At 57.3% G+C, this 69,270-nt stretch overlaps 3 protein-coding genes and 1 long non-coding RNA gene across 6 annotated transcripts; all 4 read right to left on the bottom strand.

Moving 5' to 3' along the window:
• Window positions 1-9,545: 9,545 nt before the first annotated feature.
• On the bottom strand, window positions 9,546-10,203 carry LOC127581372 (uncharacterized). Its single transcript, XR_007957942.1, has 2 exons — window positions 9,861-10,203; window positions 9,546-9,790 (listed from the first exon to the last, which is right to left on the bottom strand). It is a non-coding gene; the product is annotated as an uncharacterized LOC127581372 (long non-coding RNA).
• A 216-nt stretch (window positions 10,204-10,419) lies between these two features.
• On the bottom strand, window positions 10,420-26,914 carry LOC127581329 (pigment epithelium-derived factor-like). 3 transcript variants are annotated; one of them, XM_052035638.1, is made up of 8 exons: window positions 26,846-26,914; window positions 19,220-19,307; window positions 16,304-16,514; window positions 14,975-15,130; window positions 14,272-14,475; window positions 13,790-13,932; window positions 12,719-12,929; window positions 10,420-11,326 (listed from the first exon to the last, which is right to left on the bottom strand). In XM_052035638.1, exons 2-8 carry the CDS (start codon window positions 19,292-19,294, stop codon window positions 11,040-11,042), a joined length of 1,287 nt encoding a protein of 428 aa, XP_051891598.1. In that variant the 5' UTR covers window positions 19,295-19,307; window positions 26,846-26,914; the 3' UTR covers window positions 10,420-11,039. The 3 variants fall into 3 exon arrangements, with proteins under 3 accessions (XP_051891598.1, XP_051891596.1, XP_051891597.1); XM_052035636.1 differs by lacking the exon at window positions 26,846-26,914 and adding an exon at window positions 26,449-26,772 and having other exon boundaries at window positions 10,422-11,326; XM_052035637.1 differs by lacking the exon at window positions 26,846-26,914 and adding an exon at window positions 26,605-26,772 and having other exon boundaries at window positions 10,422-11,326.
• Window positions 26,915-27,550: 636 nt separating this feature from the next.
• Window positions 27,551-44,182, bottom strand: serpinf2b (serpin peptidase inhibitor, clade F (alpha-2 antiplasmin, pigment epithelium derived factor), member 2b). The gene is made up of 8 exons (XM_052035875.1): window positions 44,046-44,182; window positions 38,474-38,552; window positions 37,378-37,816; window positions 35,678-35,821; window positions 35,043-35,246; window positions 32,733-32,875; window positions 29,892-30,090; window positions 27,551-28,389 (listed from the first exon to the last, which is right to left on the bottom strand). The coding sequence occupies exons 1-8, from the start codon at window positions 44,066-44,068 to the stop codon at window positions 28,067-28,069; spliced, it is 1,554 nt and encodes a 517-aa protein (XP_051891835.1). The 5' UTR covers window positions 44,069-44,182; the 3' UTR covers window positions 27,551-28,066.
• A 3,966-nt stretch (window positions 44,183-48,148) lies between these two features.
• On the bottom strand, window positions 48,149-68,375 carry wdr81 (WD repeat domain 81). The gene is made up of 11 exons (XM_052035287.1): window positions 68,322-68,375; window positions 63,580-66,899; window positions 62,975-63,082; window positions 59,618-59,805; window positions 58,176-58,357; window positions 55,982-56,147; window positions 54,785-54,935; window positions 53,694-54,365; window positions 52,908-53,053; window positions 52,413-52,592; window positions 48,149-49,925 (listed from the first exon to the last, which is right to left on the bottom strand). The coding sequence occupies exons 2-11, from the start codon at window positions 66,827-66,829 to the stop codon at window positions 49,605-49,607; spliced, it is 5,364 nt and encodes a 1,787-aa protein (XP_051891247.1). The 5' UTR covers window positions 66,830-66,899; window positions 68,322-68,375; the 3' UTR covers window positions 48,149-49,604.
• Between the last annotated feature and the right edge of the window lie 895 nt (window positions 68,376-69,270).

Below are 69,270 nucleotides of genomic sequence, written 5' to 3'. Positions count from 1 at the left end.
ATTCTTAGCAGTGTGGAGGCACAGAGGGATCATGAGGTCCAAGTCCAGAGATCCCTCAAAGTTGCCATGCAAGTTGATAGGGTGGTTAAGGTGTGCTGGCCTTCATTAGTCAGGGGATTGAGTTCAGGAGCTGTGAGGTAATGTTGCAGCTCTGTAGAACTCTGGTTAGACCACACTTGGAGTATTGTGTTCAGTTCTGGTGACCTCATTATAGGAAGGATGTGGAAGCTTTAGAGAGGGTGCAGAGGAGATTTACCAGGATGTTGCCTGGATTGGAGAGCATGTCTTATGAGGAAAGGTTGAGCGAGCTAGAGCTTTTTGGAGCGACACAGGATGAGAGGTGACTTGAAAGAGGTGTACAAGATTACGTGAGACATAGATAACGTGGACAGCCAGTACCTTTTTCCCAGGGCGGCAATGGCCAACACCAGAGGACATCTGTTTGAGGTGAGTGGAGGAAAGTTAAGGGAGATGTCAGAGGTAGGATATTCCCCACCACCCCCCCCCCCCCCCAGCATGGTGGGTGCCTGGAACGCACTGCCGGGGTGGTGGGAGAGGCTGATACAATAGGGACATTTAAAAGACTCTTAGATAGGCACATGGATGTAAGAAAAATGGGCTGTGTAGGAGGGAAGGGTTAGATTGATCATGGAATAGGTTTATACAGGTCAGTACAACATCGTGGGCTGAAGGGCCTGTACTGTGCTGTGTTCTATAAATGCCCAGAACCTGGGCAGGAAGGTAGGGAAGTAATTGGTGGGGCCCTGGCAGAGATACTTGTATCATCGTTCGCCACAGGTGAGGTACCAGGAGACTGGAGGGTGGCTAATGTTGTGCCTTTATTTAAGGGGAGCTGCAAGGACAAGCCAGTGAACTACAGACCACTGAGCCTAACGTCAGTGGTGGGAAAGTTACTGGAGAGACAGGATCTACCAGCATCTGGAAAGGCAAGGACTGATTATGGACAGTCAGCACGGCTTTGTGTGTGGGAAATCATGTCTCACAACTCTGACTGAGTTTGTTGAAGAGGTGACCAAGAGGACAGACGAGGGCAGGTTGATAAACATGGTCTACATGGACTTTGACAAGGTCCCACATGGTAAGCTGGAAGGTTAGATCACATGGCATGCAGACCGAGCCAGCTGACCGGAAACAAAATTAGCTTGGTGCTAGGAGGCAGAGGGCGGCAGTGGAAGGGTGTTTTTCAGACTGGAGACCTGTGACCAGTGGAGTGCCGCAGGGATCGGTGCTGGGTCCACTGTTGTCCATCATCTGTGTTAACCATTTGGATGACAATGTTGTTCACACGGTTTGTGAGTTTGCAGATGACACCAGAGTTGGTGGCGTGGTGGGCAGTGAAGAAGGTTGTCTAAGGTTACAACAGGGTCTCGATGAACTGGGGAAGTGGGCCAAGGAATGGCAGAGTTTAACTCAGACAAGTGCAAGTATTGTATTTTGCTAAATTATACCAGGGCAGGGAATGGTACCACAGTGAATGGCAGGGCCCGGGGAGTTTGCAGAACAGAGACACCTGGAGGTACAAATACCTGGTTCTCTGAAGGTGGTGACATAGGTAAACAGGGTGGTGAAGATGGTGTTTGGCACGCTGGCCTTCATCAGTCAGGGCACTGAGTACAAGAGTCAGGATGTCATGTTGTAACTGTACAAGTTGTTGGTGAGACTGCACTTGGAGCACTGTGTGCAGGTCTGGTCACCCAGCTACAGGATGTCATTAAACTGGAGAGGTTGCAGAATAGATTCACAAGGATGTTACCAGGACCAGAGGGCTTGAGAGACTGGACAGGCTGGGACTGTTCTCCATAGAGCGAAGGAGGGCGAGGGGTAACCTTATGGAGGTTTATAAAATCATGAGGGGCAGAGATTAGGTGGATTAGTCTTTATTCTGGGGTAGGGAAGTCTAAAACTAGATTCAAGGTGAGAGGGGGAAGATTTGAAAGGGACCTGAGGGGCAGCTTTGTCACACAGAGGGTGGTGGGTGTGTGGAAGGAGCCGCCAGAGGAAGTGGTAGATGCGGTTACAATTACAGTGTTTAAAAGATATTTGGACAGGTTCACGGGTAGGAAAGCTTTAGAGGGATATGGGCCAAGGGGACTAACTTGGACAGACATCTCAGTTGGCATGTTTGAGTTGGGGCGAAGGGCCTGTTTCCGTGCTGCATAACTCTGCAATTCTAAGATTTCCAAATTTGCTTATGATACGAAAATAGATGGAAGGGCACGTGGTGGTAAGGATACTGTGATTCTGCAACAGGATATAGGGTGTGTGAAAACCTGGCAGGTGGAGTTTGATGTGGGAAGGTGCGAGGTCAGTAAGGGAAATCAAAAGGTGGATTATTGTCCACATGGGGAGAGACTGCAGATGTGTGAGCTTCAGAGGGATCGAGGTGTTCCGCTTCATGAATCACAAGATGTTAGCTGGCAGGTCCAACAGGTAGTTAAGAAGGCAAACGGCACGTTGTCCTTCACTGTGAAGGGGTTGGAGTTTACAACCAGGGAGGTTGTGTTCCAGGTGTACAGGGTGTAGGTGAGGCCACACCTGGAGGACTGTGCACGATTCTGGTCACCTTACCTAAAAAAAAAGGACACAGTCACATTGGAGACCGTCCGAAGGAGATTCCCTGGGGTAATTCCTGGAGTGAGAGGGTTGTCCCATCACATAGATCAGCCATGATCACATTGAGTGGTGGGGCAGGTATGAGGGGCTGGGAGGCCAACTTTTCTCGTGCCTTTGTGCCATTGCTCTGCCCATCTTATCAACGAATCGATATCACCCTGTGGTGCAAGACTTCCCTCTCCATGATCACCACCGATTTTCACATCACCTACAAACTTACCAATTATACCTCCCATAATCACCTCCACATCAATAATGTACATGCCAAACAGGGAGGATCCCAGCACAGATCCCTGAGGTACACCACTGGTCACAGGCTTCTAATCCCCAAACAACCCTCCACCACCACCCCCTGCCCTCCTGTCACTGCCAATTTCAGATCCAGTTTGTCAACGTGCCCTGGATTTCAACCAGTTTCCCCTGTGGGACCTTGTCAGAGGCCTTACCCAAGTTCATATAAACCACACAAGACCATAAGAACAGGAGCAATTAGGCCATTCGGCCCATTGAGCCTGCTCCAACATTCAATTATGGCTGATTTTTTTAACCCCATTCTCCTGCCTTCTCCCTGTAACCTTCAATCCCCTGACCAATCAAGAACCTGTCAACCTCTACCTTAAATACGTGCAATGACTTGGCCTCCACAGCCCTCTGTGGCAACAAATTCCACAGATTCACCACCTTCTGACTGAAGAAATTCCTCCTCATCTCTGTTCTAAAGGGACGTCCCTTTATTCTGAGACTGTGCCCTCGGATCCTGGACTCTCCCACTGATGGAAACATCCTCTCCACGTCCACTCTATCCAGGCCTTTCAGTATCCAGGAGGTTTCAATGAGATCCCCCCTCATCCTTCTGAACTCCAGTGAGTACAGGCCCAGAGACATCAAACACTCCTCATACATTAACCCTTTCATTCCTGGGATTATTCTTGTGAACCTCCTCTGGACCCTCTCCCAACACCAGCACATCCTTCCCTAGATATGAGGCCCAAAACTGCTCACGATACTCCAAATGTGGTCTGACCAATGCCTTATAAAGCCTCAGCATTACATCCTTGCTTTTATATTCTAGTCTTCTTGAAATGGATGCTAACATTGCATTTGCCTTCCTTACTACTGACTCAACCTGCAAGTTAACCTTCAGGGAATCCTGCACCAGGACTCCCAAGTCCCTTCAGTATTGGTATTGGTTTATTATTGTCACTTGTACTGTGAAAAGCTTGTCTTGCAAATCAATCGTACAGGTCAATTCATTACACAGCGCAGTTACATTGAGTTAGTACAGAGTGCTTTGAAGTAGTACAGGTAAAAACAATAACAGTACAGAGTAAAGTGTACATAGAATTTAAGTTTAAAACTGTAGAACGATTATAGTAAGGGTAATGAGTAGATCTGTAGATTTGCACCTCTGATTTCTGAATTCTCTCCCCATTTAGAAAATAGTCTATACCTTTATTCTTCCTACCAAAGTGCATGACTGTATTCTATCTGCCACTTCTTTGCCCACTCTCCCAACCTGTCCAATTCCTCCTGCAGACTCCCTGCCTCTGTGACACCACCTGTCCCTCCACTTCAAAGATCAGAGGCGAGAGATTTAAAAGGGACATCAGGGGCAGCTTCTTCACACAAAGGGTGGTGTGTATTTGGAATGAGCTGCCAGAAATAGTGGTTGAGGCAGGCACAAAAGCCATCTAGATAAGTCCATGGATAGGAGAGGTTTAGAGGGCTATGGGCCAAACGTGGGCAGATGGGCCCAGCTCGCTGGGCAGCACAGTCGGCATGGACGAGTTGGGCCGAAGGGCCTGTTTCCATGCTGTATGACTCTATCTTGGTATCATCTGCAGACTTGGCCACAAAGCCATCAGTTCCTTCATCTAGACCACTAATGTATAAAGTGGAAAGTTGTGGTCCCAACACCGATCCCTGCGGAAATCCACTGGTCACCGGCAGCTGTCCTGAAAGGGCCCCCTTTATCCCCACTCTCTCCTGCCAGTCAGCCAGTCTCCTGCCCATTCTGGTACCTTGCCATGGGCCCTTAGCTTGTTTACCAGGCTCGTGTGCTTGTCAAAGGCCTTCTGAAAATCTACTGCACTGCCATCATCAATACTTCATGTTCCTCCTCAAAACATTCAATCAAACCAGTCAGACAGAATCTCCCTTTGACAAAACCACACTGAATTTCTTTGATTAATCCCGTGCCTCAGAATGTTTTACTCAATAGTTTCTCTTTAACTGGCAGTAGACTCACTGGCCTGTAGTAACCAGGTTTACCCCACTGGCCTTCTCAGATGAAGGGCTATGGCAAATGGGGTAAGGAGACAGTTAACTCATGTCAGGGTTGAGGCACAGGGTTAGCTATTGCAGCTCCCAATAAAACCAACAGCCCCAATTCCACCACATTCCAGCCTTCCCAACCCTTGTAACTTACTCAAACACCAACCTGCTGCTTCTTTCCGACAATAAATTCCCTTTCTCTTCTCTTCCCACCAGTAAAGTAGATGAAAAACTCTCTCCACCTTCTCTCAGCTTCAGTTCCACACACTGACTGCAGCAGCCAACTCACTGACTGAAGTCAGGTGCTCCCAATCTCTGAATCAGCTGAGTGCTGTTGAGTTCTTTATTACAAAATACATTCCACAATACTCCAAAACTACAACAAACACAGAGACAATAACAGTTTCTAATACTGTCACTAACACGAACTAAACTAAATTAAAATATTCCCATCGCTATCAAGGATGGTGCTTATCCTCTGCGGTGCCCAACAGTCCCGGAACACCCCCATGGTACCAGTGGACACCACATGTTCCCTCTCCACAGTTACCCGGGCACAGACATAACCCCGGAACATCGCTAGGCAGTCCACCCGGGCAGCACCCTCCACTACCTGCTTCCAGGACCCACAGATAGTTATCTCAGCCAGCCCCAAGAGCAAGTTTACCAAAATATCCTCAGCCCTCTGCCCCCCCTCCTTACTGGATGACTGCAAATAAATAGGGTGGGCTAAAATGCAACCAGAAGGCGAGGAGCAGCCCCTGCAGATATGCAAAAGGGGACTGCAACCTCGCATACTCCATGGTGTGTCGGGACGGTGGACAAGGGCTAGGAAGTGGAGGGTGTGGAGCAGCAGCCCATACAGAGACCTCCTACCTGCATCCCAGAAGGGTACAGTTGGTGCCAATGAAAGATGGCTCAAGTTGTGTGGGGCTGGCTCCGGGATAAGATTCTGGGTCCTGGGCCTGATGAGCAGCTCTAGCGGAGCAGCCGGAGTCGCTCCACACACCCGAGCCGCCCGACACCTGATGAGGTAGGACAGGGGTGGCCCATTCTCTCAGCTGGGACACTGCCCTCCGCCAGCAGAGGGGGGTCCTGGCCAGAGGCAACCATGTTCCAGTCTCAGCAGGTCATGATAGAAGCCGGGCAGCCTCCGCAGAGCAGCACAGCTGACGCCCGCCGGCGGTAGCCACGTCACCTCATGAAAGCAGCTGCCCCACTGGAGAAAGTACATCGCCAGCACATGCCACCTGGGAGAGTGCTCAGCGTACAGGAATCTCTGCAGGTCCTGAGGCAGAGAGCCACCAGCCGTGCACATACACACACCAGCGACTGTCCGCCCTCCTCCATCAGGAGACTCAGGACTGCCACAGAGACCCAGAAGAAGTCCACTAACTTCCCCTGTATTCTTGCAACAAAGGGTGGGGGTCAAGGTGACCATCCGGTACCACAACATGGAGACCACCAGATGGTTTATGGCCATCACCCTGCCTTGATAGGAAAGCACTCTGAGGAGGCTTGACCAGCGCCCCAACCGGGCTACGACTTTCGTCTCCAGGTCCTGTCAGTTTGCCAGCCAGGTCTCCCCAGAGAGACTCGGGTAGACTCCCAGGTAGAGGAGATGTGTGGTACTCCACACAAACAGAGTCATCGCCTCCGGTAGGGAGTCCACCTGCTACTGACCCACTAAGAGTCCGGAACATTTCACCCAGTTGATCCTGGCAGAGGACGCTGCCAGGAAAACCTCCTGGCACTCACACATCCTCTGCAGGTCAATGGGGTCTGTCACCATAAGGAGCACGTTGTCGGTGTAGGCTGAAAGGATGACCTCCATGTTCAGCTCACACAGAACCGGACCAGTCAACTTCCTCCAAAGGAGACACGAATGGTTTGACGCAGATGGCGTACAACTGGCCGGACATGGGACATCCCCGACGTACTCCTCTCCGAAAGGGAATGGGTGCCGTCAACAATCCATTGGCCTTGACCAAACACTCTGCAGCAGAGTACAAGAGCAGGACCTGGGCCACAAAGTGTGGTCTGAGCCCAAACGCCTGCAGAGTGCCCGCCAGGAAACCATGATCTACCTGGTCAAATGCCTTCTCCTGGTCAAGGAAGAGAAACACTGCCAGGGACTCAGTCTCCTGGATCAGGTGGATCAGGTTCTGGACATTGTCCTGAATAGACCACCCTGGAACTGTATAGGACTGGTCAGGATGATTATCTGTCACAGCACAGTGTCAAGACGGTTGGCCATTGCCCCGGGCGAAGACCTTGTAGTCCGTGCACAAGAGAGAGATCGGCCGTCAGTTCTTCAACAGGCGGAGGTCTCCCTTCTTGGGTGACAGGACCACGACAGCTCTCCGCCACGAAAGGGGCATCTCCCCGGTGGCCAAGCTCTCCCCCAGGACAAGGACATAATCGTCCCCCAGGACATCCCAGAAAGCCTGAAGGAATTTGACAGTCAAGCCATCTAGGCCAGGGGACTTGCCCCTCTGGAGTTACTGAAGAGCTGCAGACAGCTCAGCCCAAGTCAGGGGAGCGTCCAGCCTCCAGCCTGACCGTCAGCAACCCCTCCCAAACCACACCGCACGCATCCACACTGGACGGGTCCGGTGAAAACAAGTCCCCGAAAAGGAGCAGATTTCCCTGGTGATTCCGGCAGGATCAGTGACGGAGGAGCCGTCAGCAGCCAGAAACTCTACTAACTGCTTGTGGAGTGGAGTGGAGTGGAGTGGAGTGGAGTGGAGTGGAGTGGAGTGGAGGGAGTGTGGAGGGAGCTTCACCCTGTGTCTGACCCCGGGAGTGTGTGACGGGACGGTGCGGAGGGAGTTTCACCCTGTGTCAAACCCACTTAATAAAAAAGGGTTAAAGGACAGCTTCTATCCCACCGTTATAAGACTATATAACAGCAACCCTAGTACGATGGGACGGACTCCTGACCTCACAATCTACCTCGTTCTGACCTTGCACCTGCACTGCACTTTCTCTGTAACTGTAACACTTTACTCTGTGTTCTGTTATTGTTATTGTTTTACCCTGTACTACCTCAATCCACTGTGTAATGAATTGATCTGTATGGACAGTATGCAAGACAAGTTTTTCATTGGATCTCAGTACAAGTGACAATAGTAAACCAATTCCAATTCCAAAAGTACAGAGGAGATTTAAGAGGGTTGTTGCCGGGACTCGAGGGAGTTTGGGACATTATTCATTGGAGCAGAGGAGAGAGAGGGGTGATCATTTTGGGTCAATGTGCACAGTCTTTTCCCAGGGTTGGGGAGGCAAGAACCAGAGGGCACATGTTTAGGGTGAGAGGGGAAAGATTTAATAGGAACCAGAGGGGCAACATTTTCACCCAGAGGGTGGTCAGTTATATGCCAGAGGAAGTGGTTGAGGCAGGTACATTAAATACATTTAAAGGACACTTGGACAGGTCCATGGATGGGAAAGGTTTAGAGGATTATGGGCCAAACACGGGCAAATGGGACTAGTCCGGTGGGAATCTTGGTCGGCACGGACCTGCAGGGCCTCTGGCAGCCGTCCCATACACTTGAGGCTGTGACAGAGGCCGTGGGGCCAACAACCTGGTGCACATGAACTCCGACCCCTCTGTCGTCAGTGAGCGGAAGGGTGACTGATCCACAGGATCTGCCTCTGCCGCTGTCAAAGTGGTGATGTGGTTGGCAGCATGTCCAACCCCACTGGGATTGTTTTGGAAGCAGTAAAGAGTCTGGGAAAGGGAGAGAATTTGGGCAGGAACGGGGGGCAAAGGGCAAGGGTGGTCAGAGCTTCACAGGGGCCGTAGCCTTTCAGGGGCTGTCTGGCTGGGGAAGGCATCGTCATCCAGGTCCAGATTTCAACAACGCCCAAGGTGAACATTGCTGAGCCCGGAACCTTCGGCTGACCCAGGCCAGGGAGGTGGGCAGGAGGGAGGTTACCTGTCTCAAGGATGGCACACTGTAGAGTCAGGCAGTCCCACCCAGGACGTTACAGCTCCTCCACTGCCCAATCTCTTGGCAACCACCATCGCTGTTCCTTCTTCTGTAGTTGTGCCAATGTTCCTCTTCCCACCAGCAAAAGTGATGGAAAATCAATTCCTTTCTCACCCTCCCTTCAAATGCAAAGCCAGCTCCCACACCTCGTCCATCTCCCACACACTGCACTGAAGAAGCTGCTCCACACTCAGTAGTAGCAGAGGCTCTCAAACTCACAATCGGTCCAGAGCTTCACTCTGTGTCTGACCCCGGGAGTGTGTGATGTGACGGTGCGGAGGGAGCTTCACCCTGTGTCTGACCCCGGGAGTGTGTGGTGGGACAGTGTGGAGGGAGCCTCACCCTGTGTCTGACCCCGGGAGTGTGTGACGGGACGGTGCGGAGGGAGTTTCACTCTGTGTCTGACCCCGGGAGTGTGTGACGGGACGGAGCGGAGGGAGCTTCACCCTGTGTCTGACCCTGGGAGTGTGTGGTGGGACGGTGCGGAGGGAGCTTCACCCTGTGTCTGACCCCGGGAGTGTGTGACGGGACGGTGCGGAGGGAGCTTCACCCTGTGTCTGGTCACCCAGCAGTAAGGTCACCTGACTGGGTTTTGTTGGCGATCCTTACTTCTGTCCCAGAAATAACCACACTTCACCACGGTTACAGAGTGTTCGTTCTCCTGATACTTTCATCAATTTTATGATTACAGGTAGGTTGACAAATTCACCCACAGAACTGACTGTTCGAATGTTTTCACTTGATATCTGTCAGAACCGTAAAGGTGGTTTGTGGCCATTGTTGGCTCTGTTAGTGGTTATGTGATGTGGTTACACCATGCCTGTCTGCCAGGGTCAGTGGAAGGTGTGTGTGGTACCTGTCCTGTCCTGGGTCAGTATGTGCAGTACCTGTCCAGTCCTGGGTCAGTGGAGGGTGTGGTCCCTGTCCTGTCCTGTCCTCGGTCAGTGTGTGTGCTACCTGTCCAGTCCTGGGTCAGTGGAGGGTGTGGTCCCTGTCCTGTCTTGGGTCAGTGTGTGTGGTCCCTGTCCTGGGTCAGTGGAGGGTGTGGGCTTTGTTAGGGAGTGATGCCCCACATCAGTCGGCTTTGCCACTATGTTGGGTCTATTCTGGAGGCTGATGGGTGGATCAGTGTTCCTGGGATGGCCCATTCCCACCAGGAAAACCGAAGAGAATCAGTGGGAACCAGAATCAAATAGAATGGGATCAAAAGAAAGAGAGACAGAGAGAGGGAGGGAGAGAGAGAGGGAGGGAGAGAGAGAGGGAGGGAGAGAGAGAGGGAGGGAGAGATAGAGGGAGGGAGAGATAGGGAGGGAGAGAGAGAGGGAGGGAGGGAGAGAGGCAGAGAGAGAGGGAGGGAGAGAGAGAGGGAGAGAGGGAGGGAGGGAGAGAGAGAGGGAGGGAGAGAGAGGGAGGGAGAGAGAGAGAGGGAGAGAGGGAGGGAGGGAGAGAGGGAGGGAGGGAGAGAGGGAGGGAGGGAGAGAGAGAGGGAGGGAGGGAGAGAGAGAGGGAGGGAGAGATAGAGGGAGGGAGAGATAGGGAAGGAGAGAGAGAGGGAGGGAGAGAGGCAGAGAGAGAGGGAGGGAGAGAGAGAGGGAGGGAGGGAGAGAGGGGGAGAGGGAGGGAGGGAGGGAGAGAGGGAGGGAGAGGGAGGGAGAGATAGGGAGGGAGAGAGAAGGAGGGAGAGAGGGAGGGAGGGAGAGGGAGGGAGAGAGGGAGGGAGGGAGAGGGAGGGAGAGATAGGGAGGGAGAGAGAGGGAGGGAGAGAGAGAGGGAGAGAGAGAGGGAGAGAGAGAGGGAGGGAGGGAGAGGGAGGGAGAGATAGGGAGGGAGAGGGAGGGAGAGGGACAGAAAGGTGAGACATTTGGGACAGGAGGGGGTGAGAGAGGTGAGGAGGAGGTTTGGGGTGGGGTGGGGTGAAGCTGGAGGATGGATGAGGGAGGGTTATGGAGAGGTGGGGTGGGAGGGTGGCAAGATGAGGGGGTGGGAGGAGACGGCGAGGGAGGAGGGTGCAGGGGGAGTGCGAGGGGAGTGCAGGGGGAGTGTGGGGGGAGTGCGAGGGGAGTGCAGGGGGGAGTGCGAGGGGAGTGCGAGGGGAGCTCCCTCCTTCTGTCTGGGTGTGTGTGGTGCAGCCAATGTTCACTGATTTCCTGGCCCCCTGTGCCGGCTGGTCACCAGATTCCTGGGGTCCATGACCCTCCCGATGTGCAGCAGAGAGCCCGAAGGGTTGTCGTACAAAACCAGGATGAAGGGCTGGTTGACGTGGAACTCGAGGCTGAGCTGGGGCGTGGTGGCTGTGGGGAGGTCAGCGTTCCCCATCCCCTCCTCGTCCAGCACCAGGGAGGCTCTGTGGGTGACACTGGAGATGGTGACAGGACCCGCCGTGAGTTTCTTCAGCTCGGACGGAGTGTAGAGGGGGCTCAGATCTGGTGAAAGTAAACACAGGTGGTCACAGTTCCAAACCCCGTCCTTGGGCTTCAGGCACAGGCCTGTCTCTGCCAGCACAGCCTGTGCAGCTGTTCTCTGCCCGCGGGCTGGTGTCAGAGCTGGCGTCTGTCTGGGAAACTGAGGAGAAGGAAATGTTTGGCCTGGTTCTGTGAGGGGTGGGGGTGGGGGAGGGAGGAGGGTGGGGAGAGGTGTGGGGGTGGGGAGGGGGAGAGGGGGGTAGGGTGGGAGAGGGGGAGAGGGGTGGGAGGGGAAGGGGGTGAGGGGTAGGGTGGGGGAGGGGGAGAGGGGTGGGAGGGGAAGGGGGAGGGGGTGGGTGGGGAGGAGGGAGGGGGGTGGGGTGGGACAGGGGAGAGGGGTGGGTGGGGAGGAGGGAGGGGGGTGGGGGAAGGGGGAGAGGGTTGGGTGGGGGAAGGGGGAGGGGGTGGGTGGGGAGGAGGGAGGGGGTGGGGTGGGACAGGGGAGAGGGGTGGGGTGGGCGAAGGGGGAGAGGGGTGGGTGGGGAGGAGGGAGGGGGGTGGGGTGGGACAGGGGAGAGGGGTGGGGTGGGGGAGGGGAGAGAGGGGTGCGGCAAGGGAAGTGCCAGGATGCAGGTGGGTGGGCATCAATCTCCACCAGGGACCATCTCTGTGGGCAGTGCTCGGGGGGGTATCACCCATTGATACCAATCTCCACCAGGGACCATCATCATGGGCACCATCCGGGGTTTGGTGCCACCATCAGCCATGGCAGGATTGGGTCTTTGAGGTGTGTCACTGAGGTTGGAAGCCACTGAACCCGTCTCCTCTGCACTAGCTCCTTCGGGGTGGCTCCAGCCTCCTGCAAGCCCTCACCATGGCCCTGAACTTCCCAATGAAGCAGTGTCCCCAGTGACTCACCGCAGTCTCCTGTCGGGATCTGCTTCGCTCTGATGGTCACCTCGTCCTGGCAACACATTCTCATTCACTGAGTCCTTGTGAGATCAGACCGACAGAGAACATGGGTCTGCCTACAGGAGGGTTCAGCCCACCTGATCCCCCCTGCCCCAGGGGCTGTCTCTGTCCCTGACAGAGCTGGTGAGGTGACCAAGACCCCGATGTGTCCCTCCAGCACCGTGGACCATCAGCAGCACAACCTCAGGCCCCAGTATCCTCCCTCCATCACTCCTGCCTGAACGGTGATCAGCCCAGGGTCACTGAGGGGGTGGGACGGCACGCTGGAGGGAACACCAGCTGCCCGCCCAGGGAAGCTGGAACACGGGCCGACGTGTGCACTGAACACATGCGCAACCTGACAACCAGCGATCAGATCGAAGATCTGCTGCCTGGGCCCACTGGTGGAGAACGAGGGTGAATGGATAATGGAGGGGAGCGGATCCTGCTGCTATGACTTACTCATCTCTCCCAGCACATTCTTCAGCTCGAGGTTGGTGTCAATGGTCAGCCTGGGGATGGAGACACTGGCTCGGACAGACTGCAGCTGACTGACCAGGTCATGCACAAACACTGGCATCAGACTGTCCTCGACTGCAGTCATGTTGTACCTGGGGCCGCTGGGCAGGAAGATCAACAGGCTGATGTCACCCACGTACGGGAACAGGCCAATCTAAAGGACAGGAAGCAGAAGATGTGCAGGGTGGAAGGTCAAGGGGTTCTGTGGAGGCACCATCGGACAGCCCAGCCACACACACACCATGTCCACTCAGCCTGTGCTCAGTGGCCAGAGACAACGCACGCCACGTGGGTACAGACCAGAAGGGAGACCAGTGTGGGACTCTGCCCTGCCTCTTCCACAGTGGGACCCTCCCTCAGTACCACCCCCCACAGTGTGACCCTCCCTCAGTTCAGCCCCTCCCACAGAGACACTCCCTCAGTACCACCCCCGACAGTGAGAGACTCCCCCAGTACCACCCCTACCACAGTGACCCTCCCTCAGTACCGTCCCTCCCACAGTGGGACCCTCCCTCAGTACCACCCCTACCACAGTGACCCTCCCTCAGTACCGTCCCTCCCACAGTGGGACCCTCCCTCAGTACCACCCCTACCGCAGTAACCCTCCCTCAGTACCGTCCCTCCCACAGTGGGACCCTCCCTCAGTACCACCCCTACCACAGTGACCCTCCCTCAGTACCGTCCCTCCCACAGTGGGACCCTCCCTCAGTACCACCCCTACCGCAGTAACCCTCCCTCAGTACCGTCCCTCCCACAGTGGGACCCTCCCTCAGTACCACCCCTACCACAGTGACCCTCCCTCAGTACCGTCCCTCCCACAGTGTGACCCTCCCTCAGTACCACCCCTACCACAGTAACCCTCCCTCAGTACCGTCCCTCCCACAGTGTGACCCTCCCTCAGTACCATCCCTCCCACGGTGCGACCCTCCCTCACTGCCCACCGGGCACTGTGTGGGTGAGGGACCAGCAGGGACTGATCCTCACTGAGGACCAGGAGCAGCCGCGGACTCTCACCTTGCAGTTTAGCTCAGAGTCGTAGCCGTAGCGCAGTGGGTAGTGGGGACTGCTCATCATTGGAATGTCCACCTCCTGCCCGTAACCCACCCGGAACGTCTTCAACAGCGTGTTCACCGGGTTAAATCTGGTCACCAGCTGCCCTGAAATGGAACAACCGTGATGAGCAATGGTTGGGAGACTGAGGGAGTCCGTACCCCGGGAAGAGTCAGTACCTCAGGGACTGTACCCTGGGGAGAGTCGGTACCTTGGGGACCGTACCCCGGGAAGAGTCAGTACCTTGGGGACCGTACCCCGGGGAGAGTCAGTACCTCAGGGACTGTACCCTGGGGAGAGTCAGTACCTCGGGGACTGTACCCCAGGGACAGTCGGTACCTCAGGGACTGTACTCATTCAGGGGTCGCCACTCTGTAACAGTGAGCAGAGTTCACCAGGAAGCCCCCACCCTGCGCTGTCCCGACCTCTCCATCTGCACCCCTCACCTTTGTAGTGTGCGGCACTGAGCAGGAGCAGACTGAGTGCGGCGGGCATGCTGCTGATCACCTGCGATATCTTGCCTCCCGTCTGGCTCCTCACCCACTGGTTGATACTCTGTACATCCTGCTGCACGTTGCCAGTGACGGCCTTGGGTCTGAACCCGTAGAACTGACTGACCTGGTTCATGAAGGCAGCTCGCATTCTCAGTCCTGGGGCAAGGTGAACAGGGTTAGTGGCCGGTCTGATAGATGTTCCCTCTGGGTCTGACAGCTCAGCTCAGAGTCACTCGTCACCCCCAGTCACCGTGTCTCTGTCCTGGCACCAGAGACCACAGGGCACAAGCTGGCATTCAATCAAGCACAGTGACACAGGAACAGTGACACAGGCTACAGTGACACAGGCTACAATGACACAGGAACAGTGACACAGGAACAGTGACACAGGAACAGTGACACAGGCTACAATGACACACTGCACACACAGCCAAAGGCTGAGACAGCACTGAACCTGCCTCTCCCACACACACACACACACACACACACACACACACACACCCGCGCACGTGCGCGCGCGTATGCACATGCATGGATGCACGAATGCACATGCACATGCACACATGTGCACACATACATGCACGCACACATGCGCACTGTACACACGTCACAGTCAATCTCATTGTTGAGAAAGATGGGCTCAGTAGTTTCTTACTTTTCTTGCCATATATTCGTGCAACTGTTTTGAATTGTTTGGGCTGGGTAGTAACCTCAGACAGAAGGTCCTTGAACACACTGTGCACATCCAGGTCCTGCAATGATTCATAGTTCAGGATTCGCTGGAGAACCTCCTTGTTTGTGGAGAGGGTGCCTTAGGAAAGAAACAAGGAGCCAAGTTACTGGGAACCAGAGAGAATTGGCACCCCCACCTCACTGCAAAAAAATGGGTCACCCCGCAGAGAGTCAGTATCTTGGGGACCGTACACTGGGGAGAGTCAGTACCTCAGGGACCGTACCCCAGGGACAGTCAGTACCTTGGGGACTGTATCCCGGGGAGAGTTGGTACCTCGGGGACCGTACCCCAGGGAGATCGGTACCTTGGGGACTGTACCCAAGGAGAGTTGATACCTCAGGGACCGTACACTGGGGTGAGTCGGTACCTTGGGGACCGTTCACCGGGGAGAGTTGGTACCTTGGGGACCGTACCCTGGGGACAGTCGGTACCTTGGGAACTAAATTGGGGGAAGGCTAATTTCAATAGTATCAGGCAGGAACTTTAAAGGTCAATTGGGAGAGGTTGTTTGCAGGTAAGAGGACATTTGGCAAGTGGGATGCTTCTACACATGAGATGGGGAGAGTTCAGGGCCAACATGTTCAGTTGGAGTCTAGGGCAAGGCTCTCGGGAGTTGGGAATCCTGGTTGACGAGGGTCTGGTCAGGAAAAAGAAGGCGGTACAGGCAGCTGGATCGGGTGAATCTCTGAGGAATATCAGCAATGTAGGGGTACACAAGAAAGAAATCAGGAGGGCAAATGGAGGTGATGAGACAGCCCTCGGACAAACGCCAGTCTGATGTCTGGTGCAGTTGGTGTTTTCCACCCACTCACAGGGTGCAGGGCAGCACATCGCCCATCCCCACTGCCCTTGAGCAGGGGTGGGGGGTGGGGGTGAGCTGTCTCTGGGTGAAGGTGGCCCCATGGTAGTGTTGGGAGGGAGTTCCAGTGACGATGAAGGGACTGTGATGTCAGGATGGGGTGGGATTTGGTGGGGAGTGTGGCCCCGACCCCTGGTCATACTGTTGGTCCAGCAGAGCCAATCTCTGGTCCTGGTCATCCTCTGGGCCACACCGGAGAGCAGAGGTCGGAGCCCCTGGGGAGCTGAGGCGAGGCCTGAGTGGATATGTATCTGGTGAGGAGAGATGGGAGGGTGCAGCCCCTCCCCAGGACCCTCCCCCACCCCCCCACCACCCCCACCAGCCTGGTCCCACACTGAAGGGGAACAGGACGTGATGAGAGGCAGCCCTGTGGATCAGAACTTCACCCTCACCAAGTGACAGTGCAGACAGGCTGGTGGCTACACTCAGGGGAGACAAGAAGACGTTGGCCCCGGGGTCCCTGCTGGCCAGCAGCCGGTACAGGTCGTAGCCAAACTCAGAGATGGAATAGGCAAGTCTCTGCACTGGCGTTCCCAGGATCTCCTCTTCTACCTCCTCCTCCACGGCCAAATCCGGCTCCGCGGTCTCATCCACAAATGGCTCCTGCAAATGTTTAACACAACACGGCACTGGGTCCCAGAGAACAACTTGGCAGCAAGCACAGCAGCCTATGTGTCATGCCCGGAATCACTGCACTGGTTAAAGAATGGACAAACCAAATGACCAGTAACAAGGTGGAGATCAATTCACAGAACCCACGAGTTCCTCGGTCAGTGTATTGTGGAACAAGTAGGGAAAGGCTACTTTGGATCCAGTTTTGTGTGATATGAAAGGGTTAACTGATAATCTTCCTGTAAAGGGCCTTTTGGGGAAGAGTGATCATAATATAACAGAATTTGACATTGAGTTGGTTCATTGTAAAACCAGGCACCAAGCTAAATAATGAAGTGATGAAGTGCGAGGGGGAAAGTTGCCTGTGGTTGATCGGAGGGGACACAGAGAGTTGTGATGGTGGGCAGGCAACATTTAGCATTTAAAGAAATAATGTAAACTATAATTCCTTTTAAGGTACGAAGATTCGCCATGATCCTGATGACCGGCAGAGCAGGCTCTAAGGGCTGAATAGCCTCCTCCTGCTCCTATTTCTTATGTCCTTATGACAGATCCCCAGCAGTGAGCTACAAGCTACAATCTAATCACGGGGTCTGCCGGGTTTATGTAGAGGATAACAGACATCCTGGAGTAAGTTGGGGCTGGAATCTAATAACTGAGACGTAGTTGGGTTGAGTGATTGGAAGAAGGACTGGCAGATGGAGTTTGATGTGGGGAAGTGTGAGGTTGTGCACTTCAATAAGGGGAATCGAAAGGGAGATAATTATCTGTGTGGGGAGAGACTGCAGATGAGTGAGGTTCAGAGGGATCGAGATGTTCTGGCACGTGAATCAGGCAGGTGCAACAGGCAGTTAGTTGTGAAGGGTTGGAGTTTACGACCAGGAGGGTTGTGTTCCGGTGGTACAGGTGTTGGTGAGGCCACACCTGGACGACTGTGTTCAGCTTCGGTCCCCTCACCTTACAATTGATGTACAGGCAACCCCACACTATAGCCGCTCAGGTAACGGAAATTCACCCTTACACAATTCACTAATCACCACCCACAAATCTGAGATAGGGATTAAAATTCACTCTTACAGAATTTATGTGGAAAACGGTAAATAAATAAACACAAAATGTATTTTTTAAACATTTCTTGATGCTTGCGCAGATGATCTGGCTTCGAGTTACAGAGAATCACGACACAGACGGTTCCCTAGGAACACAAAGCACCCCTCAGTAATGGGCTTACATGTAGAATACCCCTGGCAGTGAGTTACAGGCTGGGATCGAATCCATCAGTTCTAGGGTTTAGGATGTAGACTTATGGGAGAGGAGGGTGGGGTTGATGAATCTGGCATGAGGTCGGGGTATCATTCCAAGTTTCCTCCCTCACTCCCGGTCTTCCAGCTCTCTCTGCCTGACCTTGGGGTCTGCTTCCTCTCTCCCCTGTGGCTTGTTGCTCCAGCTCCCTGTTGTTGCCTCCCTGATCTCCCCCCCCCCCCACCCATCTTGCCCAACACCACTGGAATACCACGCTGGGACACGGAGACCCCTGGCCTGCTGGTAATACCACACGGAATACCATGCTGGGACATGGAGACCCCTGGCCTGCTGGTAATACCACACGGAATACCATGCTGGGACATGGAGACCCCTGGCCTGCTGGTAATACCACACGGAATACCATGCTAGGACACGGAGACCCCTGGCCTGCCGGTAATATTGCAGTTGCTCCCGTCTGAGAGGTCGCACTGTGGGACGGCTCGGGGCCTCTGACTTCCTCAGTTAGTCATCAGGAGCTGGGCCTTTTCCACACACGTTGCCACCTCCCAAGCAGGCCGGCTCCATGTGTGCCATTCAGTGTATCGCGTCCCCCCATCACTCAGGGAACACAGACCAGGAACAGGCCCTTCGGCCCACCATGTCTGTGCCAACAATGATGCTGGTCTAACTAATCCCATCCCCCGCACTTGGCCCATATCCCTCCATTCCCTGTCTGTTCACATGCCTGTCTAACAGCCTCTTAAACTGCACTATCGTATCTGCTCCCACCACCTCCCCTGGCAGCAGGTTCCAGCCACCCGCCACTCTCTGTTTAAAAACTTGCCTCATAAATCTCCTTTAAATGTTCTTCCTCTCACCTTAAACCTTTGTCCTTCAGTATTTGACATTTCCACCCTGGGAATAAAGTTCTGACTATCTACCCTATCTCTGCCTCTCATCATTTTGTAAACTTTGACCAGGTCTCCCCTCAGCCAACGCTCCGTAGAAAACAATCTAAGTTTGTCCGACCTCTCCTTGTAACTCAGTGACATCAGAGCCAATGCGTGACTAACTTCAGATGTCTGCAACCTTCGCTCACCTCTTCGGGTGAAGGGTTCTTCTGAATTTATCTCCGGAACACTGGGCTTTGATCGGAGGTTCAGCCCCCCTGGACACGCCCCTCAATTCTGCAGCTTTCAAACAATCCTGCCCCCACCTCCAACATTCCAGGAGCTCTGCCACCAGTTTGTTAACAGCCTCTTGGTCCAGGAGGCTGGGAGATCTTCACTTTTCCCGTAAGGTGCTCCTCCCCTTCCCAAGGTGTAGTATGGGGAACTACTCCAATACTTTGCGTTACTGTGGACTGTGAGATGGAGCCGTAAGATGGGAGAGATGTTCCTGTACAGGAGTTGGGGAGTAAACATCAGCACTAACAAATCATTGCAACTTACCAATGCATGGTAGTCCTCTTGTGAGGAAGCGAGTGGGGTGGCTCCCAGGAACATCAGTACAACCAGGATCTTCATCCTGTCTTCAGATCTGCGGAGAGTGACAAGAGCTATGTGTGAGTTCCCCCAGAGCCCGGCCAGACACGCTGGCAATCAGCAGCACCTCCTCACACTCACTGGAGGTAGGACACCTGGCTGAACGGTGCCACAACAACAACCTCTTGCTCAACGTCAGTAAAACTAAAGAGCTGATTGTCGACTTCAGGAAGGGGAAGGAGGGTGAACATGCGCCAGTCAACATTGGGGGAATCAGTGGTGGAGAGAGCCAGCAGCTTTAAACTCCTGGGCTTTAATATATCGCACGACTTGTCCTGGGCCCAGCACATAGATGTAATCACGAGGTAGGCGTGCCAGCATCAACACTTGAACACACTTCTACAGATGTGCTGTTGAAAATATCCTGACTGGTTGCATCATGGTCTGGGATGGCAATTTGAATGCGCAGGAACGTAAGAAGCTGCAGAGGGGAGTGGACTCTGCCCAATACATCATGGTGACATCCCTCCCCACCATCGGTGGTATCTTCAGGAGGTGCTGCCTCAAGAAGGCAACATCTACCATCAAAGATCCCCACCATCCGGGCCATGCCATCTTCTCACAGCTCCCATCGGGCAGGAGGTACAGAAGCCTGAAGTCCCACACCACCAGGGTCAGGAACAGCTACTTCCCTTCAACCATTCGGTTCTTGAACCAACCGGCACAACCCCAATCACTACCTCAGTATAGCAACACTGGGACCACTTTGCACTGAAATGGACTTTTTTTTGTTCTAATTGTGTTCTTTCTTGTAAAAATTGTGTGTAATTTATGTTTATGTTTTTCTTGTGAATGCTGCTTATCTGATGCTCTGTGCCTGTGATGCTGCTGCAGGTAAGTTTTTCACTGCACCTGTGCACACGTACGTGTGTGTATGACAATGAACTCGACTTTGACTTTGAGTTTGACCGGAGGAGAAGCATCACTGGTGTTGCCTCTGAACCTGGCCCTACATCAGGAGATCGAGGCTGAAGGAACTTGGCAACAGAACCAAGGCTGAAGCTGCAGGGCAGAACTGAGGGGCTGAGAGATCCACCCAGACCCCGGCTGCTCTCAATGGATATAAAGGATCTGTGACCATGTCTGTAGCAGAGTGCAGGCCACCCCAGTGCCCTGGGCCAACGTTTGTCTCTGAACCTGAAACGTTCTCTTTGACCTGAAATGTTAAATCTGTTTCTCTCTCCACAGATTCTGCCTGACCCACTGAGCATTCCCAGAACTTTCATTGTTGTTTGTGGGATCTTGCTGTGTACAAATTTGCTGCTGAGCTTACTATATTACAGCAGTGATCACACTTTCATTCGCTGTGCAGTGCTTTGGGATGTCCCAGAGTAGTGAAAGGTGCTAGTGAAAGGCAGTTCAGCCTTAATCTATAATTGCATCACAAACTCTCAGCCAACCTGCCCCACCCTCCGAAGCCCCAGCACCCTTCCTGGCCTCTGCTGTCTTCCTCACGCCCCCACACTGCCCCACAAGCAGCCTCAAGTCTGTGCTCTGGGACTCTCCCTGAACCCTAAAACCTGATCCACTGGAAGTAAGCATCCCCATTCCTGTCACGAACTTCTCTCCCCTCTGCTTGGGTGGTGTTTGATCACATGATCTTCCTCCACATCAGTCTGGCTGCCTTCACTGTGGAACAATGACCTTTGCTGAGCTCAGGCCACAATAGTGGATACACCACCCACGATCCAGTGTGTGGTAGCACTGACTCTATCCCCCGTGGTTGTGGAGGGAAGAGCAAGGAGTACCTGCCCCCACCGTGCTTTACATCCTCGCTGAGTTACTCCTTGGAGTATCCAGGAGATTAAACCTTCCATTACAGCAACTCCAGGACTATTCAGGAAATTTGGAAACTTTCCCTCCGAGGATTCACAGCATCGTTCCAGAGTTAGACCCTCTGCTCACACCTGCCCTGAGCCCACACGTTGTGAAGGAAAGGGGCGCTCCGTTTTACCGTCACGACGGCTGGAATCGGCAGACCCTGCAGGAATAACGTTGTTTTGAGTTATTTGAAAGAACCAGCGATCTTCAGGACCGGCAGCCTCGGGACCCCAGACCACCCCGGGAGCGAGTACAGCAGCTGGAAGGTCAGGGAACGTCTCCATTGTCTCAGGAAACGTGGCTGCAGATAAAACTGAAACACAGGGCCCTAAGGCCCCCTCTCACCACCATCCTCCTGGCTAATGTACAGTCTGTGGAAAATAAAATTGAAGACCTCAGAGCAAGACTGGGACTGTCGTGTATTCTGCTTCACAGAGACACGGGTCACCCCCAGCACTCCGGACACAGCGCTCCAGCCCAAGGGCTTCACCACCCACTGCGTGGACTGGACGGCAGCGTCAGGTAAAGGCCGAGGTGGCGGCCTTTGCTTTGTGATTAACTCATCGTGGTGCACAGATGTGGCAGTTCTGTCTCAGTCCTGCTCCCCTGACCTGGAACATCTGGCGGCCAAGTGTTGTCCATTTTATCCGTCGAGGGAGTTCTCCGCCGTCATCCTGGTAGGAGCGTTCATTCCACCCATGGCAGGTCAAACTGGCACTGTTGAGCACTGTGATCAGCAGTCACGAGACAGCGCACTCTGATGCCTTCCTGATCATCGCGGGGGACTTCAACCAGGCCAGCTTGAAGAAGTCTGACCACCTACCACCAGCACGTCACCTGTCAAACCAGCCAACGCACTCGATCACCGTTGCACCACCATCAAGAACGCTGACTGTGCCATCCCACACCTGCACTTTGGCACGTCCGATTACCTGGCTGTACATTTCCTACTGGCATATAGGCAGAGACTGACGACCGCAGCACCAGTGGTGAGGACCACGAAGGTATGGTCAAGCGAGCTGGAGAAGCGTTTACAGGACTGCTTTGAATCAGTGGACTGGACCATATTCAGGGATTCAGCTTCGGATCTGAGTGAATATGCCACGGCCGTCACCGACTTCATCAAGACCTGCCTGGATGAGTGTCTTCTGTTGGGAACATACCGAGTCTTCCCAAACCAGAAGCGCTGGATGAACCAGGAGATTCACAGTCTGCTGAGGGGGAGATCTGTGGCATTCAAGACTGGCGATCCAGAACCCTACAAGTCCAGGTATGACCTACAGAAGGCCATCATGAGAGTGAAAAGGCAATTCTGTGTGAGGTTAGAGACACAATTGGATGCACAACACCTGTGATTGGGTTTGCAGGCCATTACTTCCTATAAGGCGAAACCGAACAGTATAAATGGCAGTGATGCTTCACTCCCTGATGAGCTCAACACCTTTTACGCACACTTTGAAAGGGAGAACAACACTACACCTGTGCAAATCCCCAAAGCATCTGGCGACCTTGTGATTCCTGTCTCGGAGGACAATGTCAGAACATCCTTCAGGAGGGTGAACCCTCGCAAAGCGTCAGGCCCCGACAGTGTACCTGGCAGGGTACTGAAAACCTGTACCAATTAACTGGCTGGAGTGTTCAAGGACATCTTCAACCTCTCACTGCTGCAGTCGGAGGTTCTCACCTGCTTCAATTGGGCATCAATCATACCAGTGCCCAAGAAGAGCAGGGTGAGCTGCCTCAACGACTATCGCCCAGTAGCATTCACATCTACTGTGATGAAGTGCTTTGAGACTTTGGTCATGGCTAGAAATATCTGCTGCCCGAGCAAGGACCTGGACCCGCTGCAATTTGCTTACCGCCGCAATAGGTCTACAGCAGATGCAATCTCACTGGCTCTGTATTCTGCTTTGGAGCACCTAGACAACAGCAAAACATACCTCAGGCTGCCGTTTATCGATTACAACTCGGCGTTCAACACCAACATCCCGTCAGTATTAATCAACAAGCTTCAAAACCTGGGCCTCTGTACCTCCCTCTGCAACTGGATCCTCGTCTTCCTTATCGGGAGACCACAGTCAGTGCAATCGGTAATAACATCTCCTCCTCGCTGACTATCAACACAGGGTGCACCTCAAGGATGCGTGCTTAGCCCACTGCTCTACTCTCTCTACACCCATTACTGTGTGACTAGGCACAGCTCAAACCCCATCTATAAATTCACCAATGACACCTCTGTTGGCAGAATCTCAGACGGCGATGAGGAGGTGTACAGGAGTGAGATATATCAGCTGGTTGAGTGCTGTCACAACAACAGCCTTGCACTCAGTGTCAGCAAGACCAAGGAATTGATTGTGGACTTCAGGAAGGGGAAGTCGGGAGAACACACACCAGTCTTCATTGAGGGGTCAGTGGCGGAAAGGGTGAGCAGCTTCAAGTTCCTGGGCATCAACACCTCAGAGGATCTATCCTGGGCCCAACACATTGATGCAGTCATGAAGAAGGCACGCCAGTGGCTCTACTTCGTTAGGAGTTTGAGGAGATTTGGTACGTCACCAAAGACTCTTGCAAATTTCTACAGATGTACATTGAAGAGCATTCTGACTGGTTGCATCACTGCCTGGTATGGAGGCTCCAATGTGCAGGATCAGAAAAGGCTGCAGAGGGTTGTAGACTCAGCCAGCTCCATCACGGGCACAACCCTCCCCACCATCAAGGACATCTTCAAGAGGTGGTGCCTCAAGAAGGCATCATTCATCATTAGGGACCCTCACCACCCAGGACATGCCCTCTTCATGTTACTACCATCGGGGAGGAGGTAGAGAAGGCTGAAGACCCACACTCAACATTTCAGGAACAGCTTCTTCCCCTCCATCAGATTTCTGAATGGTCCATGAACCCATGAACACTACCTCATTATTCCTCTTTTCTCTATTTATTTATTTTTGTAGCTCACAGTAAGGTTTATGTCCTGCACTGTGCTGCTGCCACAGAACTACACATTTCACGACATACAACAGTGACAATAAACCTGATCCTGGTTCAGATTTTTCGCTTTATTCTCAGGATCTGGGCCTCACTGGCCAGACCAGCATTGATCATCCCTCCCTGAATGCCCCTGTGAGCCACATCCTTGAACCACTGCAGTTCCTCTGGGGAAGGTGCTCCCACAGTGCTGTTGGGCAGGGAGTTTCAGGATGTAGACCCAGATGCTATGTAGGACCAGCGAGATGTTTCCCAGCCAGGACTGAGTACAGCATGGAGGGGAACTTGCAGGTGGCAGTGTTGCCCTGTGCCTGCTGCCTTTGTCCTTGGTGGTGACAGGTTTGGGAGGTGCTGTCAGAGTAGCCTGGGTGAGTAACTTCAGTGCGTTGTGTCGATGGTGCACACTGCAGCCACTGTATGTCGGTGGTGGAGGGGGGAGTGTTCAGGGTGCCAAACAAGCAGGCTGCTTTGTCCTGGATGAGGGTCTATCCTACATTGCTCTAAAATTACCCATCTTGAAATGGTACTTGAGTTCAGTGATGCTCCCAGAAGTCTTGGGGTGGGTCTGTTGATCCTTCACAACTCTAGCAGGAGCCGAGGAGAATTAGTGTGGCTTGTTACACTTCTGCAGTCTCAGGGTCTGAGTGAGCTTCCCATTGGAGAGGGTCCCACAGGAGAGGGTCCCACCAAACACCAAAGCCCCAATCTCCACCATGCTTTCACTGATTCAAAGCTAGCCTCGGGGATGGAAGGTAAACACAGCTCTGGTTGTGTGCTGGACTTTGGGAGAACCTGGAACTTGCACAATCGGCAGCTCTGGGGGCATATTTACTGAAACAGAGAGAACTGCTGCTGACTCATTCACCCTGGCTCACAGGTAGGTGAAGCCAGGAGGTTAGGGACATGAACTAGTTGAAGGTTTCCCTGTGGGGCTGGGAGAGGGGAGCGGTTCCAGCATGCTGCTAGTGAGAGCTGTAACTGGTCTCTCTGCACTCTCTCAGTGAGGAGGCCCTGTTCCACAGGTGGGGATCCCACCACACTGCCTCATTGGGGAGACAATATCCTCCACTCAATTAGCCCTCTGCCTTCCACACTCCCAAGCCCAGCCCCTTGGAATGTGATTGGCCTTTACCTCCTTTGCCCCAGTTGTGGGTTGAAGGGAGGTGGTTTCTGTGGACCCCCTCTCTCTCTCTGACAGATGGAGAAGCAGGGTTGTGTTCCACAGGTTAGAACATCCCGTGAAAGTCACCAGAGTCTGTCGTACACCTCCGACACTGCCCCTTCCAAAGCCACGTCGTGGCTGGGGGCAGTTACCTCACCCACCCCAAGCCCTTCCACACTTTTCTGGACAGGGAGACACTGGAGGGAGCTGGCACTGTGGAGATGGTGATCATGTGGCAGGGAGGAGGAGGGTGAGGGAGAACCCCTCAGATGTCTTCACCTGCCCTGGAACTGTGCAGTGATCAAACTTCCTATTCAATCCCATCCCACAACATTCAAATGGACATAATCACTTTCCCAATTGATCCACTGTCCACACTCCCAATGGATCCAACCCCTTCCCATTCACTCCGACTGTCCAACTCCCAATGGATCCAACCCCTTCCCATTCACTCCCACTGTCCACACTCCCAATGGATCCAACCCCTTCCCACTTGATCCATTGATGTTCTCTCTGGTCCTCAGCGCAACACTCCGGACTATGACCAATGTAAGTGACCTTGCTTTGGTGGGGGGGGGGGGGGGGGGTATGAGTGCATTTGGGAGGTGTCCATTGGCCAGTCAGAACCATGAGGTTTGCCGGGCCATTGCGGCGTGTGGATGGGGCCCCACCTCGGTGGGTCCAGACTCACACAGAGGGTAGGCTGTGGCAGGACAACTTCACTGAAGCCCAGGGCTTTATGTCGGCACGCTGCTGGTTTTGTGGTTAGTCAACCATTCTATCTTTATTTAAATTCCCCAGCTGATGCGGTGGGATTGGAACTCTCCCGTTTGAATATATGATCCAGTAAATTAACCCCCTGCTCCCGGACCCTGAGTCCTGGAGTTTATAACAATGTTGATCCCATTGCAATGAACATCCAGACAACAACTGGCCGAAACTCTGGACTGGATTGGAGTGCCTTCGAGTCGGGCAGAATGACCTCGGCTGACGTTTCCAGAACCTAGCCCACTGCCCAAGTCTGTCCTGGTCTGCCCAGGGCGACCCCTCACTGCACCTGGGGCGCTGCCGCCCGAAAGCTGCCGGAGTTTCCACTTAGAGCCCGCTCCTGACTTCAGCCTGCGCGCCCTCCCACTTCCAGATTAAACTTCGCCCTTTTCGTGCTGACCTCCACTGATTCACAAACTTCGGCTCCTACTCAGGAACTGGGGGCTCTTTCGACTCTCCGGCGATCCCCGGTCTGTTTCGTGCGGGGGCAGAGACGATGTCAGGGCTCCTGTCTGTGTGTTCTCTCTGTAACCGTTAGACTGTCCGTCCGCCTTACCTGCCTCCCCAGAGCCCGACCTTCGCAGAGTGAGCGGCTCCCAGTGCCCAGCTTTATCCCGCGTTCCCTTAACCAGTGTTTGGTGTGACGTTGGCACCAGAGCCGAGGCTCAACCGACCAGACTGTCTGCAGACGGGCGGTCCGCAGGCAGCAACGTGGCTGCGGTTGCGGCTGCTCCGCAGGGAGTCCCAGCTAAAAATAACTGCGCTTCCTGTCCACGCAGGCAGAGGGGAACACTCACAGGGATGGCTCGGGGAAGCTGCAGACCCAGTCTGTCCACTGCCGGGAGGAAACGTGGTGTGTGGGAGCCACCGACCTGGGAGGCCGAGCTCCGGCCCCCACAGGGTGAGGGAAGGGGCAGCCCGGGAGAGGGGTGAACGGTCAGGGGTCACTGTCACGGTTACACCTCAATCAATCTTAAAGTGCTGTTTGCCGTCCGCTCCCCCCCCCCCCCCCACCCCCGCCGGGATTTCCCACCGGGAAGACTGACCCAGCCGTGGAAGGGGCTGGAATCCCACTGTCCAGATGTTTAATGGGAACAGGGCAGGAGGCAGATCCTGTCAAATGACAGAGCCGTCTTCAGGGCCGAACGGCCTCGGGCTGCTACAGTTTGATGTCACGTTGTGACATATGTGATCATGTGTGCATTGACCAGACATCCATGTATCCCGCACATTACATTCCCCACAATGGACGGGGGAGACCAGGGGCGGGTAATCACCTGGGGCTGGATCCTGCTGATTAATTTGCAGTTTCAGGCAATCCAGGGTAACCTTCCCCAAGGAGAGTTCACACCCTCTCCAGCCCTGACACGGCCCAGACCCCTCACATCACCAGTCCAACCGATCTCAGTGACACAGGAAATACAGGTAACCTCACGGTGACAGAGGAAATACAGGCAACCTCACGGTGACACGGGTAATACAGGCAACCTCACACAGAGACATGAAATACAGGCAACTTTACTCATTAACATTGGAAATACAGGTAACTTTGATCAGCATCGCAGTAAGTACAGGCGGTCTTGCTCAGTAACAGAAAATACAGGCAATCTTGGTCGGTGTCACAGGAAGTACAGGTGATCACTTGGTGACTCAGCAGCTACAGGATTCTCTTTGGGAGACCTTGGGCAGGTGCAGCTTGGGGCGGCTTTGCTCGCTGCCTGATCCGGTAGGTGCTGGTCAGCGCCCGTGATTGGTCAGTGGTCGCGCTCTGTGCCCCTGCCCGTCCCACCAGAGGGAGGTGTCCGCCTGGTTCCTGGGCCGGTCGCAGCTCAATCCCCTGATGGTTCAGCTGTGACACCCGGTGATCTTCAACCCCCTGTCCTGCAGCTGAACGACTGCAGTGGGCGGAGATGGGAACAGAGTGCGAATTACTGTTCGTTAATTTGTGAAACAAGACAGAAGGCGCCGCTGGGGTGGGGTGTCCAAGCCGACTGCCGCGGTCCGGCCAAGCCCACTTCTCACTTGGGGACGGGCAGTTCCTTCACGTCCAGGTACTGTCCCTCCAGGTACAAGTCCGGTTCCTTCTGCATCTCGGGTTGGGGGTCCTTGATGGTGCCGAGGAAGAGCGGGATGCCGGAGATGTCATCGCGGATGAGGAAGAAGAAAGGCCGGTTGATGTTACACTGCAGGAGGGAGCGGTTGATGGCGATAGCGGTGCTGGCGGCAGCCTCCACCCCCTCCTCCCTCAGCTCCATGGTGGCCTTGTGTTGGACAGAAGACACCACCAGTGGCCTGTCGGAGATCCTGCTCAGGTCTGGGTTCCTGAAGATGTCGCCGAGACCTGCAGGCGGGAGGGAGGCTGAGAGCGGGGCTGGGTCGGGGTGTGGGGATCCGACCCCTGGAACCAGGGCAGAGACAACGGCAATACCCCCTCCCATCCGGAACCCCCCCCCCCCGACCCTCACTGACACCCCCAGAACCCACCAGCCCCACCAACCCCCACACCCCCCCCCGGAACACACCGCCCAGGATCCCAGCCAAGGTGCACCCCCACCCCAGCACCACTCACCCCACCCCACCCCACATAACCATATCGGCCAGGACAATCTGGTCCATCCCCCCCCCCCACACACACACACACACACACATGCCAAGAAACGTGGAGCAACCCCGGGGTCAGAGCGACGCTGCGGAATCTGACACTGGGGTCAGGGTGACACTGGAGATTCTGTGACCCTGGGGTCGGGGTAACACTGGGGTCAGGGTAACACTGGGGTCGGGGTAACTGGGGTCGGGGATGACTTGGTGTTGTGGATACTGTAGAGGATTGTCGAAGATTGTAGAGGAACATTGATAGGATGCAGAGCTGGGCTGACAAGTGGCAGATGGAGTTCAATCCAGAGAAGTGTAAGGTGGTACACTTTGGAAGGACAAACTCCAGGGGAGAGTACAAAGTTAATGGCAGGATTCTGGGTAGTGTGGAGGAGCAGAGGAATCTAGGGGTTCATATCCACAGATCCCTGAAAGTTGCCTCACAGGTGGATAGGGTAGTTAAGAAAGTTTATGGGGTGTTAGCTTTCATAAATCAAGGGATCCAGTTTAAGAGCCGCGAGGTAATGATGCAGCTCTACAAAACTCTGGTTAGACCACACTTGGAGTACTGTGTTCAGTTCTGGTCACCTCATTATAGGAAGGATGTGGAAACGTTGGAAACGGTGCAGAGGAGATTTACCAGGATGCTGCCTGGATTAGAGATTATGGATTATGAGGAGAGACTAAGGGAGCTAGTCTCTTTGGACAGAAGGAGGATGAGGGGAGACATGATAGAGGTGCACAAAATATTAAGAGGAATAGATAGAGTAGACAGCCAGCACCTCTTTCCCAGGGCATCAGTGCTCAATACAAGAGGGCATGGCTTTAAAGCAATGGGTGGGAAGTTCAAGGGAGATATCAGAGGAAGGTATTTTACCCAGAGAGCGGTTGGTGCATGGAATATGCTGCCTGGGGTGGTGGTGGAGGCAGGCACATTGGTCAAATTCAAGAGATTACTAGATAAGCATATGGAGGAATTTTAAATAGAGGAAGGTGTTAAAGGCGAGTTTTAAAGGTCGGCACAACATTGTGGGCCGAAGGGCCTGTATTGTGCTGTACTGTTCTATGGTTCTATGTTCTATGTAACACTGGGGACTCTGTGAACCTGGGGTCAGGGTAACACTGGGGTTGGGGTAACACGGGGTTCGGGTGACACTGGGGTCGGGTTAACACTGGGGTCAAGGTGACAATGGGGACTCTGTGACCCTGGGGTCGGGTTAACACTGGGGTCGGGGTAACACTGAAACCTACCAAGTTTCTGCAAAGTCCCCTTCAGGTCGGTGTTGAAGTCGATGTTGAGTTTGGGAAGCCTGACCAACATCGGGCGCGGCTTGAAGTGTCCCACGATGTCGGAGATGTTGACGTTCTTGACGATGGTGTTAAGCCCGCTGTTCATCACGGGCTTCACCACAATGAAGCTGATGTTGTGTTTGAAAGCCATCCTGATAACCTAACCAGACAAGGTCTCGTCACAAACCCCAGCGACCCCTGAACATGCCCATTGCTCCACTCCCCTCTCCGGCCCCGTCCCCTGCAGGTGCTACTGTGGAGATCCCAGTTCGGACGGAGCTCTCCCCTGCACAGGAGCTGGCGGCAGAGGACACGGCTTTCTCCCAATTACACAGGCGCCAACACTCGGCCCATCTACAACCCTGCTGGCCGACGGTTTGCACTCCCGGCTGGTGACCCACCCCCCACTCCCTTCCAACCCCCGGTTCCTGCACTAACACTGGCCCATGCTCCCTTTGTGCACCACCCCTGGGCACCAATCCCACGGCGCCGTCACCGTCCCGCAGTTGGCGACTGCAGCCGCGGAATCGCAGACCTCAGCCTCAGAAGGAGGAACCAACCAACTGCAAGGCCGGAGATTCAGGGCTGACACCCCATTACACTGTGGGGGGGAGGTACTGAGGGAGGGTCACCGTGGGAGGGGCGGTACTGAGGGAGGGTCACCGTGGGAGGGGCGGTACTGAGGGAGGGTCACCGTGGGAGGGGCGGTACTGAGGGAGCGTCACCGTGGGAGGGGCAGTACTGAGGGAGCGCCGCACTGTGTTTGAAAGTGATGTAGTTCAATCTGAAATTTGGGACAAAGCTACAGAAAGGAATCGATGAAGGTTAAAAGTGAAAAAGTCAAGCAGAATGGAAACAGGCCCTTCGGCCCACCGAGTCCAGGCCGACCACCATGCAGCCATCTGCACTAATCCCATGTTATTCTTCCCATATCCCCATCAATTTGCCCCAGGTTCTATCCCTCCCTACATGCTGGGGGCAATTTACTGCGGCCGATTCACCCATCGTATCTTCCGGATGTGGGAGGAAACCGGAGCACCCGGGGAAACCCAGGCGGTCACAGGGAGAACGTTCAAACTCCACACAGACAGCGCCGGAGGTCAGGATCGAACCCGGGCTGTTGGAACTGCGAGGCAGCGGCTCTACCAGCTGCGCTGAAGATTTGAAAGGAAAGTGTCTGGTTTATCGGGAGAACACATGGAAAGATGCAACAGTGGACGCGCTACGGTTGGTACCAAGTCCAGGATTTGCAGAAAAATGTGTTCCCTGAAAGCACAAAAAGCCAACGCGAAAAGTGATTCATCCGTAGCTGGGCAGAGGGTGTGGGCGGGGGGCGGAGGCGGAGGGCCCAGGCAGTGTTACAAGGGAGAGGCTTGAAACGTTGCCCAACATGGCAGCAAAGAACCAAGGAACGGACAGAGACGGGCAAACAGGAGAGTGCGCCGGGGAGAAACAGGAACATGTCCTGCACGGACTTGCATGGGAGGGGGTGCGACAAGGAGACCAGCTGGGGGAGAGACGAGGCTCTCACAGAGTCGGAGTATAGGAAAGGGAGCGGCATCAAACAGTGTGCTTGTGACCGCCGCTGGAACACCGTCCACTGAGTACAGGGTGAAGCTCACAACTCCGGCCACAACCACCGGGAGATGAACGGTTCGGGGAGGAGAAGGAACTGAAGTAGCGCCGGGCAGGTGGGTGAGACTGACGGCTGACATGTGCAGAGTTCGGAATGGAAGCAGCTTCCAAACTTCAGTCGGTCCTGCGGTTCCTGTGTTGGAATTGGTTTATTATTGTCACTTGTACCGAGGTACAGTGAGAAACTTGTCTTACACACTGTTCATACAGGTCCGTTCATTACACAGTGCATTGAGGTAGCACAGGGTGAAACAATACAGAATGCAGAGTAAAGTGTCACAGCTACAGGGAAGTGCAGTGCAGGTAGACAATAAGGGAGAGAGAACAGGGAGTGACCGACCCGTTCCCTAACGTCAGCGTCCGCTGAAGGACGGGAGTGAGCAGAGTCAGCGAGGATTCCCCGGACCGGGTCTGCTGCCCGAGGACAGACTGACTGCGCTCGGACGCGATCTCAGGGAACCTTGCGGGGCCCGCAGGCTGGGGGCAGGGAGGGCAGTTCCCCGGCTCAGGAGTCTGGGACCGGGGGCGGCCAGGTGGGACTGAGATGAGGGGGCGGAGGCCAACTCCTTACCTTCTCAGGAGGGGGTTGGGGGGGGAGTCTGCAGGACCGGCTGAGGCGGCGCTTCCCTGGGAGTGGTCTTGGCGGGTGTGCACTGAGTTCCCCACTGTGGTGTGGGTGGCTAGTGAAATGTAGTTCTTATTCAATGGTATTGGATCCGAGGGCCCCTCCCGAAATCACCCCCACCCACCCAGCTCCAACTCACCCCCACCCTCTCCCCATCCCACCCTCTCCCATATTCCATTACCTCCTCCCCCCCCCCCCACCGGTGAAGGACCGTGGTCACCCCTTCCACCTGCCCAATGAGGTGCCACAGTGGCAGCTGAGCATCGGCAGCCCCTCCGGCCACCGACAGGGTGAGGCGGGGGCGGGGGTCACCCCATGGGACCCTCCAACCCCACAGACAGGGGACTCCCCCATATCCAGGGACTTTTCCCGTGAACAGGGGGCTCTGCTCTCCACAGATGGGGGCTCTCCCCTCGCCACTGGAAGCCCAACCCCACAAAGGAAGCTCACTGCGCGGTCAGGGGTCCCACCCGAGTGGGGGACAGGCTCTGTGAGCAGCAGCCCATGGGGAGGGTCAGGCAGGGGGTCTCCAGGTTCCTCACCTCGCTCTGAAGCTCGTCGCTGTACATGCTGCTGACGGGATACTTGGGGTGCTTCATGGTGGGCACTCGCTCCATATGCCCGTCCTCCAGGAAGAAGGGCTCGGGTCCCGTCGCCAGTGGGTCGAACTGAACCTTCCACAGCCCTGTATGGGCACAGCACCAACACTCAGCTCCCGCCCTCACACACTCCCCGCCAGTGCACGCCCATCCGTCTGCATCGTCATCCCTGCTCCTCTCCCCACAGACGCTGCCTGACCCACTGAGTGTTTCCTGAATTCTCTGTCTTTATTTCAGATTTCCGGCATCTGCATTGTTTTGCAGGCAGAGACAGGCCCTTCGGCCCAACCGGTCTATGCTGACCAAGATGCCCAACGAAGCTAGTCCCATTTGCCCGTGTTTGGCCCACATCCCTCTAAACCTTTCCCACCCACGGACCTGTCCAAAATGTCCTCTGAATGTTGCTAGTGTTCCTGCCTCACCCACTTCCTCTGGCAGCTTGTTCCATACACCCACCACCCTCTGGGTGAAGAGTCCCATTTGCCCCCCGCCCACATCCCTATTAAATCTCTTCCCTCTCACCTTAAACCTGTGCCTTCTGGTTCTTGCTTCCTCAACCCTGGGAAAAAGACTGAGTGCATTAACCCTATCTATGCCTCTCATGGTTTTATACACCTCTGTAAGGTCACCCCTCAGTTTCCTACACTCCAAGGAATAAAGTCCCAGCCTGCCCGACCTGTCTCCATAACTCAGTCCCTCGAGTCCTGACAACATCCTGCTAATGCCTTTCTGCACTCTTCCCAGTTCAGTAACACCTTACAACAGGGTGACCAAAGGCGAACACAACATTCTAAACGCAGACTCACCAACCTCCTGCACAACTGCAACGTCACCTCCCAACTTCTACATTCAGTGCCCTGATCGATGAAGGCCAGGGTGCCGAACGCCTTCTTCACCACCCTGTCTACCTGTGATGTTACTTCAGGGAAACATGTACTTGGACCTCTGTGTCCCTCTTGTTCTACAACACTCCCCAGGACCCAACCATTCACTGTGAAAGTCCTGCCCTGGATTGACTTCCCAAAATGTAGCACCTCGCACTTATCTTATGTACTCAGAGGACCCAGGGCCCTGAATAGTTCCCTGAGCAGGAGAAAGTCCTGCCGACAGAGGACAAGGATCACACATGTCTGCTCAACTGTGCAGAGACCACACTCGCTCAGCTGTGCAGAGAGCACACTCGCTCAGCTGTGCAGAGACCACACTCGCTCAGCTGTGCAGAGAGCACACACACAGCTGTGCAGAGAGCACACACACAGCTGTGCAGAGACCACACTCGCTCAGCTGTGCAGAGACCACACTCGCTCAGCTGTGCAGAGAGCACAGTCACACAGCTGTGCAGAGAGCACACTCGCTCAGCTGTGCAGAGAGCACAGTCACACAGCTGTGCAGAGAGCACACTCGCTCAGCTGTGCAGAGAGCACACTCGCTCAGCTGTGCAGAGACCACACTCGCTCAGCTGTGCAGAGAGCACACACACAGCTGTGCAGAGAGCACACTCGCTCAGCTGCGCAGAGAGCACACTCACACAGCGAGGGGCTGCACCGTACTCTAGGGGAAGTGCCCACCATTCAGTGAATAACTACACAACCTGGAAATCTGAAGCAGACAAATGCTGGAAACACTCAGCAGGTCAGGCAGCGTCTGTGGAGAGAGCATTAACATTTCAGTCAAACACCCTCTGCTAGACGCGGGGAGGAGAGAAGGTGAGTTGATATATAGTCGCAGAAAGGATATGTTGGGGTGGATAGGAAAAAGCGGATATCTCTGGTAGGCGGAGCCCAGCGGTGCCTGGGGGTAAGTTGTGAACAGGCACTCGTGGGTTTTATCAACAGTCTTCAACCCGAAACAGAAGTTCTGTGAGGCTGCGCGACCTGCTGAGTTGCTCAGAGTTTTACTTCAGATTTCCAGCTTGCGCAGATTTTTCTGATCTTCATCAACCAACGGGGCAATGGGGGGGGGGGGGGCCGTCCCCCAGTGAGGGGCAGTGTGTGTGTGTGTGGGGGGGGGGGGGTGAACCCATCCCCCAGTGAGGGGCTATGTGTGTGTGTGTGTGGGGGGGGGGGACCCATCCCCCAGTAAAGGTCAGTGTGTGTGTGGGACCCGTCCCCCGGTGAGGGTCAGTAGAGCTGCTCAGAGGTTTGGTGAACGTCTGGGTCCCCTCTTTTGGCCGTTCACTGTGCCCGATCCCGGGGGGGGGGGCGGTGGGGGGGGGGGGGGTGATCACAAGTCCCCTGCAGGAGCAACACTCACCTTTAAAGTTAATGGCGTTGACCAACATCAGTTCGAGGTTTCCCGGAACCTCAGTCAGGAAGGTTTTGATTTTGCCGCCCGTCATCTGCTCCACCCAAGCGTTGATCTTGTTGGCGTCGACAGCGGCCACTCCGCTCAGGGGCTGCGGGCGGGACTTGTAAAACCTCTCCGAATCCGTCAGGAAGCCCGACTTCAGGTGGAACCCTGCATGGCGCAAACACAGCTGGCAAAGCTGGCAGCTGCATCACTCACAACTGGCACAGCCCACATCTGGGCATCTCACACGGCACCAAAGCACATCTGGGCATCTCACACCTGGCGCCATTCACATCTGGGCATCTCACACCTGGCGCCAACCCACATCTGCTCATATCACACTGGAACCAACACATCGGGGCATCTCACGCCTGGCATCAACACCTGGGCATCATCCACACATCTGGCAAACATCCATTCTCTTGGTGTTATAAACACATAGCTGGCCACACACACCTGACATTATGGACACACATCTGGGCATCTGACACTCGCCTCGCATTACAAATGCACACCTGACAGTCACCCATTTTAAACTCTCCACCCCTCCCCTCCCACACACAGGTACCCTGCAGTATTTGGGGGGGGGGCGGCCTCACCCTCACGGACGTAGATGGTGGACGCGATGCTGAGCACTCTCTGGTTGAAGGTGTTGACGGCGGTGTGCAGTGTGTGGTGTGAGCAGTTGAGCGGGTCGAAGTGGAGAGCTTTCACCAGTTCCCTCTCCGTCTTGTTGGCAGAACCTGCGGCACAAAGTGTGGAGAACGCGGGCTCAGCAGGTGAGCGCTCCTCCCCCTCCCACTCGCCAGAGGAGGCCATTCAGCGCACTGAATCATGCTGTCTCACAGTGTAATCCCAGCTGCCGCTGGTCTTCCCCGGAACCTGTTCTCCCCCCACATTTACCTCTCACCCACCCACTGGGGGCAATTACCCCACCGACCCGCACGTCGTTGGGATGTGGGAGGGAACCGGAGCCCCCGGGCAAACCACCAGTCACAGGGAGAGCGTGGTCAAGATTAAACCCGGCTCCCTGGTGCGGTGAGGCAGCAGCACTACCCGCTGCGCCAATCTTCCACCCTCGAGTCTGCATTCAGTGGAACAGAAGGCCGCTCGGCCCTTCGGCCTTCTGCTGTCCCATGAGGCAGCTCAGTGACAGTTCTGCTGCCCACCCAGCGTTGCATCACCCCAGGTATCCTCGCCCCGTCTCCGTGAGCTCTCACTGGCTCCCGGGCGAGAAACAGTTTCAAACCCACCCACCCCCACCCCCTCGCGACACTCCCCCACCCCCCACCAGCTCAGCATGTCTCCCAGCTCTGTCCCTGCCAGCTCCTGGGGCAGGTCCCAAATGTAACCCCCTCCCCGCCCCCACCTCTCTGGCAGCTGTTGCGTTTTGACCCCATTTTTGCAGTTTCTACACCACCCCACCACTGGTCCCAGAGAGCGGGGGCCAGCAGCCCGTGTATGGATCGAGAGATTGGGAAGGGATCCAGAGCTCGGGGCCGGGGAGGGGGGCGGCTCCTTCCCCTGACCGACAGAGCCAGTGTTTACCGTCCATCCCTATTTACCCCTGAACGGAGGAGTTGGGAGCCAACCACAGTTGTGGGTCTGGAGATCGCAGATTTGTGTACAGTTCTGGTCACCTCCCTACAGGAGGGATGAGGGATCGTCAGAGAGAGTGCGGAGGGATCCCCCAGGGTGTGGTCCGGAACGGAGGGCTGTCGTCATAGGGAGAGATGGCGTTGTTCTCACTGGGAGCTAGGAGGTATAGATGGGGTAGAGAGTCAGAGTCCTTCTCCCAGGGCAGGAACTAGAGGGCACAGGTTGAGGGTGAGAGGGGGGAAATGTAAAGCAGATCTGAGGGGGAAGTTTTTCCACACAGGGTGGGGGATATCTGGAAGGAGCTGCCTGAGGAGGTTGTGGGGGCATTCGGACAGCTACTTGGAGAGGAGGGATGGAGGGACCCGGGCCTGACGTGGGCAAAGGGGACCAGTGTTGATAGACATCACGGTCGGCAGCGACAAGATGGGCCGAAGGGGCTGTTCCTGAGCTGTACGTTTCTAGGATGCCATGATTTCCTCGAAGTGTGTCAGATCTGTGGCAGCCCAGCTTTCCTGGGAAACTCGCTCTCCATTCCCAGATCAGTTTAATCGTGAATTTAAATTGCCCAGCTGCTGAGGCGGGATTTAGATTTGAGTCTGTGGGAGTGGCCCAGGCCTCTAGATGTGGGTCCAGTGAGAGAACTACCCACCCCCCACACGGCTACCAGCCAGGGGGTGAGCAATCGGAACAAATCTGTTACCCAGAGCGAGCTGAGCCAGTCCCAGCACGATGCTCAGAGGGGAGATGATCACATTCGGCTTCTTGGTTTCCTTCAAAACCTTCTTGAACATCTCCATGCCGAAGTCACTGATGGCCTTCCCCAAGAGCTGCGCCATGGCCAGGGATCTGGCCCCCGCGCATCCTTCCGCCGGCTGCTCCTCGCCTCCGCTCTGAAGGAGCGGCTCCGCCGCTATCTTCATGGGTTCTGCCAATGTCTCTTTGGAACCTAATGCGGCTGATGGGTTGGCACCGGATGAGTGGACATCTGGCTGGTGGGTACCAGGTGGGTGGGCACCCGTCGGGTCAGTGTCTGGCCCCTGGGTTCCCCCTGGCTGGACCTCCAGACCCCGGGCTGTGATCTGGACAGGGGGGAGAATTGAGATCTCACTGGGTTGAATCACTGTTGTGGTATTCTTGACCTGTGGAAGTGAGAGACATTTGTTCAGGCACGTCTGAGGGATGAGGGAGGCCGAGAAAAAAACAGAATAAAGAGGCAAGGGAAAGAGAGGAACAAAGGTTTGCTGTCCTGTAGGCCCCTTCCGGACTGCAGGGCAGGGAGTAGTCCTGCTAGCCCTCACCTGCCAGTCCTGTTCTCCACCGGTGCCCGGACACCGCCCTTCCGACCGGTGCCCCGACACCGCCCCGCCGACCGGTGCCCGCCCCCCACCCCGCCGATGGGACTGAGGGTGCTGGACTACAATCCGCGGTGACTGTCCATTTGCGAGGGTTTGTAGGTTTGTGCATCCGAGGGTCTCAGCTGCTTGGATCCGACCGGGGAGTGGGAGACTCCCGAGGGTGGGGGCCACATCCGGAGCCGGATCCCTGGGTGACTCTGCCCACCCCAGAGGAAGACCTTTTCAGTCCCCGGGCCGGGGAGGTGGGACTGACCGCCGGTGAGCTGAGACGGAACTGCTCTGCCATTGAGAAGAGAGAGTGAGCGAGGGGAGGGAGTGGGAGGCAGGGGATGTGAAGAGGGGTGAGGGAGGGAGGGAGTGCGGGGAGGGGAGGAGGGGAGGGGGACGGAATGAAGGGGAGGGGAGGGAGGGGGAGGGGGAGGAGGTAAGATCACGGTTTACATCAGTGAATGCTGGTCTGAGGGAACACAGGACAACAGCGACCAAGGCCCAAATCTTCATGCTGACACCAGGTGGAACTCTGCAAAACAAAACAGTGATTAGACCTCAGGCAGGGAGTGGCTATTCGGCAGTAGGAGGCACCGGCGGGAAAACAAACCAGCAGGAAGATGGACCCAGTGCTTGTCCTCTCCCCGCCCTGTGCTCAAACCCTGCCTCTCCCCCCTCCTCCAGGAGACGAAGCGCCTGGCGTTTGCTCAGGAGGTGCCCCAGAGCTAACGGTAACACACGCACAGGTCCTCAATGCATTGCCGCTGTGGGATCCTGCCGTGCACGTGTGTGTCTTGCGTTGGAGCAGTGACCTGCTGCCAACGGCCCTTCGCCGCTTGTGCAGGTCAAGGGGGCGTCTCGATGTGGCGCCAGGTGCTGGGGAATTGGAGAGCTGCCCTCCCTGTTGGTGACTGGTGTCGGTGAACACCCCGCCACATCGGGAGGTAACAGGCCGGCTCACACGGGGGGGGGGGCAGGTTAAAGGGGGAGAGGGAGAGGCTGAGGTGGGGAGTGTCTGCAAGGAATCTTGGAAGTCGGGGTGAAGACACCAAAGGAGAAGCCATGGAGGTTGGGCATCTGTGGGTCTGGAGCAGGGGAGGGTGGAGGGAACACGGTGGGGCAGGGTTGGGGGGCAGTGTGTGACTGGGTGGGGTGTCGGCTTGGACCCGGGCGGCAGAGCTTGAGATGTGCCGAGGCTGATGGAGGGGCAGTTTGTGGACAGACACATGGAGCGCTGGAGGAACTCAGCGGGTCGGGCAGCATCTGTGGAGGGAGAACCTTCATCGGGATTGGGGATCTGGATTCCAGCATCTGCAGCCTCCAGTTTGTGGAGTGGTCCAGGCGTGTCCTGGGACAGTCGGGTGCCCGAGCAGCAGGTGTGCCCTGGGGAGGAGTTCTTCTTGCTGGGGTGCCCGGGCATCGTTGAGAGTGAGCCGCCCCCTCGAACCACTGCTGTCCGGCTGGCGAAGGTGCCCCCAGAGTGTAGGTGCGGAGGGGTCTGCATCTGCAAAACGAAGGAGCCCTCAGGACACTGCAAGTAGCAGGTGGTGTGGTCCGTATACCTGCTGTCCTGGTGGGAGGGGTGGTGGGTTCGGGAGGTCCTGTCCGAGCAGCCACTGTGTGCCGGTGGTGGGAGCAATGAACATTTAGGCTGATTGATGGGCTGCCAATCAAGCGGGCTATTTTGTGCTGGACGGTGTCGAGATTTGTTGGAACTGTGGAGAGTGGTGCACAGTGTTCCGTCAGACGTCCCCTGTGGGTGGTGCACAGAGTGTTCCGTCGGACGTCCCCTATGGGTGGTGCACAGTGTTCCATCAGACGTCCCCCGTTGGTGGTGCACAGTGTTCCGTCAGACGTCCCCCGTGGGTGGTGCACAGAGTGTTCCGTCGGACGTCCCCTGTGGGTGGTGCACAGGCCCCGTGGGGAGAGAGACCTGGGCCAGTTGGTCAGTGGTGGCCCCGGACATTGATGGTGCTGATGGTAACGGGTAGGTGTTAGACATTCCCTTGTTGGAGATGTTACTGGCCACTGCACGTGGGTTACTTTCCCACGCCTGAATGTTAATGTACAAACGTAATAGAGGAAGTATAAGGGGAGGCCATTTGGCCCTTCGAACTGCTCCACCATTTGTGGCCAATTTCCCTCAGCACCGTTCTGCTGCAAGCAGCCATAGTCAACATAAGGTTTGAGAAATAGTAGCCATTAGTACAAGTGAAAAGCAGTCCTCATGAATTTTCAAAACGTGAACTGCAAGCAGTAATCAGTCCTGAGATCAGCTGTGGTCTGACAACGAACAGCACAGTCTGCAGAGCGCAGGGAACTGGTCCACAGCTGGACACATCTGGTGAGTGAACTGACATGGCCACGAGACAGCCGTGTCTGCATCGGTCAAGCCTACACACAGTGGCTCTATGTTAATTAGTCCACATCAGATCAGTGATCAATAAATGGGGGTATCTGTGTACCCAGAGACTCACCCCACAACACTAATTCTGAGTGCCTGGGCTCTCTGTCCTCAGAACCTTCGAGACCATCTGTGTGATTATTTTGTCCCAGCAACGGTTTTGGAATATTCAGAGGTGTCTTGTCAGTTACGATACACTCTCATTGTAACTATGTAATTCGGTGGAAACATTTATCTGCCCCCAGAATATTGAAGTGAACTATGCAATTGTAACTATTGAAATTGTATTCAATCACCTGCTGTTATCTTTGCTGATTGAATTCACTGAGATGTGAGCTGGTGCTGAATACAGAGCTGTCACGTCTGCAGCTGCTGTCTCTGAACTCAGTCACAACACCCGCACTATCCCCGTATCCACTAATGTCCAGAGATTCATTGTTTTCCGCTTCGAATGAACACAATGACCGAGTCGAGGGAGAGAATTCCAAAGATTCACCGCCCGCTGAGTGAAGTTTTTCCCTCATCTCAGTCCTAATTGGCCGACCCCCTTGTTCTGACACCGTACTCCTGTTCCTAACTCCTCAGCCAGGGGAAACACCCTCCCTCCATCCAGCCCGTCCAACCCTCTGTGAATTTTGTAAGCTTTGATGAGATCTCTCATTTTTCTCTACTCTTCATGGGCAAACCAGCCATCCCTGGAACCTCTGTCCACTGGTCGGTGAGATGGTCATTCTGTTCAGCAACCTTTGCTGCACCCCCTCTATGGAAAGTATGTTGTTTCTTAGGTAAAGAAAGAAAATCTGCTCCCAATATTCCAAGTGTGGTCTCAGCAAGTCCCTGTGTAATCGCAGGAAGAGAGCTGCATTCCTGGACTTAAATCCGGTCACAATGAAAGCCAATTTACCACACGCCTTCCCCCAAGCTCGCTGCTCTTGCATGCTGCCCTTCAGAGACCGTGTGCAGGGACACAAGATACCTTTGAACACCAACACTGTCCAATCTCTCACCATATAAAACATACTCAGCTGTTTTGTTGAGTGCATCAAACAAACTCACATATTGCACTACATTCCACTAGCCCTGTCCTCACCCACCCACCCAGCTCGTCCACATCCCCCCGAAGCCCCTCTACATCATCCTCCCCACTCACATTCCCATCCGGTTTAATATTGTCAGCAAACTTGGAAACAGGACATTTGGTCTCCTCAGTCAATCGTTGGAAAAGAATTGTGAAAATCAAAAATGACAGTTCCAGATGTTGCAATTCAAATAAAAACAGAAAATGCCTGAAACACTCATCAGGCCAGGCAGCGTCTGTGGGAAGTGCAACGGTTCTGGGACCCTTCATCACACCTAGGAAGGACAGACACGTTAGTCCTCAGTAGCAGGGGAAGTGGGTGAGGGATGGATCACAATTCCCCACCAACCTCTCCCCATCGTAACCTCGGTAACAATGGGGGGTTGTGGGGGTGGGGGGCAACATCTGTGCCTTCACCGCTTCCCTTCCCACCATCCAGGGAGCCAGCTGTCCTCCAGGTGAAGCATGGATCACTTCCCCTTCTTGCAGTCCAGGGTCCTGCATTCGGTGTTCCCACTGTGGGCTCCGGTGCACTGGGGAAACCAAACCCAGTCTGGGTGATGGCTCCGGGAACACCCGAGCTCAGTCCGCAGGAGTGACCCTGAGCTCCCTGTCGCTGCTGCTTTAATTTCCCCGCCCCCTCCCGCCCCACGACCTCTGTGTCCGTGGTCTCCTGCACAGTTACACTTGAGGCCCGACACAAACTCAAGGAACAACCCCTCGATCCATCCGGGCACGTTGCAGCCTGCAGGACTCCCCCGTGTCAGGAGGCTTGTTCTTTGTGTTGGGACCAGAACGGCCGTTCCTGCCTCATCACCCTGTTCTCTTTGTACAGTCTGACCTGCTACTCGTGCCCCACAGCCTCACCATTGGTTACACGTTACAGAGAGGTGAATCTGACTTTACCCTCCCTGAAACAGCCACCAGCTCCTCTGGTCCCGCCCTACCACAGATATTTCCTTCGTTCTCCGCACCCTTCCCCCACCCCCTGGGCTGCAGAAAACCAACATTTCTCACTTTCCCAAGTCTGAAGAAGGGCCCGGACCTAAAACATTAACCCACCCCCACTCCCTCCACCCCTCCCACGCTCCCCCCGCCCCCACACTATTACTCCTTCACTGTGGAAGTGGAGCGTTACTCCGTACCTCACTCCCCTCACCCTAGGCCACTCCTCCATCCCTCTTCCTCCCCCTCACTCTCCCTCCATGCCTTCTGTCACCCTGCCTCTCCCTCATACCCCTCCCCGTCACTGGGAGGTGAGGCAGTGTTGAGGGGATGATATGTAACCTGAGACCATTCAGCCCCTTCAACCTGTTCCTCCACACAATCGGTTGACTGGAGGAAAAATCCCATCGCTTCGTCCCACCCCCCTCCACAACCCCACCCCTCCATCCACCCCCTCTGCTCCCTCCCCCTCCCGCATTGGTTAACCACATCTATACATCTTGGATTTGAAATCCCCTCCGAGTCCGTTGCTGTTTGTGGGAGGGAGCTCCAGATTCCCACCCCACGTGTGAGCAGTTCCTGACCCCTCCTCGCCCTCCCCATCAGCAACCCTCCCAGTGGATCCCACCCAGGCCCCCATCACCCATATTCCAGGAGACACAACCAGGGTGTGTGGAACCTTCCCCGAGAACAGGATCGTTGCAGACGGGTGTACCTGCTCCCCTCCGCCGCCGATCCCACTTCCCCGAGACACACACTTCACCGGGGCTGTGTGACTGCAGCAGCCTCTGACCGCCCCCCCCCTCCCCCGCCATCCCCACACCGTGTCTGGAAGGGCCTCCGCTCCCTGGACCATTCCAGCGGTTGGCAGGAATTGCTCGGCCCCCGCCCCTCTCCCCGGACCCCTGTGGTCGCTGCTGGTGAGAAGGCTGCCCGTTGCATCTTTCTGTGCGGTGTGGGCGAGCCGGGATTGGCTGTTCCCTCCCCCATCCCCCTCAGTCCACCCGCTGACAACCCGGGTACTGTAACAGCCCCGAGTCAGTGCTCAGGCCGCGCCGTTCCGCAGTGCGCCTGCCCACAGGGGAGCACAACACCGGACTTCCCAACACCCTGTCACTGCGGTCCCCTGGTGCGATGGGATGGACTCCTGACCTCACAATCTCCCTCGACATGGCCTCGCACCTTATTGTCTGCCTGCACTGCACTTTCTCTGTAACTGTGACACTTTATTCTGCGCTCTTGTTGTTTTACCCTGTACGACCTCAATGCACGGTGTAATGAAATGATCTGTATGGACGGCATGCAGAACAAGGTTTTTCACTGTACCTCAGTACATGTGACAACAATATACAAATTTACCCCTGGAGGGACCCACGGAGGGGGTGCTGGTTTCTGCACCACCCTCCCCACCACCCCAGGGGGATCCTTGGGCCAGGAGGCTCCCAGTCAGACCCCTCGTTGGGGGAAGGAGCCGATCTCCAGCCTAAGGCCTCCCACCTCCCAGCGGGCCCAACCCCACCCCCCTAGTGGCCCCAGCAGCCCCAAGTTTTGGGACACTGAGCCCCCCCCCCCCCCGGGGTGTGAAGCGGCGGCCTTACCTCCGTCCCACAGCCTGTGCCATGTCCGCGAGTCCCAGCAGCAAGTGAGGACGGCAGAAAGTGCCCCAAAGCTGAGGTCAGCAGAGTTCTCGGTGGCGAGCCAACAATCAGTAACTGCCCAGTCCCAACTTATCACCGGCTTCTCTCAGCAAACATTGAGCCACAGCCTGTTAAACATTTGCCCAGGTCCCTGCTTCAGGTCCGCAGCCAACACCAGCCGCTCGGCACGTCCGAGCTGTCCACAGCTCCGCTCAACCACCCTCCACCTCGGCCAGGGCACCTCCTGCTGACCCCGGCCCCACCCGCTGCGGGAGAGCGTCCCTCACAGCCTCCACCAACTCCCAGACCACCTCCCAACCATCACCAGAGCGATGGGTCTCACCTCCCCCCCCCCACACACACACACCTACCTCCCACCCACCCACCCCCCCCCCCACCCACACCTACCTCGCCGGGTCCTGTACCCCCATCAGATCCCCTCCCCCTGCGACCCTGTGGCACTGCCTCCCCCCACCGACCCCCTGTCCGGCTCCCTCCCCTTTTGAGAAGGCTCCTTGTTACCAGAGAACCTTCAGGGCAGTACCGACAGAAACAGACAACTGCCCTCCTGGTGTCCAGTTCCGATCCTCGCCCTTCACCACAGCCACACCGGCCACGCTCCCAAACCTCCCCCAGATTCCCTGGCTCCACCACTGCCCGCAACAGCCTGGATCCTGGGCTCCAGACTCGGCCCGGGTCCCTCGGGGTGGCAGGGAAGCAGGAGGGAGGTCCGGCCACCCCCGGGGGTGCTCGGTGCCCGAGGACAGAAGCCCAGACTCACTGGAGTGACTCCTGGGACAGGCCGATGGGAGACCGAGGAAGATCAGCGATGCCCCGGGAGGTTGGGAAGGAGGGGACGAGGTCACTGGGAGGAGAATCTGGGAGAGATTTGTGGCGGGGGGGTTCGAAGAGTCCACAGTGAGATCAGTCTCAGGGTACAAGGCTACCCCCACCGCTCTGTTGCCCCCACCCAGGGTAGGAGCAGACTGCAGCCGGCACTTAGTAAGGACTGGTGGGGGTGGGGACGGAAGAGGGGGGGGGATGTGGTGGGTGGGATCACACACTGAACAACCTGAGCACAAGCCCATCCACCTACAGGCGTCGACCAGAGACACAGCAGGCCATTCAGCCCAGGCTGCTGTTTATGCCCTGCTAGCCCCTCCTCTAATCTATCAGCATGTTCCTGTCCAGCCTCGCCTTAAATCCAGCTGTTCCGTTCACCAACCCCCCCCCCCCTCAGTGGAATGAGGGAACTCCACACTCGGCCGATTCCCCGAGTGAGGGAGCTCCACACTCCGCCCATTCCCCGTGAGGGAGCTCCACACTCCCACCACGTGTAAAGAAGCTTCACCCAAATTCCTGATGGGTTTCTCGGACCCTCTCCGGTTCTGCCCCTCACTCCACTGGAGAGGGGTGAAGGAGGCAGATGGCCTCATACTCAGAGGAGCACCTGAAACCCCGTGGTACAGCCGGCTACAGTTTACAGATGGCCAGTATTGGGTCTGTCTCTCTGCTGTGACTCAGACCAGCAGAAACAGTCCCCCTGCATCCAATGTTAAAAATGTCAGGTCACTGCTCAGCCTGTTGTCCAGAGAGGAGAGGCAGTCTACTCACCCTCCCCTCACACGTACACATTGCCAGTGTCATCCTGAAAAACCTTGCCCACACCCTCTCACCTCTCCATTAATACATTTACCTACATTCACACAAGGGGTGTGGGTTTCATAGGCTGAGCCAGCATTAATCGCCCGTCCCTAGTTGCCCTGAGAAGGCGGGGGTGAGCTGCCGTCTTGAACCGCTGCAGTCCCTGAGGTGTGGGTATACCCCCAGTGCTGACCGGGAGGGGGTTCCAGGACTTTGACCCAGTGACGGTGGAGGAACAGCGATATATTCCCGAGTCAGGATGGGGTGTGGGTGGCAGGGCAGCTCCCAGGGGGTGGTGTCCCCGGTCTTCTGCTGCCCTGGTGGGTTTGGAAGGTGCCGTCTGAGGGGTCTCGGTGAGTTGCTGCAGTGCGTCCTGTAGATGGTCCACACTGCTGCTGCTGTGTGTGGATGGTGGGGTGAGTGAGTGAGTGGGTGTGGATGGGGTGCCTGTCGAGCGGGCTGCTGTGTCCTGGATGGTGTCGAGCTTGAGTGTTGTCGGAGCTGCCCCCACCCAGGCGAGTGGGGGGTGTTCCCTCACACTCCTGACGAGCCGTGTAGATGGGGGACAGGCCTTGGGGAGTGAGGAAGGGAGTTACTGACCACAGGATTCCCAGCCTCTGACCTGCTCCAGTAGCCACACTGTGTGTATGGCTACTGCAAGTCAGTTTCTGGTCAGTGGTAACCCCTGGGTATTGACAGTGGGGAACAGTGATGGTGGTGCCATTGAATGCCTGGGGGTGATAATTGGATTTTCTCCTGTTGAGTCTCAACTCTGCCCAGTGCTTGCACAGCACATACGTTACCTGACACCTAGCAGCCCAGGCCTGGATATCGTCCAGGAGACACAAGAGACAGCAGAAGCCGGAATCTGGAGCAAAAAGACAAACTGGAGGAACTCAGCCAGTCGAGCAGCATCTGTAGACAGTCAAGGTTCACATCAAGACCCTTCACCTGGACTGTAAGATAAAGGGGAGACAGCCAGTGTAGAGAGGTGAGGGGAAGGGATGGAGCAAGAGCTGGCAAACAATATATGGATCCAGGTGAGGAGGGGAGAGTGGGAACAGAGGCTGAGAGGTGATGGGTGGAGGTGACAGAGGGCTGCAGACTGAATCTGATGGGAGACAAAGGTGGAGCGTGGAACCTGCTACATTTGGTTGTGAACTGCTTTGTTACCCAAGGACTCCCCATGTCCCAAGATAATTCATTATCTGAGGAGTTTCTGAACATTGCACAATCAGCGAACATCCACACTTCTGACCCTTCGAATGAAGATCATCAATGAAGCAGCTAAGGATGGTTGGACCTGGGACACAACGCTGAGGAACTCTGGCAGAGATACCCTGGCGCTGATTGACCTCCAACACCCACCTTCCTTTGCGTTAGGTATGATTCCAGCAGCAGAGGGTTTTCCCAGTTCCTCTTGACTCGAGTGTGGTCAGAGCTCCTTGATGCTGCCTTGCTGGTAGGGGCAGTTACTCTTCACTTCACACCTAGAGTTCAGCTCCTCTGTCCATGACTGGACCAAGGCTGTAATGAGGTCAGGAGATGAGCGACTTTGACAGAACCCAAACTGAGCTTCTGTGAGCAGGTTGTTGTTGATCGACAGCACCGTCAACTGTCCCTCCCGTCACTTTCCTGATGACCGAGAGTAAACTAATGGGGCAGTAATTGGCCGGGTTAGAGTTGTCCTGCTTCATGTGGACAGGACGTACCTGGGCAATTTTCCACATTGTTGGGTAGGTGCCAATGTTGTAACTGGACTGGAACAGCTTGGTCAAGGGTGCAGCCAGTTCTGGAGCACGTCTTCAGTACTATTGCTGGAATATTGTCAGGGTCCAGAGCTTCGGCTGTATCCAATGCCTTTGGCTGTTTCCTAAAGCACGTGGAGTGAACCAAATTGGCTGAAGACTGGCACCCATCCTGCTGGGGACCACTGGTGACACCAGAATGGACCATCCACTCAACACTTCGGCCTGAAGGTTCGTGTAAATGCTTCAGCTTTGCCTTTGCACTGATGTGCTGGGCTCCCCCTCATTGAGAATGGAGATTTTCCAGCGAGTTGTTTAATTGTCCACCTCCACTCACGACTGGCTGTGGCAGGACTGCAGAGACTGAATCTGATCCGTTGGTTGTGGGATTGCTCAGCTCTGTCTATTGTACCTGTTGTAATATGGCAACCTGTGGACCATACTCCAAGTATGGTCTAACCAAGGCTGGCTTGAGAACAACGTGCCCACATTAACCTCAGTGTCGAGTTGTTTAACAGCCACCAACATGTGACACAACATTCAATGATCAGAGCCTTGGACCAGATCCCATTACTCCATCACTTTCCCATGCCCACCACACACCCTCCCCACCTCCCACCCCATGGTCCACCCACACCACCCTTCCCCCCCCACTGACAGCAGGTACACTCCTGGGTTTTCAGATCATTTATTTATAAATATTCACAGATGAATCCTCGCCCCATTTCTGGAGAGATCCTACAGGCCACACAGAGAGTGCAGAGAGTGGGAGGCCGCAGTCTGACCCAGTCACTGAGGGAGTCAGCTGCCCAACCCCTCCCGTCCAACCCTGTGAGCAGATGGGGAGGGGTGGGGGGGGGGCTGCGGGTTCCAGCACTGCCCTAGGGAAGGAGGAGGTCAATTCACTGGAAGCAGAAGAGAAAGCAGAACACGAACCTCCCTCTCCACCCACCACCGCTCCCCTCTCCAGCTCCCAGAACCTCCATCGTTAGGTATGTCAGGGATGCCAGACTGCAGACTGTGCGCGCAAAGAGAACACGGCGGTGCACTTGTGTCAACAGTGGGTGTGCATAGATTGTACACATGTCAGTGTGCATAGAGCATGGACATGCCAGGGAGCATGTACGTGGTGTGCACGTGTGTGGGAGTGGTGAGTGTGTAGGGAGTGTGCACTATGGGCAAGTGTGCACAGAGCAGACGCTGTGTGGGAGGTGGTGAGCCAGGCTGACAGCAAGGTGTGACGGTTTTCCTGAGCTCGGGAACAGACCACATCATATCCCTGTCAGTGAAACAAAGCATTGCAGGGCAGAGGTGCACAGGCTGCAGTGATCTGGGTGGGAGCACCAGTAACAGCTGGGTGCTGTGCCCCCCTCCAGTACCCAGGCAGGGGTGGGCAGTACCCAGGTACATGGGGCAGACACACAGCTCCTTCTCTCCCTCTATCCTCCCCCCACCCCCCGACCTTGAGACTGGCCTGACCTTTCCTGGAATCTCTCTCACACCAACTCGCTCCACATGGAATAAGGCAGTAAATGGTGTTGTCATGGTTACCCCCAGTCAGAAACACTTCTAACCCCCACAGCCCCCTGCTTCACCCCCTCGGGGCTGACTGCCCACCCAGTGACACCCCCCTTCCCTTGGCATGTGGTCTCTGTGAAAGGAACCCTGCTGGACCCTCCCTCCCAAACACTGCCCCATTCACCATGCGTGGGGGTCTGTCACCTTGGGGGCAGTGGCGTTGAGCGGCTCCTGGATGGAGCAGTGATGGTCACAAGGCTGGTCCCAGAAACTGATCCCACAGCCCAAGCCATAACTCGTCCGGCACGGCCGGACATAGGCCAGTGCTGGGTCCTGCTCCATCCCTGGATTAACCGCAGACCCATCCCGGTCCAAGGCCTGCGGCGTGGGATGGAGCTGGCCGGGGGTGCGTTAGTGACCACACATCCCATCGTCCTATGCGGAACTGTGCGGGAGACTAGAGGTGGTGGCTGTACCGGGGTCAGTGTGTGCGGGCAGGGTGGGCTTTCTCCCCCAGCCCAGGGCTTGATGGGGGGCAGGGGGTCCCCAAGCTCCCTCATTGTTGCTCTGAGGGGAGCCCACCCCCGACCCATGGGTGACCCAAACCTGACTAGGCCAGCAGCCGGATCATGCCATTGTCCGATCCCAGCAGCAGCAGCCGTTTGGCAGGGAGCACTGCCAGGCTGGTCAGCACGCCACGGAAGTTCTCCCAGCTCAGCTTGCTGGTGGCCACGGGGACTGAGCCGTCCAGCGAGTAGATCCCAATCCGATTGGCCACTGTGCCTGCCACAATTTCATTGCCGTGGAGATCGAAAGCATGCACGGGGTCAGAGAGCGACTTGTAGAGCTGCAAAGGCTTCGGCTCGGACTCCTTCCAGACGGTGAGCGAGTGGTCAGTCGAGGAGCTGACCAGCACGTTCCCCTCCGCTGACTGCAGGAGAAAGCACAGTGAGAGGCCGAGCAGAGACTCCCCAACCCGAACCATCACCCCACACCCCACTCCACTGGGGCAGGGGTCTGAGCCACGGACCACTGGCAGAGGGCAGGTTAGGTTAAAGGAGAGAGAGGAGGGTCAAGGGGTGGGTGTGGGGGAAGGGAAAGGAGGGTCGGAGGTGGGGGAAGGGAGAAGGGGTGGGGGAAGGGGGGGGTCAGGTGTGGGTGTGGGGGTAGGGAGAGGAGGGTCGGTCAGGAGAGAGAGCAGGGGTCCCAGGATTCAGGGTAGGACCTGGAGGCCAGACTGTCACTAGCAGAACAATGGAAATCAGGATCAGGAACAGGAAGAGGACAGAGACAGGGAGGGGTGTGGGGGCTGGAGGGGGTTACAGAGGAAGGGGTGTGGGGACCGGAGGGGGTTACAGAGACGGGGAGGGGTGTGGGGGCTGGAGGGGGTTACAGAGACGGGGATATGCGGTCACAAAAACAGACCGTGATACCCACCCAGTCAGCCAAACTGTGGGGAGAGAAGACAGGCCGAGGTTTCGGGTCAAAGACCTTTCATCAGCACTGGGAAACATTGAAGGGAAGGTCTGTGATTGGCCAGAGATGGAGAAAGCGTGGATGGAGCTGGCCGAGGGGAGATGGGAATTAGTGGATGGGGTTGGTGAGGGAGGGAACTCTGGAAGCAGGACTGTATGGGCTGGTCACTGCAGACGGTGTGGAATGGGCCAAGGTCTGTTACATGCCCGGTCAGGAGAGGAGGGTCACCCCTCAGCCTTCCTCTGGAACCATGCAGGAGGGTAGCTACAGAGCGAGTGGGCCAAGATGGAGGATTGAGGTAGGGTAGAGATGAGTAGAGTTTTGGATGGGTCTCTTTGTGGCTTCCTGATTGGCTGGGAACAGTTGTGGGGTGCCACAGAGCTCAGCGGAGGGGTGGGGTGGGGGAAGGCAGGAGGTTTTGGGTCAGTTTTGTACTTGAACTGCTGCTCTCCCCCCATGGGGCCGGAGTTGTTGAGGGAGGTGATTGCACCTTCAGCTGGGCACGTGGACAGGCGGTGAGCTCTGCTGCTGAGCCACGAACCGCAATGTTTACTCTCCTGTGAAACTTTAGCTAAAAGAACAACAGATTCCTCACCCACGCACTGGCCTCTGGAACTCAAATAACTTACTTAACCTTCGCGCTCCACAACACATCAGCCTGAGTGTGGAGGATGAACAGTCCCAAAGGCTGATGGTTCAAATGGTGGCGCCAAGGTTCAGCAGGTAGAGCTGCTGCCCCACAGCCCTGGAGACCCAGGTTCGATCCTGACCTCTGGCGCTGTCTGCGTGGAGTTTGCACGTTCTCCCTGTGACCGCGTGTGTTTCCCCCGGGTGCTCCGGTTTCCTCCCACATCCCAACGACCTGCGGGTCGGTGGGTTAATTGGCCACCATACGCTGTCCCCAGTGTGCAGGGATGAGGTAAATGAAACACAGGGGAGAGAGAATAAGTTGCAAGGGTAGAGGGAACTCAGTGGGACGGGACGGGATGGACCCATTGCATGGACTGTTCATAACCAAACCTCCTGCGGACAAGCCAGGAGCCGCTGAGAGCTCAGTCTGCCCAGCAGGACGGAGGGTCCACCTCCGGGCACTGCCGTCTCAGGACGTGAGGGTTTCCGATAGGGGGCTGGAGGGGCCCTGAGGTGGAGTGTGATCAGATACAACTCCAATGACAGCAGAGTCAGTCTGGTCTGATTGGCTCGAGGGAGGAGAGGTCACCTGGGGCAGGGACAGTTGAGGGAAATCCATTGGGGATTTTAAACTACTGAGGGAAGGAAGCACTCACAGAAAAACACAGCACAGGAACAGGCCCTTTGGCCCATCGTGTCTGTGCCAACCACAATGCCAATCCAAAGTAATCCCTTCTGCCTGCACATGATCTCTCTCGCTCCATTCTCTACCTGTTCATCTGTCTGTCTCACAGCCTCTTCAATGTTGCTATCATATCTGCCTCCACCACCACCCCAGGCACCCACCACTCTCTGTGTAAAACAACTTGCCCCTCTCTCCTTAAACCCGTGCCCTCCAGTATTTGACATTTCTACCCTGGGAAAAAACAACTTGAATCTCGACTCTCTCTCTGCCTCTCATAATTTTATATACAGGTCTCCCCTCAGCCTCCGACACTCCAGAGAGAACAATCCAAATTTGTCCAACCTCGCATAGCTAATTCAAATGGGTTCAGGCCTCCAAGGGGTCTGGGAGAGCTGGGGAGAGGGGCGAGGTGGGAGACTGGATAACCCACAATGTGTCCAATACCACTGTCCACCCCCGTTTGTGGTTCACACTCTGCCCAGCATCCACTCCCCACCCCCAGACCCCCTCCCCTCCCGCTTGTGGCTCACACACTGCCAGGCCCCCCCACCCCCTCCCGTTTGTGGTTCACACACTGCCCAGCCCCCCCGGCACCCAGACCCCTCCCCACACCCCCCTGGCCCCTACCTTCAGTTGCAGGATGTCACTCTCATGGGCAGGCCACACCTTCAGGATGAGGCCAGTGCGGGTATCCAGCAGGTATATGAAGCCTGAGGAGAAGCCCACCGCCACTGAGCGCCCGCTGGGGCTGACGGCCATGCAGCGGATTAACCCCGCACTGGTGCTCATTCCCAGCCGGAACTCGTGCTGCAAGGCAAGGACATCGTCGTCATTCCGATTCATTGCGGAGCCCAGAGCCCAGGAACGGTGTCCCGCACTGACAGAGAGCGTTCCCCAGAGAGCTCCAACCTGCCCCTCCCTCCACACCAACCCCATCATCACACAGCGCTCCCTCAGTACTGCCCCTCCGTCAGCACCGCCCCTCCCAGTGTGAACCTCCCTCAGTACTGCCCCCCCCCACAGTGTGACCCTCCCTCAGTACCACCCCGCCCACAGTGTGACCCTCCCTCAGTCGATGCTCCCTCAGCCCCCCCTGCGTTGGGTGGGGGTGGGGGGGGTTACCTGCAGGCCGGGTTTGCGGGGGTCGATGAAGTGCAGCACAGCATCGGACGTACCAACCAGTAGGCTGCAGTGAGGGGCAGGTGTGGCAGCAACAGCCGTGATCGGGTTCCGGGAGTCGAAGCCATCAAATATCCGGATCGGTTTTCCTGGAAAACAGGAGCGTGAGAGCCTGGGGGTGGGAACAACGCGAGCAGAGGGGGAGCGACCCCACGGGTGGTGCCGGGCACTGGGGCGGCAAGGGACAGAGCCCCTCGGGTGTGGTGGGGGTGTGGGGGAACCCACGAGCTGAGCCCTGCATGGGTGGGAGCAGGAAGCTACTACCCCCCTCCCTTGGGGGTAATCTCCCTACCCCCCCAGCACAGGAAGATGGGGGGGGGCGGGGGTCAGTTGTCTCTCCCCGCGGCTCTGGCCACACTGGGGCTGGTCAGCAAGGCCCACCCACTGGGTGCCCACCCAGCCCAGGGGTGGGAACCACCCTGGTGAGTGCCCAGGTCGCTCAGGGACCAGGCGAGCGGGCACCAGAGGGTCACTGCCAGGAGACCCCAGCACAGCATCAGTGGAAGGCCATTCAGCCCATCATTCCTGAGGCAGGAGGAGGGGGAGGAGGAGGAGGAGGTCCAGTCACTGAGTGTACCCAAGGTGGAGGGTTTCCGGAGGTTTGGGGAAATCGAGGGACACGGGAACACCCCGAGTGGTGGGATAGGCTCCGGGCTGAATCGCCTGCTCCTACCCCCTTACCCACCCCCCCAAACCCGGCAGGGGTCCCAGCCCAGCCATGGAACTCACCTGTGAACTGGTCCCAGATGTGCACAGTGCCGTCACAGCTGGCCACCTGCTGCAGAGCCTCCAGCTGTTGCGCGGAGAAGACAGCGCGACGGTGCTGGGTGTAGGTGAGCCGGGGCCCCACTGTGCTGGTGCCGTCGCCCCGGTTGTAGAGAGGCCAGAGGCGCACCGTCTTGTCGCGGCCCGCGCTGAGGAAGAAGTCCTCTCCATCCAGGGGGCAGAGTGCGCGCACGGTCCCCGAGTGCCCGCTGAAGGTCTGCAGCCGGATCTGGTGGAAGTGAAAGTGCTGGTCCAGCTGCCCGCGCCCCACCTCGTACCGCCAGTGCGCCAGCCAGTTCCCGTCCAGCCAGCGCCCGCTGCGCCCCAGCTCCTGCTTCAGGGAGCCAGGCTCCTGGGTGTCCAGGGGCAGGGAGCTGGGCCGCACCTGTGCCGAGCCGGAGACTGTCCGCGGCGCACCCGGCCCGATCTCGATCCGGTTCCCCACCATGGCGCTGCCGAAGGTGCCGCTCAGTCCATCCTCGGCCCCCACACCGTCCCCCGGACACAGGTCACTGCTGTCCGGCGAGGGGGTGGCTGGATTCGCAGCAGCCCGAGCACTGACCTCCTCCTGGTAGCAGGCAGCCATCCGCCACACCAGCTCGTGGTTCCACAACACTCGCTTGATGGTCGCGTCTCCTGTGCCGGGGCAGAGGTGGGGGGGGGGGGGGTTCAGGTGGGTCCGTGGGTGGGTCAGGGCAGAAGGACACCCCCAGTGCTCACCCACCTTTAACTAACCCCTCGCCTTGCATGGATCATGCCCCCCACCCACAGATCCCCAACCTCTCCAACCCACTGATCCAAACCCACCCAACCCCCCCTTCCAATGGGAGAACAGCTCCCCATCCCCCCCCACAACACCCCCCACCTTGACCCATCTCATCATGCTCATCCCACCCCCCCCAGCTCTATTGCCCTCCAGCCCAGCACAGCCCCCTCCACCCCAAACATCACCCCCTCCTCCAGACCCCCCCATCCCACTCTGCCCAAGGTCCTTCACTGCCCCGTCCTACCCTGCACCCACTCCCCCCCAGGCGCACCCATGCCCTCCACCCTACCGATCAGACAGTTGAATGGGATGTAGGCAGAGAAGGCCATCTCCAGGCTGAACACCTCCTCCAGCTCATCGAGGGCAGCAAGATCCCAGGCACCACCGACATCCGCCACGGGCACTCCTGACCAACCAGGGGACCCTTCACTCAGCCCCATCTGCAGAAACCAACACAGGGCTCAGCAACATGTGCATGCACATGTGGTAGGGGTCGGTGGATGAGGGAGGGGTCAATGAAGGAACAGATATTCTCACATTCATTAGTGAAGCATTTCCACAAAACCCAGGACACCGCACAGTCTCTGCACCAACACATGCACAGCAGGAGGTCACCAGCGGAACAACTGCTTCCTCATCGAGATAAAGCCTTGCTTTAATATCCCATAACCCCAGCAACCCCCTCACCACCACCACCCCCGCCCCAACAGCACAGTGCTCCCTCAGCACTGCCCCTCCTACAGTGCGGTTCTCCCTCAGCACCGCCCCTCCTACAGTAACACTCCCTCAGCACCGCCCCTCCCACTGTGGCCCTCCCTCAGTACCACCCCTTTTTTTGTATAAAACGTTTATTAGCTAAAAGCACTACAGAAGACTACAAATATCAAATGTGTACATCTAATACAGAAAGGACCATCTAATCAACTGCACAACTTCAGAGATTTCTGTAAACTAACACCCCCAAAAACACATATGTCATTACGCCTGCTACCGCAACACTCAATACTTCATATCAAAATCGTATTGGTGTTGTCCACGACACACACCATCCCGAGGGGCCCACCGAGCACGGAACTCGGCCAGGGCACCCGCGGAGACAGCGTGCTCCTGTTCCATCAGTACTGCCCCTCCCACAGTGTGATCCTTCCTCAGTACCGCCCGTCCCACAGTGACACTCCCTCAGTACTGCCCGTCCCACAGTGACACTCCCTCAGTACCGCTCGTCCCACAGTGTGATCCTTCCTCAGTACCGCCCGTCCCACAGTGACACTCCCTCAGTACTGCCCGTCCCACAGTGTGATCCTTCCTCAGTACCGCCCGTCCCACAGTGACACTCCCTCAGTACTGCCCCTCCGACAGCTCTCCAGTACACGCCAGGAGTTTCATGCTTGGGGTGGGAGTATCAACAGGAGTGTTGGTCTCGTGCCCTCTTGCCCCCCACCCCCGTCCCCTCGGGGCCCAGCACTGTGGCTTCACCAGCACCCACCTTCTCCCTCAGGTCTGGGATGATGGAGAATCCCTCGAAGAAGCGGCGCAATGTCTCGCTCATGTGCTGCGTCACCATCTCCTGGCCGATCCTCAGGCACACCAGGGCGATGAGGCTGAGGGTCTTCACGCCCAGCACAGAGCGAGCCTGTGCCCCACCCGGAAAGCTGAGAAAGTCACACCGTTACCAACACGACTGAACCACCAGGACAAGTCACCACACTGACCAGGACACAAAACCACCCCACACTGGCCTCACCCTGAGTCATGTCACCCAGTGCCGACACCTCCCTCAGCAGGCAGTCCCACACAACACCAGCCATCTCAGGCAAGTGTCCTCTACACTACCCCACGCCGCACAGAGACGTTTCCTGCACACCCTCCACTTCCTCGCCCTCATCTGCCATCCGGACTCACCGTGGTGGTCCGTCCCGTCATCCGCAGTGATGGGGTCCCCACTGGAAGTTTCCCTACACCGGAGGCCTCTCCCTTTACCTGGGGACCTGGGGTGGGGAGCACTGCACAGATTTCAAAGTTGGTTCACAGACTCCCCAGCCACCTGCCACTTCTGTAGCCTGGGGGCGGGGGGGGGGGGGGGTGTCCGTGTCCCACCTACACACCGAGTGGGAAAGGTTACAGCCCCTGGCTGAGTGTTTGACGGGGCTGCTCCTCAACTTCTGGTCACACTTCAGCCCCACACTCCTGATCTCTGGGCACCCGGTGGAGAGGGGAGTGGGACGGTTGGGGGAACCTCCTCGTTAGTCTGCTCTTGGGCCTGACCAAGGTAGAAAATAGGCTGAAAAACGACAGATGGAATTTAATGCAGACAAGTGTGAGGTGTTGCACTTTGGGAGGACAAACCAGGATAAGACTTACACAGTGAATGGTAGGGCTCTGAGGTGTACGGTAGAACACAGGGATCTGGGAATACAGGTCCATAGTTCCTTGAAAGTGGCATCACAGGTAGATAGGGTCATAAAGAAAGCTTTTGTCACTTTGCCCTTCATAAATCAGGGCACTGAATACAGGAGTTGGGATGTTATGCTGAAGTTGTACAAGACCAAATTTAAAGTATTGTGTGCAGTTCTGGTCACCTACCTACAGGAAAGATATCAATAAGCTTGAAAGAGTGTAGAGAAAATTTACAAGGATGTTGCCAGGGCTTGAGGACCTGAGTAACAGGGGAAGGTTGAATAGGTTAGGACTTTATTCCCTGGAGTGCAGGAGAATGAGGGGAGATCTCACAGAGGTATACAAAATTGTGAGGGGTATAGATAGGGTGAATGCATGCAGGCTTTTCCCCCTCAGGTTGGGTGAGACTAGAACTGGAGGACATAGGGTTAGGGTGAAAGGTAAAATATTTAAGGGGAATCTGAGGGAAAACTACTTCACTCAGAGAGTGGTGCGAGTGTGGAACGAGCTGCCAGCGGAAGTGGTGGATGCAGGTTCAATTATAACATTTAAGAGAAGTTTGGATAGGTCCATGGATGGGAGGGGTTTGGAGGGATATGGTCTGGGTGCAGGTAGATGGAACTAGGCAGAAGATCAGGTTAGCATGGACGAGATGGGCCAAAGGGCCTGTTTCTGTGCTGTAGTGCTCTATGACAATGTAGCCACTAACAGGTCCAGGTAGCGAGTTGTTAAGGGTTCGACCCAAGCCGACTGCCTGCCCCTCTTCTGAGGATATGTCCATGCCCAGGTGTCCCTGGAGAGGGAGCACGTGGTGTCCACTGGTTCTCTGGAGGCCTTCCGGGACCACTGAGCTCTGCGGGGAGGAGTGTGTCCCAGACAGGAAGTATTATGCTTTAGTGTGACGACGATGTGAAGTCTGTAAACGTTCAGATGAGAATGTAAGTATTGGAAATGTGCAAATAAACCTGGGTTACATGCAGAGTAAGGGTGCCTGGATTGGTGTTGACCCATGGTGTGAGGAAGGGGTTGCGCCTGACTCGCACTCCCCCCACCCCCACATCAGCCGGTACCCAGCTCCTGCTGCTCTGGCGGAACCACACCAGTGGTCCCGTCAGTGGAGGCACCACTGGGGCCAGGTGGGACTCACCTGGTGGTGGGGGGCGGGACTCAACTGGTGAGAGGGGAATGGGGCCAGGTGGGACTCACCTAGCAAGGGGAGGGACTCACCTGGCAAGGAGGTGGGCAAGGCAGGACTCAGCTGGCAAGGGTGGGGTGGGACTCACCTGGCGAGGGGGGTGGTGAGCACATCCAGCACAGGTAAGAGCAGGTCCTGGTTGACTTTGGGTAGGATGTCCATCAAGGTCGTGTCCGACAGGTAGACAATGATCTTCTGCATCAGTACCACCGCTGCCAACAGGCCAGCCTCTTTCCGACTGTTCAGCCGCCGGTTGTTGCCAGGGGCAACCTGTGGGACAGCACACTCAGGGTCAAAGGGCAGCCAACACCAGCCCCCCCAACCCCCACATCCACTCCCCCAATCCAGGAACAGTCGCACAGCCCAGGATCCCATCCCATTCCACCATTGGTTCAACCGGCTGGCTCTCGGCTCGTTTCCATGGATACCCACTCACATCACCACCTCGCGCCTCCCTCACCAGGAGGTAAAACTTTGAGGTTCCAACCCTCAGTGAGCCCGCCCACGTACAACAAGAGCAGCAGCCACCACAGGCCCTTCAGCCCATCCAGCCTACCCCCCACATCAACCTCGTGGCTAATCTCCTCCCTCACTTGCCTCTCCCAGTGTGACCCTCCCTCAGCACCGCCCCTCCCACAGTGTGACCCTCTCCCTCAGCACCGCCCCTCCCACAGTGTGACCCTCTCCCTCAGCACCGCCCCTCCCACAGTGTGACCCTCTCCCTCAGCACCGCCCCTCCCACAGTGTGACCCTCTCCCTCAGCACCGCCCCTCCGTGTGACCCTCTCCTTCAGCACCACCCCTCCCAGTGTGACCCTCCCTCAGCACCGCCCCTCCCAGTGTGACCCTCCCTCAGCACCGCCCCTCCCACAGTGAGACCCTCTCCCTCAGCACCGCCTCCCACAGTATGACCCTCTCCCTCAGCACCGCCCCTCCCACAGTGTGACCCTCTCCCTCAGCACCGCCCCTCCCACAGTGTGACCCTCCCTCAGCACCGCCCCTCCCACAGTGTGCCCCTCCCTCAGCACCGCCCCTCCCACAGTGTGCCCCTCCCTCAGCACCGCCCCTCCCACAGTGTGACCCTCTCCCTCAGCACCGCCCCTCCCACAGTGTGACCCTCTCCCTCAGCACCGCCCCTCCCACAGTGTGACCCTCTCCCTCAGCACCGCCCCTCCCACAGTGTGACTGCGTAGTTGAAGATCAGTGCAGACTTTGTGGGCAGAAGTGCCTGTCTCCATGCTGTAACCTGAAGATGTCCCGTCACACAGATGCAGACAGTTTCTGTTTCCCGTGACCATTTCTGTGGGTGAACGTGGGGCTGAGTTTTTGGACCAAGAGTAAAATCGAGGTACAGCTGAGAGAGGAAGTGGGAAGCGGCTGCTGTGGGCAGGACGCAGAGACAGGTCACAGTAAACCAGGTGGTGTCTCTGGTCACTTCAGATGGTGAGGGACAGCGTGGGCGGCAGGACATCAGTAACCACACCCCTCCCTCTGTACCAGAAACAGCGAGGGGTCCAGAGCTCGAGCGTACCAGGTAGGCGACGTAGGGGAGGCACTGGTAGGTGAGGACAGGCTCTCCGTAGAGCTGGGCCACGTGTATCAGGCAGTCCAGCACTGGGCGCGCCGCCACGTCTCCCAGCACTGGCCGGTGCTTGTACACACTGCCCACACACGGCAGGTCCTCCTCTCCATTCACCACAAACTGCTGCTTCTCCGGACCTGCGGGGAGAGGGGGGAGAGCAGTTAACACCAGTGTTCCAGCACATGGGTCCCGAGAGGTGGGGGTGTCCAGTGTCTGGACCACAGCCACTACCCCACCGGTCTGGGCACCTGGGGTAGGGTGAAGCAGGGTCCCACCCCCAGCATAAACAATGACAGAACCATCCCACCCCTGGGACCAGCAGCACCCTACGGCTCAAAACCAACCAGACGTGGGCATTCCCCAGTCACTGCCATCACCAACTCTCCCCACAGCCCCCACCCACACTTGCTCCACTCACTCAGGCTACTCCAAGAGCAAGCCCGCCACCCGTCCCACCAGGGACCAGGGCAGTAGGTGCAGGGCAACACCACCCACAGGATCCCCTCCATGTCACACACCACCCTGACATGGAAATATATCACCGTCCCTTCACTGTCACTGGGCCTAAACCCTGGAACGCCATAGGAACACCTTTGGATAAAGGCGGCAGCTCACCTGACCCTCGGGGGCAGTTAAGGATAGGAAATAAATGCCGGTCTGCCCACTGACTCCACAAACAAAGAAAGGAGTGGCTCCTGCTAGGACTGGATTGATGGCTGAGGGTTTATGTGCTGAGGAAGTACAGCCAGACAAATTAAAGTCAACCTATGGAAATCAATAAATCCTTTGGAAATTAAAGACAGCTTCTTCAGGAGGTTAAACAGATAACTTAAAAATCAGCACTCCCGGGGCAGGGACAGCTCAAATATCACACAAGAGTGAAGCTCCCTCTGCACCGTCCCATCACACACTCCCGGGGTCAGACACAGGGTGAAGCTCCCTCTGTACCGTCCCATCACACACTCCTGGAGTCAGACACAGGGTGAAGCTCCCTCCGCACCATCCCATCACACACTCCCGGGGTCAGACACCCGGTGAAGCTCCCTCCGCACCATCCCATCACACACTCCTGGGGTCAGACAGAGTGAAGCTCCCTCCGCACTGTCCCATCACACACTTCCGGGGTCAGACACAGAGTGAAGTTCTGTCCCATCACAGTTGCAGAAGTTAGATGGGTTTCTGTTCCCCATGAGGTATTCCTTTGGTTAACTGTGGTGGAGAGTTTCTGGACCAAATACAAATAAAAGAGGAAGTAGAACAGAGAATATAAAACAAAAGAAATTTGGGAAATTCTGGCATCGATCCTTAATTGGGGCTGGGAATACAAGAAGTGATCCAGCTACTCCCATCTGCCGGCACATGATCCATATCCCCCATTCCCTTCACGTGTTTGTACAATGCCTCAAACTTTTCTACCGTAACTGCCTCCACCACCTCCCCTGGCAGCATGTTCCGGGCACCCACCGCTCTCTGTGTAAGAATACCTGTAAATCTCCTTTAAACTTTCCCCCGCCGACCTTAACTCTACACCCTCCAGTATTTGACATTTACACCCAGGGAGAAAGACTGACCGTCTCCCCTATCTACACCTCTCATCATTTTATAAACTTCTGTCAGCCCTCCCCTCAGCTTCCGACACTCCAGAGAAAACAACTCAAGCTGGTCCAACCTCTCGTTATAGCTCATGGCCTTCAATCCTGGTAAACCTCTTCCGCACACTTTCCAAAGCCCCCACACCCTTCTGTAATGGAGAGACCAGAACCGCACACAATACTCCAAATAAGGGACCTGATAAGCCAGACTCATTCCTGTTTCCTTGGACACAATCACATCCAGCGGGAGGGGAGATGGTGCTGCAAGAACTGAGGGGTAGAGCTCGGGAGAGTTAACCAAAGAACACGGCAAGTAGGAGCCTCCCAACCCTCGCGCCCGCTCCACTATCCACCGACATCACAGCTCACGTTCTGCCTCAGCACCACTTCCATATCCCTCGAATCCCTCAATGTCCGGAAATCCATCCACCTCTGTTCTGAACGTACTTAGGCACCGAGCCCCCTCAGGGAGAGTACCAGAGAGTCACCCATCTCTGAATGAACACAGCTCTCCTCATCGCTGTTCTAAACAGACAACCCCTTATTCTCAAACTGTGCCCCGGTCCTGGACTCCACAGCATGGGGGAACATCCAGACCATCGACCCTGTGAAAATATTTAAGTTTCAATGAGATCTCCTCTCGTTTTCCAGAGATCGGGCCCAGTCAACCTCTCCTCACGTGGAAACCCACCATCCCGAAACCTGTCTGGTGAACTTTTGCTGCACTCGCCCTGGGCAGGTATGTCCTTCCTAAAGCAGGAAGACCAGAACTGTCCACAATGCTCCCATGGGATCTCACCAACGTGCTGTACAATTGCAGTAGGACTTCCTTATGTGTGTGATCAAAGCTTCTCGGAGCTAGGGGACAGTGGGGGAGAGTGGAGGAACACATGGGGGATGAGATCGTACGTGGAGGAACGTGGGTTATGAAGATATTCCGTCCCCTATCCCAGGGGCTGGGGAAACTGGGAATAGCAGAAAGGGGTTTGACACATGAGAGAGAGGGACTACGGTGAAGGGAAGGGACTGGTGCGAGGAGGGAGGTGTCACAAGCTGTTAGGGACCCGCAGCAGAGTGCTCAGGAGTTACCCGCAGCACTGGCTCTGGTGATGGGGGTGTGCCCAGTCAATGTCAGTACCTACTCCAGCGTCCAGGAGCGAGGGTCCCAGCCCCCAGGACAGGACCACAGCCCCCAGCGGTCACTGGGCGAGGTGTGTCACTCGCAGTGCATGGGAGCAGAGTGCGCAGTCAGTGGGGAGGGGGAGCCGCAGCTGATGATGGCCGTGGATGGGGGGGGGGGGGGGGGGGGGAGGTGGGGGTCCCAGCATCCAGTTGGTTTTGTGCTTTGGGGAGTTGGGGGTTGAGGGGGGGAGCATAGCTCGGTTACTGTGTACACCGGGGTTCTGTACTGGGGGTGGGGACCCTCCCTCACCCACCAGCCAGGCCCTGAACCCACCTCACAGTGGGGGGTCAGGAGCTGGGCTCCTCAGGTGCATGCTGCCACTGACCATTCCCTTGGGGGTCGTGCCCTTTGACGGTGATCGCTCCCGGGGGGTGGGCACAGGGTGATCCCGCTCCCCACCCCACCCCCACTGCTCCAACCACAGGTGTTACAGTGATGAGGGGCAGTGCGGGGAGGGGTCCCTGCAGCGACCTCACCCACCCACCCAACGAATTCAGTCCTGGGAGCCCACTGCACCCCCCGTGACCTTACCAAAGTAGCAGGTGACAAGGAGGCGCAGAAGGTTCCGGACGATGTGCCGGGAGCTGAGAGTGGGGCCCAGCTTGGCCGACAACCACTTCACCGTCTTACAGGCCGTGTCTGTGGGAGGCGAAAAGTGTCAGTGGTGGGACCGTCCCCCCGCGCCCCCCCCCACCCCCCCCCCCAAGAACAACAGACCCGCCCACTCACCCCGGCACTGCCCACCCCACCCTCTCCCCCGGCACCATGCACTGCCCACCCACAAACCCCACCCCACCCTCACAGCCCTGTGCACTCCCCCCTTCCACCCCACCCTCACACACACCCCTCCCCCAGCATCATGCAGTCCACCCTACCCTCTCCCAACCCCCAGCACAGCGCACTCCCCCTCCCGCATGCACCTGTGACCAGCGCTCTGGTTGCCGAGCGGGGCAGTGCGCAAGGTGCCTCCCCCGGGAGGGAGGGACGGACGCCATCCCAGGCACACGGAACCAGCTGAGACGAGCATCCGGTCAGCAGGGAGCAGCTGGGCCGAAGGGCCAGATCCCTCCCAACCCCCCTGAGCCCAATGCCCCCCTCCCCCCACAGCAGTTGCCGGGCGCTGAGGGGCCCATTACCCAGTAATATCTTCTGCTCCTTGCCCTCACTCAGCTCCTCGTCCTCCTCCTCCACACTCTCCCTCAGCACCTCGCACTCCTGGGCGGCCAGGCCGGGGCAGAGGGCGGCTGCATCCTCCGCTGGGGTCGCTCCCTCCTCCTCCTCCGGCTCCTCCTCCTCCTCTTCCTCGGGCTGCAGGGGGCCCTCAGTCAGCCTCAGGTCTTGCCCGGCAGGCGAAGGGAGGGCCGGCCCCTCCTTGGGCTCGGAGTCCAGGCCCGGCTCGTCCGCTGAGGCCTCACTGCTGCCGCTGCCGTCTCCCCCAGCCTCCGCCTCACCCAGGAAGATGCCCGCCGGCAGCTCCTCGCTCTCGACCAGCTCGGGCCCGCTGCTCAGGTAGTCGGCGGCGGCCTTGCTCTCCCCGCCGCCGTAGGCAGGCCCTGTCTCGTCCTCCAGCCCCCCCCCAAGTCCCGCGCCCTCAGCGGTGCCCTCGTGCCCAGTCAGCACCTGCAGGAGGTGGGGCAGGAGGCTGGCCAGGAAGGCGCGGAGGCCCAGCCTCACCACCAGCTGCAGCACGAAGCAGTCTGTGTAGAGGTAGAAGCGGCCGGCCAGGTAACCGGGCCTCTCGTAGACGCCGGCCAGGGGGGCGAGCAGGCAGCGCTGGGCACCACGGGGGCCCAGAGCCCGTGCCATGGGCTCGAACAGGTACCAGGCAGAGTAGACGGCAGTGGCCTCGGCGGACAGCAGCTCCAGGACGAAGGGCAGCAGTATGTCCAGGCCCTCGGGCTCCACTAGCTCCAGCAGCCGCTCCAGCTGCTGCCAGAGCGAGAAGACGAACTCGCGGCCCAGCGCCGCGCCCTCCCCGGGGGCTCGGAAGCTGCAGGCCAGGCGGTGCAGGCCGGGGAAGTAGGCCGGGAAGGGGATGGTGGGGCAGCAGGGGCTGAGCAGCAGGCTGGGGCTGGGCGGGGGCAGCCCCTCCAGCACGGGCAGGTAGCGGTAGCCGCCGGGCCCGGCACCCTCCTCCGGCGGCAGCAGGGTGAGCACGGCCTGCTGCAGGGGCCCCGCCACCTCCCGCAGCCGGGAACGGGCCAGCCTGCCAACAGCCTGCAGCCGGTCAGCCAGAGAGGCCTCCGGGCCCAGAGGCCGCAGCTGCTGGGCGAAGAAGATCTCGGCCACAAAGGCGCCGAAGGCCTGCATGTCACGCTGGAGCAGGCAGGAGAGGTGGGGGGGGTGGGGGCGGTTCCGAGGCGGGGGTGGGGGAGGGGGACCCTGCAGGCCGCGGGTCAGGAAGCTGCCCAGCCTCTCCAGCTCCTCCAGCGGCTGCAGTGGGTTGAAGCCCTCGGGCAGCAGCACCAGACCCTCCTCCCTGTCGCCCGGGCCCCAGGCCTGGCTCGCCCGGCCCAGAAGTGGGCCGGCAGCTGAGGGAGGCTCCTCTGAGGCCGAGAGGGAATCCAGCGCCTCGGTCCCCTCCTCCAGGTCTCCCGCCGGCTCCGGGCCCACCGGCTCCCTCCCCTCCTCCTCCTCGGGCACTGGCCCGGAGACCCGGGCCTGCTCCCCCAATGGCCCGGGCACCTGCTGCGGTCTGCGGGCGATGGCTGGCGGCTCCGCCGGCGCCCAGCTGGGCCCCACCAGGCGCTGGGGGTGCGGCTGGTCGAAGAGCTGCACCACCCCGTAGCTGGTGAGGTGGGTGTGTGCGTCGACCAGCGGCAGGCACACATTCTTGGCCCGCACTGCCTCCTTGCCCGACAGCTGGTAGCCGAAGGTGAGGTCCACCCAGTGGTGCAGGTTGAGTGAGACCTCGGGGGACTCGAGGAGCTGGCGGTGAACAGCGATGAATTCCCGGTAGGAGCCGCACCAGGCGGGCACCTCCAGGTCAGGCATGTCGGGGTGGATGGACTGGAAGATGGTGGGGTCGGTGTAGAATTCGGGGATGCACTCGTCCGGTGTCCACGCCTGCATGCGCTCCACGCTGGCCGGGTACTCGTGGGGCTCCCACTGGGAGCGCACGTGGCGGCAGAGCAGGGCGCGTGGGGTGCGGCGGGCCGTGTACACATAGTAGGTGATGTCCGACAGCACGTCGGGGATGTGGTGGGGCACGTGCAGCCTCTCACCGCTCTGGCCGCCACCCGCAAATGCCTCCCTGGTCATCTGGTAGGTGAAGTCCAGCTGCTTGTCCCCCTTGTTGAGGCGGAACTTGGACTTGCGGAGGTCGCGGAACTTGCCATGGGGGGCGGTGAAGTCCACCACCCAGGGCAGCACTGGGTGGTAGTTGGGGTCACCAGACCTGCGGCCCGCCAGCCGGTTCAGCCCCATCAGGTAGGTGAAGTTGCTGATCCGACCGTGGACCCAGGCGGTCACCAGTTCCCACAGCTCCTGGGGCTCCCGGCCCAGCCTCTCCTCATCAACCCCCTCCCTCTCCCCCTGGCCTCCTCCCTCTGCCTCCTCGTAGTCGGCCAGGCTGATGCGCAGCTGGGTGAAGAGCCGGTCGTCCAGCGTCAGGTGGGCCAGGGAAAGGCCTCCGCAGGCCAGGCCCTCCCGGTGACAGGCCTGCATGGCCTGCAGGGCCTGGTACAACACAAACAGCACCTTGGCATGGCTGCTGGCCAGCTTGGCAGGGCTGAAGTTGAGGGCATCCCGCAGGGTGTAGCAGGGGAGGGGCTGCACCAGGTACAAGGCCTCGGGCGACTCCAGCAGTGCCTCGGCGGGCAACAGGTTGGGGTGGGGGGTCCCTGAGGGTGGGGGTGGGCTTTCCTCCCGCTGGGGGCTGCCTCCGGGCCCCACCCAGACGAAGTTGCACGCCATCACCTTGCTGAGGGAGGCCTTCAGGGCCTGCACACAGGAGGAGACTGCTGTCTCGGATCCGGGCCCAGCCGGGGCTCCCTCCGGCCTGGCGTACCGCTCGTGAGCCTCCTGCCACAGGTTCCGGTAGTTCTGTTCAGCCACGTGGCTCATGAAACTGCAGTAGGAGTCGAGATCCGGGCCCGGGGTGCGGGGCTCCTGGGGCAGCCAGCGGGCCAGCCGGCTCTTCCTCAGGCCCTGGATGGAGACCCTGGTCCAGCCGTTAGGCAGCTTGGTGACCGAACGCTGCAAGAGGGTGCAGAGTTCGGTCTCACTCACCCCCTCCGGCCTGGGGCAGGGGCCAGCCCAGCTCTGCTTCAGGGCGCCCACCCACCTCACCGGCACCAGGGCCACCAGCTGACTGCCCTCAGCCGGCACCAGCTGCCTCCGCTCAATGCCCAGGTCCCTCTCCACACCAGCCATCAGCCACTCCATCCCGCACTGCCTCCCACCAGGGCATCGGCTGCTGGGAGAGGCCGACTGATCGACAGCGGACGGAGCCCACCTGCAGAACACAAAGCAGGCCAGCTCAGAGTGTGTGTGTGTGTGTGTGTGTGTGTGTGTGTGTGTGTGACCCCCCCAACCCACCAAACTCTCCCATCCCCACTGACCTTTCCCCTACCAGGTTCAGTCTGTGACGCATGCGGCCCCCCCCCAACCCACCAAACTCTCCCCTGCCCCCCACCCAGCTCAGTCTGTAACCTGCATCCCTCCGCACCATCCCGTCACACACTCCCGGGGTCAGACACAGGGTGAAGCTCCCTCCGCACCGTCCCGTCACACACTCCCGGGGTCAGACACAGGGTGAAGCTCCCTCCGCACCGTCCCGTCACACACTCCCGGGGTCAGACACAGGGTGAGGCTCCCTCCGCACCGTCCCGTCACACACTCCCGGGGTCAGACACAGGGTGAGGCTCCCCCCGCACCGCCCCGTCATACAATCCCGGGGTCAGACACAGGGTGAGGCTCCCTCCGCACCGTCCCATCACACACTCCCGGGGTCAGACACAGCGTGAGGCTCCTTCCACACCATCCCGTCACACACTCCCGGGGATACACACACAGTGAAGCTCCCTCTGCACCGTCCCGTCACACACTCCCGGGTTCGGACACAGGGTGAAGCTCCCTCCGCACCATCCCGTCACACACTCCCGGGGTCGGACACAGGGTGAAGCTCCCCCCGCACCGTCCCGTCACACACTCCCGGGGTCGGACACAGGGTGAAGCTCCCCCCGCACCGCCCCGTCACACACTCCCGGGGTCGGACACAGGGTGAAGCTCCCCCCGCACCGTCCCGTCACACACTCCCGGGGTCGGACACAGGGTGAAGCTCCCCCCGCACCGTCCCGTCACACACTCCCGGGGTCGGACACAGGGTGAAGCTCCCCCCGCACCGCCCCGTCACACACTCCCGGGGTCGGACACAGGGTGAAGCTCCCCCCGCACCGCCCCGTCACACACTCCCGGGGTCGGACACAGGGTGAAGCTCCCCCCCCGCACCGTCCCGTCACACACTCCCGGGGTCGGACACAGGGTGAAGCTCCCCCCGCACCGTCCCGTCACACACTCCCGGGGTCGGACACAGGGTGAAGCTCCCCCCGCACCGTCCCGTCACACACTCCCGGGGTCGGACACAGGGTGAAGCTCCCCCCGCACCGTCCCGTCACACACTCCCGGGGTCGGACACAGGGTGAAGCTCCCCCCGCACCGTCCCGTCACACACTCCCGGGGTCGGACACAGGGTGAAGCTCCCCCCCCGCACCGTCCCGTCACACACTCCCGGGGATACACACACAGTGAGGCTCCCATCTCCCAGTCCCGGGCCGGCTCTGCCACTGAAGCTGCCCGCCTGTCTGCGCGTCTCTCTCGGTCGCCGTTCCCGCCGCCGCCCCGGGCAGGATCAGCGCCGGCCCGGCCCCGGACTCACCGAGCGCCGCTGGCGAGAGCAGGTCAGATGACTGGTCACGTGACGCGCGCCCGCCCACCGAGCGGCACGTGACCCGGAACTCGGAAACTGATGAGATGAGCAGTTCCCCCCGGGGCTGCCTGATCCCATTGGTGGGGGCGGGGAACCGGGGGGGAGGGGCGACTCCCCACCCCACCCCACCCCCCCACCCCCTACCCCACACACCCACCCCTACCCCACCCAACCCCCACACCCCACTACACCCCCCACAACCCCCTACCCCACTTACCACAACTCCTACCACACCTCGTTCACCCCTGCCCCATCCCCCACATCCCCTACCCCATCCCCCACGTCCCCCCTACCCACACCCCCACCACATTCTCTACCCCACACGTCCCCCCACACCACCACATTCCCCTACCCCACCCCCTTATAACCCCCACCCCCCCACACACACACACACCCACCCCACATCTGTCCCCCACCTCACATCCTCCACCCCACTTACTCCCACACCCCCTTCCCCACACCCGGCCTACAAATGAACCTGAGAATAGGAGGGGACTTTGGGCTCAGCACCTCCTCCCCACTCCCTCCCTGTTCCCTTGTGGTGTTGCCATCTGTCCGTCTCTGTCCTGAATGTGTTCAGTGACGCGGGAGAGAATTCCAGAGATTCTCTGAGGGAAGAGATTTCTCCTCGTCTCCATCTGAAATAAGCAACCCCTGAGTCTGACCCACTGCCCATCGCTCTCGTCACCCCCACTCATCACCCACCCTCACAATCAATAATGGTTTATCCTTCTTAACCCTAGTGAGCTCCAACCTCACACTGCGGCATGTTCATCCCAGGAAACCGCCCAGTGACCCCTCTCCGCACTGCCTCCAAGTACATCATTCCCTAAACATGGAGACCACAACTGTACACAGTGGGTTCAGTCTCACAAGGGTACATGATGTGGCATCAAAA

The sequence above is a fragment of the Pristis pectinata genome, chromosome 21, assembly GCF_009764475.1.
Source record: "Pristis pectinata isolate sPriPec2 chromosome 21, sPriPec2.1.pri, whole genome shotgun sequence".
Classification (NCBI taxonomy): Eukaryota; Metazoa; Chordata; class Chondrichthyes; order Rhinopristiformes; family Pristidae; genus Pristis; species Pristis pectinata.
Note: the sequence above shows the minus strand (reverse complement) of the source record. Positions and strands in the feature narration are given on the sequence as shown.

Bases quoted from the DNA above. Each gene is read 5' to 3' on its own strand.
- LOC127581329 (XM_052035638.1), bottom strand. From the start codon at position 19,294: ATGAAGATCCTGGTTGTACTGATGTTCCTGGGAGCCACCCCACTCGCT. The intron at 15,131-16,303 runs GTGAGGGTGAAG...TTCTTTCCTAAG, and splicing joins CCTGTCTGCACTGTCACTTG to GCACCCTCTCCACAAACAAG. The intron at 14,476-14,974 runs GTAAGAAACTAC...ACCTTGCCCCAG, and splicing joins ACGAATATATGGCAAGAAAA to GACTGAGAATGCGAGCTGCC.
- serpinf2b (XM_052035875.1), bottom strand. From the start codon at position 44,068: ATGGCACAGGCTGTGGGACGGAG. The intron at 38,553-44,045 runs GTAAGGCCGCCG...TTTGTTTTGCAG, and splicing joins GCACAGGCTGTGGGACGGAG to AGTTCCACCTGGTGTCAGCA. The intron at 32,876-35,042 runs GTGAGTGTTGCT...GTGCCCATACAG, and splicing joins CAACGCCATTAACTTTAAAG to GGCTGTGGAAGGTTCAGTTC.
- wdr81 (XM_052035287.1), bottom strand. From the start codon at position 66,829: ATGGAGTGGCTGATGGCTGGTGTGGAGAGGGACCTGGGCATTGAGCGG. The intron at 59,806-62,974 runs GTAAGGTCACGG...CTCTCCCCGCAG, and splicing joins CCTTGTCACCTGCTACTTTG to GTCCGGAGAAGCAGCAGTTT. The intron at 49,926-52,412 runs GTAGGGGCCAGG...TTTCTCCTGCAG, and splicing joins GTGACATCCTGCAACTGAAG to TCAGCGGAGGGGAACGTGCT.